General features: G+C 40.0%; 6 protein-coding genes and 1 long non-coding RNA gene across 8 annotated transcripts; all 7 read left to right on the forward strand.

Moving 5' to 3' along the window:
• Window positions 1-15,373: 15,373 nt before the first annotated feature.
• Window positions 15,374-17,054, forward strand: LOC141606430 (F-box/kelch-repeat protein At3g23880-like). Its single transcript, XM_074425546.1, has one exon. It carries the CDS (start codon window positions 15,445-15,447, stop codon window positions 16,606-16,608), a length of 1,164 nt encoding a protein of 387 aa, XP_074281647.1. The 5' UTR covers window positions 15,374-15,444; the 3' UTR covers window positions 16,609-17,054.
• LOC141606428 (F-box/kelch-repeat protein At3g23880-like) lies at window positions 16,907-23,017 on the forward strand. Of its 2 annotated transcripts, none has more exons than XM_074425544.1 (3): window positions 16,907-16,994; window positions 20,240-21,388; window positions 21,809-23,017. In XM_074425544.1, exons 2-3 carry the CDS (start codon window positions 20,673-20,675, stop codon window positions 22,272-22,274), a joined length of 1,182 nt encoding a protein of 393 aa, XP_074281645.1. In that variant the 5' UTR covers window positions 16,907-16,994; window positions 20,240-20,672; the 3' UTR covers window positions 22,275-23,017. The 2 variants fall into 2 exon arrangements, with proteins under 2 accessions (XP_074281645.1, XP_074281646.1); XM_074425545.1 differs by having other exon boundaries at window positions 20,240-21,225; window positions 21,817-23,017.
• Window positions 18,938-19,762, forward strand: LOC141608576 (uncharacterized). The gene has a single exon (XM_074427917.1). It carries the CDS (start codon window positions 18,938-18,940, stop codon window positions 19,760-19,762), a length of 825 nt encoding a protein of 274 aa, XP_074284018.1.
• A 2,432-nt stretch (window positions 23,018-25,449) lies between the features above and the next one.
• Window positions 25,450-29,378, forward strand: LOC141606432 (uncharacterized). The gene is made up of 4 exons (XR_012526713.1): window positions 25,450-25,495; window positions 25,605-27,710; window positions 28,661-28,725; window positions 29,269-29,378. It is a non-coding gene; the product is annotated as an uncharacterized LOC141606432 (long non-coding RNA).
• Window positions 29,379-29,483: 105 nt separating this feature from the next.
• LOC141606431 (F-box/kelch-repeat protein At3g06240-like) lies at window positions 29,484-31,566 on the forward strand. The gene is made up of 2 exons (XM_074425547.1): window positions 29,484-30,641; window positions 31,354-31,566. Exons 1-2 carry the CDS (start codon window positions 29,591-29,593, stop codon window positions 31,389-31,391), a joined length of 1,089 nt encoding a protein of 362 aa, XP_074281648.1. The 5' UTR covers window positions 29,484-29,590; the 3' UTR covers window positions 31,392-31,566.
• Window positions 31,567-33,210: 1,644 nt separating this feature from the next.
• Window positions 33,211-36,467, forward strand: LOC141608577 (F-box/kelch-repeat protein At3g23880-like). The gene is made up of 3 exons (XM_074427918.1): window positions 33,211-33,271; window positions 33,397-33,512; window positions 35,256-36,467. Exons 1-3 carry the CDS (start codon window positions 33,211-33,213, stop codon window positions 36,465-36,467), a joined length of 1,389 nt encoding a protein of 462 aa, XP_074284019.1.
• Window positions 36,468-45,831: 9,364 nt separating this feature from the next.
• On the forward strand, window positions 45,832-46,962 carry LOC141608578 (F-box/kelch-repeat protein At3g23880-like). Its single transcript, XM_074427919.1, has one exon. It carries the CDS (start codon window positions 45,832-45,834, stop codon window positions 46,960-46,962), a length of 1,131 nt encoding a protein of 376 aa, XP_074284020.1.
• The last annotated feature ends 24,968 nt before the right edge of the window (window positions 46,963-71,930 follow it).

The following is a 71,930-nucleotide window of genomic DNA, read 5'->3' on the forward strand; positions in this document are numbered from 1 at the left end:
CCGTTATCATGCTAATGTTGATCTATCTTGTTCCATCTCATTTAATTACCATGTTTAAACATAAACTTGATATCCATATTTTTGTAAGAGTCTTACATGACTTACCTGTTTTAGTTCTTTGTTATGTTCGTTTCGACATTTTGTGGCTGGAAGAACCTTGAGTTACTCCCCACCGATCGTATGCGTTCATGTTTACATGAATGACAGGTATTAGTGGTGCATTCATGGGGTGAAGACATGTGTGAGCTAGCGAGCACTTCGGCCTAGTAGTTGGTTTATTAGGATTGTTTAGACCTACCTTTTATTGTATTGTCATTCGAGGGATATATTTTCCCTCACCTTGAATATCACGTTTGTATAATTTAAAGTCTTTATTTCCGCACTCTTTATTTATGTTTTAGATTTTGGTGAATCCGCGCTTCAAATTTTTAAAAGTTTTAAAAATTTCCTAAAATTCCGCATTTTATTAGTTATATTTTCCGCTTTATCGCGGGGTGTCACAGTTGGTATCAGAGCCTATGTTGCTCCCGACGCACACACGTGTACCCCAAATTTAAATTTGAACTTGACCTTGAATAATGAATGGGAGATGGGTAGACTTAAGGACCTAAGGTGGTAGTCTGTAGTGTGTTTGCTATTTGTTAGGTTCTAACATGTTTGTTGATTGCCATCTTATAATTGTTGGGCCCTTGGATCAATGACTGTAAACTTACCAATGTGGTGATCAAGATTTGGTGCCTATTGCTGAGAATTGAAGATTTGTTCAACCTTTGAAAAATGCTTCTACTTCCTTGAAGATGTTTCTTATTCTTTGTGTATCCTGCCTTATTCTTTACCTCTTGGTGCTTACCCTTTCTCTAAACTCTCCTCTGTTCTACTTTGAAAGTTACTCTTGTATTTCCTAACTTGTCTTTTGTTCCTTGCTTATCTTCCCTTAACGCATTTTGAAAGTACTCTTTCTTTTGAGAAATGTTGACCTTGGTTGGAAATTTTGACCTTTGAGGAGATTGTTGTGTTTGACCCTTAATCCTGGTTTTGAGAGAATTTGATGTTGGAAAGACTTAGGTAGTGTGATGAGACATACTTAGTGATTCTTATACCTAGTTCTTTGGTAAAGTGAGTATAATTGATCGATGGAATTATGTGTGTTAAGTGTGAGTTGCCTATAATACTAAGACTATGGAACTTGGCCTTGTTGTTTATACTTGGAATTTGAGGATTTGGTAACTTGAGTTTTGTTGCTTGGGTTTTGACATGGAGTAGAGTTTATGATGAGAGTTTGGAAGGAAACACCTCTAGGACGTTGTTAGACATTGGTGATGAAAGTGTTACTTGGAAATTTGAGTTGAACTCGAGGCTAGAATAGTCGATATGCTTTTGTGAGTGTTGTGATGGTTACATAAGAACCATGTTAGGCGAGAGTTGTTGTTAGTTTTGGAATCACATTTGGGTATTCGCCTTGTGGTAATGAGGGTCAATAGCCAGAGTTCTTGAGATGTAATTATAAGTTAGGGTCGATAGATGTTGAGTTGAGATGAGTTAGATGTTTTGGGTGGTTGTCTCGTGATTTGGAGAATGTCACCATCTATGCTTTAGGTTTCGAGAGTATAACAAGATCTCTTTGGGATGTTATATTGTACAAAAGAACTTTTGAACTTGGACTTTTGATTGATGGTTTACCATTTTGAGAAACTCATAGTTGGCACTAATTGGATATGGGTATAACGTTGTTAGGAGCTTTGACCTGGACCTCGTGGAGGTGGTTAGTAGATGTGTGAGGATTTGGAGTGGTGAAAACACACTTATTGTGAAATACCTTGTTTCATGGGATGACTTAGGATGAAGTAACATAAGTGTTTTGAGGAAATCCTTGGGAGTGTTGTGGTTATAAGTTTTGTTGTTAGGAAGTTTTCGGAACCGTTTAGGATGATGTTGTTTGAGATTTGAGTACATAGCCTTTCTTCTTTGACCATAAGCGTTCTTTGTTCATACCTCTCTTCCTCGCTTCATCATGCTTCTCCGTTAAGTTTGACACTCGTAACTTGTGAAACTCTATCTTTGTCCTCCTTGTTGACCTTACTTTGAACCTTACCTCTAGGAAATTCATCATAACTCTTTTGTTGGTTAAGTTTGAACTCTCTTAGCGTACCTTGCATTTATGATATCTAAGTTCTTTTCTTTTCGTACAATTTCTAAACGTTTCAAGCTATCATTTTTGGTTCATTGTTAAAAGTTTATATTATTTTTACAAAATCTTACCTATTTTAAAAGGTTCGAAAATGAAAATTTGATTTAGTTCCCTATGAGTGTAAAATTATTTGTCATGATTTTTAATTGTTAAACCCGAGATTTCTTAAATTTTATCCAATTTCTATTAATTTTGATCTATTTATGATGTCTTTGTCAAGGCTTAATGTTACATTTTCAGAAATTTAACTCCCTTTTGAGTTTAAAGGTGAAACCTTCATTTTTATTTTGACTTTTGCGAAAGAAAATTTGAGTAGATTATCTTTTTCTTTTGATTTTGACGTTGATCGGATGTTAGAACTCGTTATTGGAGACGTTTGATAACGTGTTCTACGCTTGTCGGCGAACTGATTTTGTTTTCAATTTGTCTTTGACTTGGAAAGTAAGCGTTCATGTGTGCACGACAAGAGCAATTTCGTTCCATGAATGAGACTTAATTATACTTTTGAAAACTCTTCGTTAATGTTTTTGAAAGTGTTTTGATTTTGATTTATACAAATGATTTGCCTTTCGACTTGGTTACATTTTAAAATTTTAGTTGAAACTTTTGAAAGAATTTTAATTCTTACAAGTAATTAACCTTTTAATGTTTTGGTTATCGATTTTAAAAGTTCAGTTTTATTTTTATAACCTTTCATTTCTACTTTCAAGTTTCGAGGACGAAACTTTTTAAAAGGTGGGGTGATTGTAACACCCGCGAATTTCCCTTTGTGACATTTAAAATTTATTAAACCGTTTGATTACTTTATTTTATATTATTAAATTATTCAAATCAATTAATTCATTTTGAGCACGGTTTTTATGAAAAGAATATTTTAAAGCGTAGTTTATATAAAAATACGTATTTTTAGTCGAATAATAATAGTGACAATAATAATGACGGTAATAATAATAATAATTCCTTCTAGCAAAGATCGTCGCATTTCTCTTATAAAGCTATTTCAATTCGGACCAACCCGATTCCGACAACACACTCTCTTATACTCTAACTTTCTAATTATTATTATTATTATTATTATTATATATTATTGTTACTACTACCCGCAAACCCCACACCCCCTGCAATTTCCCTGCAATTTCCCTGCATACTCACCTCCTTTCCATTCTTCTTCTTTTTCGAAAACAACAAACAAAGAAAAGAATAAGCAATAATAGAACCGTGTAACACCATTTCCGTCATCTTCAAGCTCAGTTTCCGACTGCATCTCTCAACGGTTTTCCTTAATTTTTCCACCAATCTCCTCCTTACTTTCCCCCTTCCATTGTTTCCCAATTCTTTTTCAATCCACAAGAAACAACAATCAATCAACAAAAATCACCATTTTTCCTCCCGAGCTTCAAACTCCGATTTCTCTTCCGTTTCTTAACCAAATTCGATAATTTTTGCACCAATGGCTTCATATCCTCGTCCTCCTTCTTTGTATGTAAGAAAGAGTCCAGCTTTCATCTTGTTTCATTCGGCCGTCTTTCAAAGGATGCGGATCTTGGGTTGATTTATTACATTTTTGGGTTTAAGATCTATCCTTGGGCGATTCCTTGGACGTTTAAGGAGAGCAAAAAAGGTAACGGTGATAGGTTACTCGACAAGGTGTCAAAATTCGTCTTATAAACTCGTTGCTAGCTCGTGTGTGTTAAAGTTGTGTCCTTTTTACTTTCCTTCATTTGTATGGTCGAGAATGTGAGTGTAGCAGCCATATTCTATATACGGGCTTGAGTATTCCCATGGCTTGGTTCGTATAAAGGTCTCGGCTTTGGTGTTCTTCCTGTGGTTTTGTTTTTCGTATGCTGCTGTGCTTTCCTTTGCAGGCTGCTTTGGTACCTGTTGCTGTTCTTTTGAGTTTTGTTATTTGTAAATCGAATGTTGTTTATTCATATTAAAGTCATGCTAATTCCCGTCTTAGCTCTATCTTCAATGTCCGTCTTGAGTTGGGTCTAATCAGGCTGCTTGGAAATGGTTTTGTGCTGCGAAAATTGTCGTGTTACCTCTGTTTTGACTCGGTTTAGGACTGCTTGAATTCCGTTTTGGTACAGTGACTAGTACTGCTCTTCCCTCTTCATTTGGAGACGGTTTTGTATAGTTTTCAGGATTTTATTTGAGGTAGTTTTGCTGGTATATGGGGGCCATTTTGGTACCAGTTTTGTGGTGCAGTTTTGTGCAGCCTTCAGACTGTTTTGGGACAGTCGAAATGGAGGCCGTATGGACTGTTTTGGGATGAGTATGTGGGGTGTTTAGGGTCTGTGGTGGCTCGATTTTTGGAGCTAGGTTGCTGGCTGTTTGGCAGCCGTAGAAGGGTTGTGAGGGGGCTGTTTGGGACATGTCATTGAAGGGATTCAGGACTGTTTGGGGCATAAGAGTGACTGATGTAGGACGGGTTTTCTATGCATTTTGGGACCGCTATAATGCATTGAGCAAGCTGTTTCGTGGGGTGATGAGGGACTGTTTTAGGACTGTTTCTGGGTCACTTGTGCAGGTTGTTCAGGTTGTTCTATTGCAGGGTTTTGGGACTGTTTTAACGTGATTAAGTGGGATGTTTTGGGACAGTCAAGCAGGGATTTCGGTGGCTGAGATGGGTAGCTGTTTAGGTGGAGTGTTGGTCATAGTTGTGTCCTGAGCAGGAACGGCTTGTGGCCTGGTTAGGGGCTGGCCGTGGCCTGGCTGTGGCTAGCTGGTTGTTGAGGCCCTTGTCACAGGTAAAGGCATGGCCATGTTGAGCCGTGGCCTAGCCTCGTGTTGAGTGGTTTGGTTGTGTCTATTTAAGTCCGTAATTGGTTTATTTAAAACCCGTCTCGTGCTTGATATAGTGTAATTCGTTAAATTCCGTTAATTATTATATATTCCTCACATGATTTACAATTGTGGATTTCATTCTTCAATTATGTCATTTATATATGAAATGCCATGTTTTCATTGTAATATGAGTTCAAGCTATTTATTCATGCCTTGTATGTAATAAATGATTTATCTTGCATTTGGGTAATTTATAGTTTAATTCTTACTTTACTCAATATAAAGCGACTATTTCCATTTAATTACATTTATTTATTCAAGTTACAAGTATTTGAAGAAATGGGTTAATTGTTCATGTTCATAAATATACGTTGGCATGAAATATCTTACTTGGATTATCATTTGCTCATTGTATATATATTAGTCTCATTCCAAGTTGATTCGTATCGCTTGGTTGAGTCGTACCCGTTTTATAATGCCCTTATGCCTACTTGTGCCGTTCTGCCGAGTATGGGTTAGCTCATATCGTATTCTGGTGATAATGCCTTTTATGCTATACCGTATTGCTTGACTTATCTTTACGCCTCTTTCGGACTGTCCTGCCGATTGTGGGTTTAGCTCATATTTTCCGCCTCTTTCGGATCGTTTCGATTGTGGGTTCTCGACTTCCGTTACGTCGATCGAGTCTTGGATGCGGACTGTTCGCCGCATGTCGAATCGGGGACCGTTACGCCCCGAGAGAGTCGGCCAGATTTAGACTAGGACTGAGTCTTGGGAGTACCATTGTCGTCCTACCAGGGGAATTATATATTGATATATGAGTAGTAAAGGTCTTGCTTGGTTATAGATATTGGTATTTGTCTGTTGTTTCTCTTGGTCATAGCGGACACTAGGGGTGAGCTATAGGCCCTCTAGTTGCGATATGATCGTCGGGATTGATGTTCCCATCCGTTCTTATGGTGAGATGCAAGCCATAAGTATGAATGTGACATTAGTAGCCACGTCCCGTATAATGTCTGCTAAGTGGTTTTCCAAATAATGGCTACCATTTCTATTCTTGTAAATTGCATTGGATGACCCCTTATTTAGCTGCTTCACATGATTCGGAATGATTCGGATTCTAACCTCACATCTATGTTGTATTTCCTTGAAATGCGTGCCTTGGTACAGATTACCGTATTCTTGTCTTCTACATTATTTAATTGTCTCATATGAGTAGTTTAACCGTTATCATGCTAATGTTGATCTATCTTGTTCCATCTCATTTAATTACCATGTTTAAACATAAACTTGATATCCATATTTTTGTAAGAGTCTTACATGACTTACCTGTTTTAGTTCTTTGTTATGTTCGTTTCGACATTTTGTGGCTGGAAGAACCTTGAGTTACTCCCCACTGACTGTGGCGTTCATGTTTACATGAATGACAGGTATTAGTGGTGCATTCATGGGGTGAAGACATGTGTGAGCTAGCGAGCACTTCGGCCTAGTAGTTGGTTTATTAGGATTGTTTAGACCTACCATTTATTGTATTGTCATTCGAGGGATATATTTTCCCTCACCTTGAATATCACGTTTGTATAATTTAAAGTCTTTATTTCCGCACTCTTTATTTATGTTTTAGATTTTGGTGAATCCGCGCTTCAAATTTTTAAAAGTTTTAAAAATTTCCTAAAATTCCGCATTTTATTAGTTATATTTTCCGCTTTATCGCGGGGTGTCACAAAAAGCATCACTGAGACCGTCGGCATGGTGGGCGACATAAAAGCCGAGACGACGTGGATGACTCCGATAATGAAGTACAAACTGACAAATGAGTTACCGGAGGCACGCAGTCTCTCCCAGAAGATAAGAAGGATCGCCGCAAGGTACTTAGTGTTTGAAGGAGAGTTGTATAGAAGGTCTGTAATAAGGCCACTTCTGAAATGTGTCGGCCCCGTACGCAGAGCTCATCTTGACAGAGATTCATGAAGGCATCTCAGGACATCACATGGGGGCAAGAACACTAGCCCACAAAGCTCTCCGATCCGGCTACTTCGGCCTACCATGCTTGAGGATTCCGAGCTAAGACCAAAAAGTGTAAAAATTGTCAGATGCATGCTCCGGTGATACACGCACCTTCCCGAGACTTACAACCAGTACTTAGTCCCCTTCCTTTTGCACAGTGGGGGATGGATTTATTGGGGCCATTTCCAACGGCCTCCGGAAGAAGAAAGTACTTGATTGTCGCCGTCGACTACTTCACCAAATGAGTCGAAGCTGTCTCGGTACCTGCCAAGACGACGGCGGCCGTAAGAAAGGTAATCTGGGAGAACGTCATAACTCGATTTGGGTTACCCAAAGTCATGGTGTTTGACCACGGCCGAGAGTTTTGGAGTGACATAGTGATGAACTGGCTAGAAGAGCTCGGTATCAAGTTTGCATACTCCTCCGTCTGCCACCCTCAGAGCAACGGGCAGGCAGAGGCAGCTAATAAAACAATCCTAAACGGGCTGAAAAAGAAAGTTGAAGATCTGAAGGGAAGGTGGGCTGATGAACTACCCGGCGTCCTATGGTCCCTTAGAACCACGGAGAAAGAAGCAACGAGGTGTCACCATTCCACCTAGTCTATGGGTCTGAAGCCGTACTGCCAATCGAAGCATCGGTGCCGACATTCAGAAGGTAAACCTTTGACCCAGTCGAGAATGAGGAAGGCCTGAGAGTCTCCCTAGACCTGGTCGAAGAAAGTCGAGACACGGCTCGGCTTAACTTGGCAGTATATCAAAATCGAATGAGAAGAGCATACAACCAAAGGGTCCACAAAAGAGACTTAAGAGTAGGAGATCTAGTCCTAAGAAAGTCAGCCGCCACCAACAAAGGAAACATCCATGGCAAAATGACGGCCAACTGGGAAGGACCCTACAAAGTGGTTGAAGAAATGAGGCCGGATACATACCGGCTGACAGACATGGAGGGAGTGCCTCTAATGAGCCACTGGAACACCGACAATCTTAGAAAATACTTCGTATAGCGGCGGAGGTGTCCAAGACCGTTGTGGGCACCCCAACGCTTGATTATATCCAATGAAGAATGTTCCAAGTTTTCTATCAAAATAAAGTGTCCCTCCCATAGTCATACCAAGATATTTACAACAGCAGTCAAAACGTAAACTCGATCACCTCGGCCAAAGCCGGGGGTGACGAGGGAAACGCGACTTGCCCCACAGCAGTTGATTCAACATGCTTAGGAACGTATAAGTACGGTTGAGAAACGCAAATCGGACGCTCGGCAAAGGCCGAGAGTGAAAGAGGAAGCGATCAACACGTCTCTGATCTGATACGAACGCTGTCGCGCCGTAACCCCGATTGCCTCGGCCAGGCCGAGAGTGACGGGGACACAACGACCGATACGCTAACATGTTCACAACGGCGGTTGGGAAACGCAAATCCCCGGCGCCTCGGGCGGTGGAGGAAGCGACCGACACGCCAACATGTTTAAAAACGTTAAGTACAGTTGAGATACGCATTCTAACTGCCTCGGCCAAAGCCGAAGGTAGAAACGAAAGAAAAAGCGCTCAATTAATAACGAATGAAGACAACTCAGATGAAAATGAGAAAAAGACCTCGGCCAAGCCAGAGGCAAAATAAACAAACTCTTATTAAAAATGTTTACAGGTAATACAAAGAAGAAGTCGACGGCCGTCCCCATAGGGATAGCCTAAACACTACCTACCAAAGTTTACAAAAAAGAAGGAACAACAAAAGGGTACAGGACATAAGACATGAAGTGCCAAAAGATGGCGGGGAGGAAAGGCTTAATAATTGGCCCCGAACAGTGGGCTATCCGAGATGCTTGGGTGAACCTGGTGACGACCGCCGGTCTCCCTATGCTCTGTTCTTTGCTCGCCACCGGCGACATCAAGAAAGATCATCTTTGGTGGGCGACCCGAAGCGACTTGGCGGCTTGACTTCACTGCCTTTGCCATCTCGGCTTCCTCCCCCGCCGCCTTCGCCTTTTCGGATGGGCCGCCTTCTCCGCAGACCTCCCTCTTTCTCCTTCTTCACCTCTGCCTCCTCCGCAGACCTTCGCCTCCGCGCCTTCGCCTTAGCATCAAGCTTATCATCAAACAAAACTCGTCAAATATTTGCCACGGGAAGGAGCCTTCAGAAAAGAGCTCTCCGATCACTTCCCTGGCGGCTTCTTCGGCCAGGTTCCGGTATTGGGCGCACATGTTAGGGAGGACGACGCTTTGGAGCGTCTCAATGTCCTCCTCCCTCCGGGTGAGGATTGCCTTTGTGTTCTGTGTGACTTCGCCGGGCCGTATACGGGGACTTCCATTCCTCCCTCTTCTTAACGGTGAAGTCGAGGGCGACTGGCGGTCACGCTCCTCCAAAGCGACTTAGCGGCATCGACCTCCCGCGGCCTCAACCTTGGCTCTCTCGGCCAAGGACCGCCTTTTCGGCGTCCTCCCTAAGTTTTCGCTCGCAAGGACTCGCCTTTTCAGGCCTCAACCTTGGCCCTCTCGGCTTCCTTCTTCGCGGCGAGCTCAAGCTGAGCCGCTCAGGCCGTGGGGCGACTTCGGCCATGACCTTTTCTTGCTCCATAATATGAGCACCGCCATGTCGGCCCACTTCGCCGATCTTCCTAATCGGGGCGGGGAAGGCTTCGGGAGGAGGAGATGACAGCGGCATCTTTATCACCCGTCTGCGCAGTCGCTTCTCAATAAGCCGTTCGATAGGACCGGTTGACGGCGGCGGTTGATCTACAAAAAATGCGGACAAAGCATCCATGTCAACATTCATTGACATGCGGAGAGCCCGTCATCGGGAACGCCTAATGAACCAAATCTAAATCGAGCCACATGTTAAATCCGTACCGATCCCGGGCTTCTTAGACGAGGGCCACTGGCCCCATTTCTTTGCTTAGGCCTCGGTAGCGATGGCAAGAGAGCGATGTGCAGTCTCTTTTTCTCTTACGTAAGAGAGGAGATTCCTCCGCCACGGTGACCTCCTCATCGGTAATATCGACGACCACCACCGTCTCCTTTTGACTGCAGGATTGGAGGTTGAATCTGAAGTTGACGCCGTCGCGCCGAAGACGTTGCTTTTAAGCTTTCGGCGCGGCACGTTCACGGCAACCTTCGCCTGGGCCGCCGTCACATCTAGGGCCTTCAACTGCTGATCCATGAGGTCGTTTGGCGCCGGTCTGCGATCACGTGTCTGGGCCTTAGGATGCAAATCAACAACTTTCTTGTCCTTGTCAAGTCCCATCCTCTTGAGGATTTCTTCAGACAGATCCGGGCCAAAACGGTCTGCAAAGGAAACAAAGCAAGAGTTAAGTAAAAGAAATAAATCAAAGTTCAAAAACAGAAACATTAAAAGCAGAGATGGGCCTCACACCGACCCCACTCACCCCTGTTCGAGGGCGGTATGAGGCGACGTGGCGGAGCGCTCATCCCGAAGAATGATCTGCGTCGGTGGCATCCATCCCTTCGGCGTCCCATCCTTCTTAGCCTCAAACAGCTTCATCGCCCGCCTTTCGTCCTCATTGAGATGGACCCTAAAGGCGTCCATCTTAAGCTTACTCCGGGAGACATATTTCTCACGCTCCCCCCGACTCTCACACCGCAAATTGACGCGGTGCTGGAAGGACCGAGGTAGTGGATAATCCTTCGGAACCTCGACGTATACCCACCGCCCCTTCCAGTCCTTACAAGATGTAATTTTGGACACGGTAACGTAACCCAGCTCTGTCTGCACACTGTACCACCCCGTGCCACCGGGGTTGATGGCCGAAGATGATGAAGCCGGCGGAACAAGTTAACCGTTGGGGCCTCCCCCTTTAAAAGACAGAGCCACACAAAGCCAACTATAGTCCTAATGGCCAACGGATGCAGTTGGGCCACGGCGACGTTCATGGCTTTAATTATGGCCATAACGTATTCATTCAGAGGAAACCGAGCCCATACTCCGGTGTCGATGTATACGCCGATCTGACCCCTTGGGAGGGCAATAGACCGCCTGACCTTCCTCAGGAATAACAATTCTATACTCCCTGCCAAAGGAGTAATGGTGTTCAAAAAACTCAGAGCCGGAGCAACTGGCGAACTTGTTTGTCCAAGCACGATCATGACCGATCTTACAGGCGTCGCCGTGGTCCAAGAGATGCGGCCTCTCCTCATTGGAACGAGTCCTTTCAACATCATCACCGTCATCATCAACATCATCATCATCATCCGAGAAATCCTCCAAATACTGATCGTCAACCTCAGGAGAAGGAGACCTAGGGCCCCCGGACCTTATCGGGATGGCGGCCAGCGCCTCCTCTTCATCAAGACGCGACGGGGAGCCCCCCGACGTAGGGTTACTAGGTCCAGCATCAGCAGAAGACATGACAACAAATACTTAACAAATAAGAGTTGAAAAATTTGTTTGTTTACCTTGGAAAAGTGTTACGCCGAGTAACGCTTTGAAAACTAGAGAGAAGTTTCGTCAAAGAAGGATAGAAAGAAGAAATGTTTTGAGAAAATGAAATTTTTGTGGCCAAAATCCCAGGCTAACTGCTCTATTGATAGAGCAAAAGCCCATGAAACGGACCAATCAGGGCAAAGCCCATGAAGCGTCAACCAATCAACGACGAGCCACGTGTCAAGCATGCAGCCATGGAATGTCAATCGATAAACAGTTACAAAACTTCTTCAACACGCTCCTTGGTATCTACTTGCCAAAACGGCCCGCTGATTCAACCAAGCTTGGCAGCACCGGCTGGGGGCAATCAAAAGCACACGGCACTCACAACCTCGGTCTCGGCCAGCGCCACTTTCTTTTCCACATTTGATGCCCTTTACACATCCATGTGGAGGGGGATACGGATGCGGCCTAAGCGAACCAAGCCGAGGAAGAAGAAGCCGGGGCGAAATTTTTACTTGCGTAGAATACGCTCAACACTCATCGAAGGTCCATACCACGACATGGACTACGCTGGGGCAAATTGATGGGGCATATTCTCGCACCCGCCGACCGAGTCAACATATTGAGCAAGGTCAAAATATCCAAAGCAAGTCAACACCTTGGACATGACTTAGCCGACGCAGCTGTCGGCTGTCCCTGGGTCTCGGCCATGCAACTAACCGGTAGGGACACACATCCGCGTACTCACATCCAAGACCCCTCGGCATGGAGTCAACGGGGCCCGCCCGCCGCCTGCCATGGGTCCCTCGGCCGAGGGTAGATCAGTCTTTCCACCTGCTCTGCCACTTGGCCACTACGCGACAAAAGGTGAAAGTCTATAAATACTCCTCAACCCTCATTGAGGAAAGGATCCGCAAATAATCAACTAAACATACTAATCTGGTATAAACTCCCTTATCTCTCTACAATATACATTCTGCCAAGTAACACACAACTTAATCCCTTTGAGTTTACTGACTTGAGCGTCGGAGTGAGTTCGCTCGGTACCAAGCCAAGCCCTCAGTTTGTTCATTGTTTCAGGAGAGGCCGAAAGGAAGAGTCAAGCAAAGTCATCATTCTACAAGCTTACGTGGTAACAAATCTGCTCTGTAATCACACCCGGAACACAATGATATTCTACACTTTCTTCTCGCAATTTTGTCAATGACTACCTTACGAAATCCCCCTTGTCAAAATCAGTAGGATGAGGTACCATAGGAGCGGATGGGGTACGTCCCTTTGTCCCAAGCTTCACATCCTACAATCTAACTAGTATTTCTAGTCTATAAACTTTATTTCCGACTTCCAAATCGCGCTTCATTCTGCTTTCCCCTTGTTGCAAGGCTTGGCCAACCATTGTACATTTGTACCTACATTAAGAACACTAAAACTTGGGAAAGACGGTTTTTCAATAAGTTATTGAGAGATCAGTCTTCCGTACCCCTTTATTTGTATTTCGTGACTCTTTTGTTGTTGATCGTGACATAGTAATTTCGTATCTATTTACATAATAAATGTACTCGTTTTATCTTTAATCATGATTTGTACCTATTTTATTAGCTTTAGTACTACTTTGTAAAATGGTATCTCAATAAAACTTATTGAGAGACCGTCTCTGAAAAGACATACTCAAGAAAAGCACCTAGAGGAGTACCTTGCACTCGAAAACAACACTTGAAAAATGGGAAAATAGACAAAATTGGAACGAGTAATGCGATTTACAAAAGTAGTCAAATTAAAATATGAGCGAATGAGCAACTTACACATGCAAATTTGAGACTAACAAGAGTTTAGAAGGTAGATAAAACACGTAAATTACTGTACTAACACGTAACAAACGGGTTAAACAGGTCGGGTCAATTTGGGATTGGGATTATTCGAGTTTGCAAGAGTTTGAATCGGATCGGATCATGTTATTACTGATTCGGGCCTTTTTAGGGGTGGGGGACAAGTTAATTGGAGATGACGACTAGTTTGCGATAATAAACATTAAGATTTAGGTTACAGATTAAATTCAGGTCCTTAATTTGTGTACGAATCAGATTTTTGGTCAAGTTATTCAGACGAGTCAAATTTACCAAATCTAAGTTTAATACTTACCCCGTTCCAATGAGTTGTATACGTTTACTTTATACATGTACATCAATGCATATTTTCTTTTACTCATATCTTTAAGTATACATTACTAAAAATTATAAAAAGTTAATATTAATAAAGTACTCCTTCCTATTTTATATGTTCTTCCACAATTATTTTTGGATAGAATTTAGTGGGAGTATGATATGTGGATGTAAATGAAAGTGTGTGAGAGAGAATGTGAGGTCATAAGATATTGTAACCACAAAAGATAGACAAATAAGGAAAGTGAAAATCTTAGTGAATTTGTCGTTTTGGAAAATGTGGAAGATGTTAGAGCATCTCCAATGGTTGGGAAAAAAGACTTGCTTGCAATTTTTAGAAATTGTAAGCTGGTAGCTTAATCATTGGAGTTGTACATATAGATTAGCTTTGCTCAAATAATTTCAAGCTAGTAGCTCCATGAAGCTACTTGCTTAAATGGACCCACAAGCAAAATATAACCAATAGAAAATTAGTTGTCTCATTTATAAAGTTTTTATTTTTTATTTAGAAATTAAGAATTAAATAAATTAATAGAATAGTTTGTTAGTTAGGTCTCATCAAGCTAATACTAAATTGGCTTCACCATTGGAGAATTGTAGAAATAAATTGTTCTTACTCAAAAAAAATGATGTGCGAAGGTAATCTAAGTCTGCAACTAAACTTACCATCGTGGATCTTTCTTAGAGAATAGGAAAGAGTACTTGATAATAAAAAATTTTAGTCCTCCTAAAAACGTCCTCTCTACACGTAAAGAAGGAGTACCAAAATGAGAATTAAATTTGGGAAATTCTATGGTGTACCCCTATGTTCTATGGGGTACCCCTCTTTTTCTCAAATTATCCGATATACCCCTGAAGTCTTTAGTTGATTCTCAAGCGTGACCTTGGTGGTATTTTCCGTCTGTTTTCTGTTAATTACTTCTATTTATCTTCCTCACTCGTGATCTTTATCTTTTTCACCCACCATCTTCATCTTTTTCACTTGCTCTACACCTTTAAATCATGTTCACCAATCTTTCTCAAGTTTTCATACAATATAACGTTAATGACTCCGCCATTCAACAACTCAAAAACCACCCCACTCGATCCCAATAGCCACCGACATTTTGACATGCCCCATTATGTACTCATTTTGTATAACCTATGCTCTTACGTGTCACACCAACTTAGGAATTTCTCGACTTGTAATTAAGATTAAATATTTTATTGGAGTAGATGTCAGAGATTAGGGGTTGCTGTTAGGAAACTTGGGAAAGGAAATTGCCTTTTTTTGTGCTTTTGATCAGATTGATTACATATAAATGATATTGATGGTGGAGGGATAAAGATATCGGTGAAATTAATGACAATAATGGGTGAAAAGAAAAGAATAAAGAGGAAGGTAGGGAGTTAAAAAGATGAATATTGTAGATGAAGAAGATGAAGATTGCAAAAATTATACCATTTGACGGAAAAGGTGAGCAACTAACGGAAAAATTAACGGAAGAAACAACTTTGGTTATATTGTGGAATAAGTAACAAAATTCAGGGGTATTTGTGATGATTTTGAAAAGGGAGGGGTATATGGTAGAATTTCAAAAACTACAGGGTATATCGTAGAATTTCCCATTAAATTTTATATACTCCTCTTTTATTTCTACGGAAGACTTTCTCCTAGAGGATGCTACATTGTAATGACCTTTCCATTCATTTGACCACCATAAAAAAATAATCAACCAAAACCGTTTTCTATTCCCAAAATACATTCATTTGGAGAGAAATCTAGGTTTTAGAGGAAGACCAAAAGTGACCGGAGACCAGAACTGAAAGGCGACCGGCACCAGAAGAGGAAACCGGCGAGCAGTGCTACTTTGAGGTTTGCGGCAGATTTAATTCCATTCATTCATTTGGAGATTATTAATTTAGATTTTCAATTCCATTCATGTCAAAAATGTGGGAGATTAAGAATAAGCAATTACATAGCTACCTCTCTGATGATTTAATAATTGAAGAAATACTTACTAGATTACCCATTAAATCAATTCTTCGATTTAAGTCGGTTTCCAAACAATGGTATTCTACTCTTTCTTCTTCCGATTTCGCCAATGCCCACCTTATCAAATCCCCCTTTTCTCACCCTTCTGCTCCTGTTAACACCTTGTTTATCACATCTGGTAAGAATCACTACCTATTCTCTTATGATGATGATGATGATCAAATTTCTGGTAATTTTGAAGATAATTTGGTTAAGCTAGACGTCGACTTTGGTGTCGAAAAAGATCATCTTAGACTTACAGGTTGCTGCAATGGGTTGGTTTGTTTAACCCCAGCTTCGTATGAATACTTCATTATATGGAACCCAGCTACCCGTATGCTGCACAAATATCCGTCACATGGGTATTTTAAGCGTCCTGATGAAGCTAATCATGTTAGTATAACTTGTGGATTTGGATATGCATCCTCTGTTGATGACTATAAATGTGTTGTAATATTGTCGGTATATCAAGGGATCACAGTAACAAGTAATATTGTTCATGTCTTCTCTATGAGGGAAAATAGGTGGAGAAAAATTGATTTCTTTCATGATCCTCCCGTTTTTTGTAGTCCATCAGTGCTTGTTAGGGGCAAATTATATTGGTCTGCTTATAGTACTGAACAAGATGGTTATTTACTTGTTAGCTTTGATTTAGCGGTGGAGAGGTTTGACGTAATTAACATCGACTGGGACGAGTCCGACTTCTTAGGAGTTATGAGAGGGTGTTTGAGTAAGTGCAAGTATAGTGAGACATTTACGGGTGATAAATTACTGCACATTATGGAACCTCCGGTAATAGTGAAATCTATTGGTTTACCCAAGGGGTTGAAACTAGACCCTTTCTCTCAAATGATCGGTTTTACCAAGACTGACAAGTTTTTTGTAACAGGGCCATTTAGTGACGAAACAGGGTATTTCCCAAGTAGAAGAACACTGGGTATAGTTGACACATGTATGGAACCTATGCAATACAGAATGCTTTTGCGCTTCAATGATGAGTTGATTACTATTGTCAGATATGTTCCAAGCCTTGTTTTGCCCTTTCCTATTGAGAAGCCTTCAGAGGCATAGATAAAATACATTATTCCCTTGCTCCTTCGCTTGTTTGAAGTCCATGAAGCTAAATCACTTGTAGTATTCTTAGTGACTCTATTGTATTTCTTTAGAGTAGTATTGACCAAGTACTCGGTATCTTATCATCTACTTGCACCTGGTCTCTTGTAAGGTTGTTTAACCATAATATATCGGCAGACCAAGCAAAGTATGTGTATTATCAGATCTAGCGTACACCAGGGTTTGGCAAGTGTTTTGTCATCTTGAAGGAGTCACTGATAGCACCGGAATAATCAATTAAACATTGAACTAATATGTTATGTACTCTTCCTGTAACTGCGGAACAAGCTGATAAAGGTTGCATAGATGCTACGCTTCCAAGTTTGATCGCACCAACATGTAATGTATGCTTTCTATAACTTTGAAATTTTGTTTTGAATTGTTATGTTACCTCTATTGACCAATTTGGTTTGTTGTCTCAATTTTATTATGGTCTTGGCTATTAGAATTAGAAAATAGTTTCGAGTACTTGGTTTCGGGGTTCAAGTGTATTGATGTAGTAGTTGACTACTTGGTGCTTATGTGGTTTAAAGAGTCAGTTAATATTGCAAGTCCAACTAGTTTTGCCTATTTCCCATTGAGTAGTTGTTTATGGTATGTACAGGGTGCTTTGCGCTACGGTTAACCTTTATTTATTTTTAGCTGTTAAGGAGTTGTCTTAGTCTCTTAGACTCTCTAGTTAGTCTCTTATAAGGCCGTTTTACTCTTTGAGTAGTTGCTTATCGATTTTATTTTGAAAAAAGGGGTTACAGAAAACTTGTGTAAGGCGGTGTTACACAAGAATTTGTGTAAAGCTTAGGCATAGATGTGATACTTTTAGATATTTCCATAGAAGATAGGTTTTTTTTCTAGCTTTCGTGTTTGTTCTTTGATGGCTGCCAACAATCAAATCAAATGCCCCATGATGACAATGAGTACTTTGATCGTGTTAAATAGAGTCCATCCCGTGACCTCTGTTTGAAATGTTATGCAACCTTTATTGGTCGATGATATGATTTGGTTTATAGTTTCAAGTTTATAAATGGTCTCGATTGTGTTAGTTTATAGCACCAAGTTGTTTGAACTAGAAAATAGTTGAAGTAGTTTGTTTACGAGCTCAAGTTTATTTATGCAGTGTCTGGTATGTCTGTGGTTTGAAGTGTTGTTTCGTGTTATTCCCATTGTTGAGTTGTCTATGGCATGTAGACAGTGCATTATGCTATGATTAACCTATTGTTGGCCTTCTTGCGATACACTGGTTTTTGCCTCCTTACAAAAATGAAAAAAAAAAAACGCAGCACTATACCACATGGAAATGATGGAATTATAGAGTACAATAAGTGGATTATGCATCTTATGTAGTACATCAAATGGTATAGTTAGTAAGTGGATTATACATCTGATGTACTTGTAATACATCAGATGGTATAGTTTTTGAGCATTAAGATAAAGTTTTTGAGTTTTAATTTAAAATTTTTGAGTTTTTTTATAAAGTTTTTGAGTTCATTTACTTAAACATTAATTTCATAAAGTTACATTATAACTCGAAAAAATTACATATAACTTCAGAAAAATTTGATTTTTAACATCATAAAACTAAAATGTAATTTATAAACTCTATAAAACTAAAAAAAAAAATACAGAAAAACTCAAAAAGTCATTAAATATGAGATAGTACATCTATAGAATCATTTTTCTTCGTATTACTACTCCTTATATAAAATTTGGGCAAACATGGAGTAGACTAGAGTACTAGACCTCTCAAAAACCGGGTGTCAATCACTACTTCACTACGAGTTTGAATCGTCCTCATTTCCTAAAAAAATAAGAGTACTTATTGCATAAGACGGTCTCATACTGTGGGACGGTCCCATTAAACAAAAAGAAACTCTATTTATTAATAAAAAATGAACAACTTCTTTGCAAAGCTGGACGTTCTTACGGTGTAAAACCATCTTATATTATAATACAACCTCCATTTTTTTGAGGATCCTAATTTAAATAAGGTAAAAATAAAACGAAGGTTGTAAGTTCACTACGTTGTGAGAGGTCTTAACTTGAGACGGTTTTAAGCAAGACCTATTGTTCGAGAAAACGTAGGGGTAAAACTTGACCTCTCAAAAGCGTGGTGTTTAACTCAAATCACTGCTTCAGTGCCTCTGCCTCACAATTTACTGCAGAAAATGGAACAAGTTATTGAGCAACAAAGCTACCACTTTGATGATTTCATAATTGAAGAGATTCTTACAAGATTGCCCATCAAATCCATTCTACTCTTTCTTCTAGCAAATTTGTCAATTACTACCTTATGAAATCCCCCTTTTCTCACCCTTCTGCTCCTTTTAACACTTTGTTTGTCCAGTCTGATTCCAATTATTACCTTTTCTCTTATAATGATGATCAAATTTGCGGTAATTTTGAAGATAATTTGGTAAAACTTGAGCTTTCCGAGTTTAGGGGCCAGAAAGGTGAGCTTAAACTTACAGGGTGTTGCAATGGGTTGATTTGCTTAACCTCGCTTACTGGTGAATACTTCATTTTATGGAACCCGGCTACTCGTAAAATGCACAAGTATGAGACACATTGGTATATTAAGATTTCTCCTTTTGTTAGTGTTTTTGGGTATGCATCCTCTGTTGATGACTATAAATATGTTCAACTTTCGATGATGGGTTTGGGATTTGGAAAGTGTCATAATATTGTTCATATCTTCTCTTTAATGGAAAATAAGTGGAGAAGCCTTGATTTTGATTATACTGCCTTCATTTCTGATAATCCACCAGTGCTTATAAATGAAATAGTATTACATTGGCCTGCCCTTTGTCATCAAGTTGGTGATAGTATGATTAGCTTTGATTTGGGTGTTGAGAGGTTTGATAGAGTTAACTTGGATTCCATGGAATGCTTAGGAGTCATGGGTGGGTGTTTGAGCACGTGCAATTCTAGTTACGGGAATACTGGTGAAATGTTGATGCACATATTTGAGTCTGAGTCTCCTGGGGTAATAGTGAAATCCATTGGTGTACCAGAGGGTTTGAGAATAGGCATGGCCTCTCAAATGATCGGGTTTACTAGCACCGGCAAGTTTTTTGTCACAGGGCCATTAAATGATGACATGGGATTCAGAGTGTAGAAGGTTGGGGATAGTCGACACAGCTACAAAACCTATGCAATACACAACGCTTTTCAGGTTTGATGAGATGATTAATATTGCAAGATATATTCCAAGCCTAGTTTCACCTTTTCCCGGTGAAGAGCTGTCGAGGGCGTAAATACCCTGCGACCTGCGTTGTTCCCTTGCTCCTTGGCCTGTCTGAAGACGTTGTATGTTTTTCTTAAATCTACATTGTCTGTAATATTCTAACTGACTGTGACTATAGTTATTTCTTAGATCACATCTTATACATTTAATTGCACCAGGTCTCTAGTAATGCCGATTAACCCTTCGCTCCTTGACTGTGAATGTGTGTTTGTTTGGACTTTGGAATGTGTTGCTTATGATCTACTGTCATGTCTGTCAACACCAAATGTAAATGAGGGTGTTTTGCTAATTTTGTTCTTTTCTGGTAAGACCATTTTACTTATGGGTTTGCTATTACATGGCTGCCAGTCCTCAAGGCAAATGGCCCAACGATGGCGATGAACTCTATGGTGGAAATTCAGGCCTTCTATTTCCAAATATCAGGTGAGCAGTGAGCCTTTTATCCTAGTTAAATAAAGTCCATCCTGTGAACTTTGTTTGAAACTTTATGTGACCTTTACTGGTCAATTATATGATAGGTTTATGAATGTTTATGTTTTAGTTTTGTTGTGATTATGCAATATCGGAGTTGATACTAAGTCGTCATAGGCACACAGACAGTGCATTGTGTATGTTTAACCTATCGTTCCTTTGCTCCTTGACACTGTATGAATTATGAAGTCATTGTATACATGACCTTGTCACAAATGAGCTTGTTAGTAGCATTATCTTATTATTTCTCAAAAAAAAAACAATACTATGAAATGTTCAAAGTATACTGGCAACAAATACCAGTAAAGGAATGCCAACCGTCGTAGAGAGTAAAAAACAAGAGATGGAAAGTCAAAGCAAGGATGAGAAAGATCTAATACAGCAGTTTGAGCAAAGAGAGCTGCCACATGATTTGATAAGTGAGATGATATTAACAAGATTGCCTATCAAATCCATTCTTCGGTTCAAGTCTGTTTCCAAACTCTGGTATTCTACTCTCTCTTCTTCTCTTTTCGCTTTCGCCCACTTCAAGTTCCCCAACCCTTCACTCACAGAATCTTTGCTCATTCGAAATGGCAAAAGATTCCAGATTATGTCTTACAAAAATGGTGAAATTGACTTGGTCAATGTGGAGGTTGACTTTGATGTAGGTGATGAGAATATGGATTTGGTGGGCACTTGTAATGGGTTGGTTTGTTTAGGATCATCTTCTGGTCGTTTGTCCATTATATGGAATCCAATAACCCGTGAATTTCGCAAATACTTGGACTCGGAAAACTCTGACTTTTTTCTCAGACGGTGTTCGGCCTACTGGGGATTTGGGTATGATTCTACTGCTGATGACTACAAGATTGTTCGGATATGTAAGAATTTGTCTAATAATTCTTCAACAGTTCACGTCTGCTCAATTAAATTAGATACATGGAGAATAATAAAAAACGATGCTTATGATGATACGTCTCATTTGAGGAATCCCGTGTTCGTACGTATATCAGGGGCGTTGGTTAATGAGACATTATATTGGAGGTTACCAACAACAACAACAACAACATCAGAGCCTTAATCCCAAAATGATTTGGGGTCGGCTGACATGAATCATCCTTTCGAACCGTCCATGGGTGAACGCACGCCTCAAAATGCGAATAAAAAGGGAAGATAAAAAACAAAAGGGAGAACGAAAATGTAATGGAAAGTTAAGGTGAACTTAGGGGTTTTAAAATCGAATTCCGTCTTTCTTTTATAAAAACTTAAAATTTAAATCGAGAGAAAAGGTTAAAAACGATTTTTAAAAACCGAAATAGAGTTAAAGATCCGGAATTAATCAGGTAAAATCTATAAGAAAGTGGTTGTTGAAAAAGTGTGTAATAAAGGAGAGAAAAATAAATAAATTAATTTCTTTAAAAAAAAAAAAAAAAAAAAAAAAAAAACTAAATAATTATATTGGAGGTTACCAGGGACAAATTTTTCCTTCAATTTAGCGTCTGAGAAGCTGGAAGCGTTTCCTTACCTCGAGGTGAGCCCATCATTGTCATATGTTACCACCAGTGATGACGAATATGTCGATAAGTTGTTATTTGTCGTAAATGGATGCTTATCTATGTATGGTAATCTTATTAGAGGTGGTGATATTATAACTTTTATGAATATTTTAACTATTATGAAGAGTCCAGAGGTGATTGAACAAATGATTGTTCCTAAGGATTTAGCCAAGTCTATGCATCATGGCGGAAATTTAATCGGATTCACTCGAAGTGACAAGATCTTTACACAATATATGGCATGTTTAGGGGTTATTGATCTAACGCAGCAGCCTTTGAATATCACACCATTGATGGACCTTGAAAGAAGCGGGAAAAGTGAGATTGTTAATTATTGTGCGAGTCTTATTCCACCTAATATATCCGTGTTATAAGGATGCTCAAGGATGAGGATTCGAACATCTAACCTTTTGTTTTCTTTTGTGTTTGGCACTATACCTGTTTTCTAATTTCTACCATGGTGTAACTTCTTATTGTTTGTTTTGCTGTATCATGGTTTTGTTTTACACTGTAACATTATTGTGAATATTTTGTTTGAATTACGTGTATTTTATACAGTTACCATTCGCATTTTTACTCATCATGTGGCGGAGAAATGGAGAATGGCCATTTCCAAGAAGAATCATAGCCAAAGGGATGAATCTTCAAGACATATTTTATCTACTTTCTTCAAAAGTAGATTTATCTCCCATAAATTTCTACATCCTCGTGGCGTAAGTGTGTCTTGTTGTAGACACTCTCCTAAAGCTCAACTAGCGAAGAGAAGAAAAGACATGGCATCCTCAGCGTACTACTACAACGACTTTTTGAAGAAACCCCGTTTTTTAATAACCCCCACCCTAGTTTAAGTTATTGTAATAATAATGTAGTGTGTGCACCTGGCTTAGAGATGCAGGGGCCAAATTGACAAATTGGTAAAAAAAGTAAGGGGTCATAGATGTCTTTTCTTTTCTTCGCTAGTTGAGCTTTAGGAGAGTACCTGCAACAAGACACACTTACGCCACGAGGGTGTATTAAAAACATGGCATCCTCAGCGCACTACTACGACGACTTTTTGAAGAAACCCCGTTTTTTAATAACCCCCGCCCTAGTTTAAGTTATTGTACTAATAACTAGTTTAGACCCCGTGCAATAAATGCACGGTATATATAATATTTTTTTTATATAAATAATTAACTTATTAAATAGTAATATTTCATTAATTGTCCATATTTCTCATTATTGTATTTTGCTTTGTTGACAATTAATCAATAGATTGTTTTTGCTGAAATGTATTTAAAAACAAAATATTTTTTACCTACAAAGCTAATGAAATCAATTTTTTAGTCATCTCAAATTTTTTTTTGCCACCAAAGTAATAACAGTGAACTCAATTTTATTTTGTACGTAACATGTATTAAGTCATTCTTAAATAATAGTATCAATAAAAGATTTAGCAATTTATAGTTTTATATAAATTTTATTTATATTTTAATTAAGATATTATAGTTTGGAGTTAGAAGTGAAAATAATATAATTTGATGAAAAATTAATTTTAATTAAAAGATAATAATTTAATGTAATAAAAATGTAATTATTAGTTTCCTTTTTTAGTAAACGCACATAATTGTAGTTACCTTCCTTATTTAAAAAGATGCTTATTATATTTTAATTAAGATATTATAGTTTGGAGTTAGAAGTGAAAATAATATAATTTGATGAAAAATTAATTTTAATTAAAAGATAATAATTTAATGTAATAAAAATATAATTATTAGTTTCCTTTTTTAGTAAACGCACATAATTGTAGTTACCTTCCTTATTTAAAAAGATGCTTTTTGGAGGAAAAATGTGAGAATTCCTATTCATTTAGTAAATAGGGGATTTTTTAGTAAACGCACATAATTATAGTTACCTTCCTTATTTAAAAAGATGCTTTTTGGAGGGAAAAATGTGAGAATTCCTATTCATTTAGTAAATAGGGGATGTAGTGTGTGCACCTGACTTAGAGATGCAGGGGCCAAATTGACAAATTGGTAAAAAAAAGTAAGGGGTCATAGACAAATTGGTAAAAAAAGTTTATCTTTGGACAAATTGGTAAAAAAAAATGATGGGTTGGACAAAAATACCAAAAAATAAGTAGCCATCCAAATAATTAGTGTGTAATCAATTACTTACCCAATTCTGGGTCTGTTTGTTGATCGGGTATGTTTTGGGCAACCGTGTTTGTTGGAGGGGTCTGTTTCAGAGTAAGCGGATAGGTTATTTTGGGTCGGGACTTTTTCGGGTAGCAGTGTTTGTTGATTGGGTCTGTTTCGGGTTAGGCGGGTAGGGTTATTTCGGTACAGGTCATTTTTGGGCCAATAATTAAGAGAGAAAAAAGTGCATTTTAAATTATTACCTATTTATAGTTTAGTTTTAAAGATTAATTTTTTATTGCAACGTACATAATTTAATTGTGATTTCATATGGTAAGTTAGAGTTATGTTTATCGGTCATTTTCGAGTTGGATGTTTCCAGATCGGGTTGTTTCGGGTCGAGTCAGTCACGTGTCAACAAAGCTCAGGTCATGGTCGGGTCGGGTCAATTCCGATTCCGAGTCATATCCGGTCTCCGAAAAATGCAATATATTTCATGAACTATTAAAAACTAACCTAAATTGAATGCGATTCAACACTAACCTCTTGCTCCCCGATACTTACTCGGCCAACAAACAAACCCGAAATTGGTAAATAACTAACTACACACTAATTATTTGGATGATTACTTATTTTTTGGTGTATTTGTCCAATTCATCTTTTTTTTTACCAATTTGTCCAAAGATAAACTTTTTTTACCAATTTGTCCATAACCCTTACTTTTTTTTTACCAATTTGGCCGAGATGCAGGTGTACTTTGTATAAGAAACCTAATTTTATGGCTGGCAAAAAAAAAAAAAAACATCTTTTATCCAATTGTGATTTGTGAACCATAGTAGATACTTATATTAGAACAACATTGATTGAGCCAATCCGAGTTCAAAACTGATGGATCAGACCCAAATGTTGGTATACTAGTATAACTTGGTTTTGGCCCCCCTAAAAGATTTTGGATTTTGGACTTAGTTACGACTTACGAGACACAAACCAAACCCGTGGACCCTCTCTATTCTTTAAAGAAAAAATTGCTAGTAAAAGATACAGGAGGACGGAACCGAAAACATCGGCCGAGAAGCCATATAATTAACCGGATCAGTTCTAAAATTGGATTAAATCTGAATCGAGCCAAGATTGAACCGAATTAAATACGGTAAAAATTTCTTATAAACCCAATTTATCACTTCCAACTCGAAAAAAATTACTTTTTACGCTGATATTAGTCTACTCGATCCGTAATAGACAAGAAATAACACAAGCCGATTTACGATTGAAACAAATATAAACTGATTGAAATCGAACTAAATTCGAAACTAAAATCAACTAAAATGATACCGATCAAATTTAACCCAATCTAAAACCCGAACCGTTTGAGCCCATTTCGTGGGTCTATCCACAGTCCAGACATAGTTCTCTTCCCTCCGTCACTCTAATTGAAACACTCGGCACACATTCAAGTGGGAGCCTTCTGCTAATTCCAGGTTTGCATCCTATTGATTGATTTTAGGGTTCCATGCTTTATTCATTCATCGATTGATTTGGGGGAAATTTTCAATTTTGTGTTTCGTAATCATTGTTATTATATCTTAGTTCTTCAATGACAGAGAGTAAGAAGAAGCATGTGATTCCGCAACAAACCTACCTCTCTGATGATCTTGTAATTGTAGAAATACTTACAAGATTGCCCATTAAATCCATTCTTCAATTTAAATCAGTTTCGAAACAATGGTATTTTACTCTTTCTTCTTCCAATTTTGCGAATGCCCACCTTAAGAAATCCCCCTTGTCTCACCCTTCTGCTCCTGTTAACACCCTGCTTGTCCATTATCGTAATGAAAATTACCTTTTTTCCTTTGATGATGATGATCAAGTTTCGGGTAATTTTAAAGATAATTTGGTTAAACTAGAAGTCGACTTTGGCGTGGAACAATATCTGAGGCTTACAGGATTCTGCAATGGGTTAATTTGTTTAACTGAACGTTTTGGTATATCCTTCGTTTTATGGAATCCGGCTACCCGTAACCTGCACAAATATGAGTCAGATGGATATTTGAAGCGTTTTGATGGTCGGAAACGCCCTTGCATATCCTCTGGATTTGGGTATGCATCGTCTGTTGATGACTACTAATATGTTCGAATTTTGACGGAGTATCGGGGTAGTGTAAATATTGTTCATATATTTTCTCTCAGGGAAAATAAGTGGAGAAAAATTGAATTTGGTCATGATCCTCTCGTAATTTATAGACACGCATTGCCTTTTAATGAAAAAATATATTGGGCTGCTAATAGTAGCCAAGCTAGTGATTTAGTTATTAGCTTTGATTTAGGGAATGAGAGGTTTGACATAAGTAAGATCAATTGGGTTGAAACGGAAGTCTTAGGAGTCATGGGAGGGCGTTTGAGCAAGTGTAACTATAAAGGTGACAAGGTAATGCATATATTGAAACCCGCTTCAATACTAATATCTATATGTCTACCAAAGGGGTTGAGGTTAGACAGGTTCTCTGAAATGGTTGGGTTCACAAAGGCTGACAAGTTTTTTGTGACGGGGCCATTAAGTGATGATGGGAGTTCCGGGAGCAGAACGCTAGGGTTAGTTGACACGGGTACAAAACCGGTGCAATACACAACACTTTTGAGGTTTGATACGTTGTTTAATATTGCAAGATATTTCCCAAGCCTAGTTTCGCCTTTTCCCATGGTTGAGCCGTTGGAGGCATAGATGCAATCAATTGTATGCTTTTTATAAATTGCTTGTACAACTCTATGTGACAGTCAGACAGTGTTGTATCCTTAAGAATATTTCCTTACATTTGGTTCCATTTTCATTTACTTGCACTAGGTCTCTAGTAAGGCTGTTTAACTATTTTTTTTATCACCGGACCACAAATATGAATTTGTGTTCCATGGAATTTTTTGCTCTAGTTTAGGCCTTTGTCCTTGGCTGGCGGGACTCATCATGATCACTAAATGTTTCGTCATCTTGAAGGATTTGGAGCTAGCACACATGGCACATGAATCCGAATGCATCAATTGACATTGAACTAATATGTAATGTACTGTTCCTATAACTTTGGACGACCAAGCTGATAGAGGTTGTAGTGAGCTATGTTTGAAGCGCGATCTCACATTTTTTGTTATTGCGTTTCATCGATCGGCTTAAGGAGTCAAGGAGAAGGACAAGCGGATCATGACTGCAAATTGTGTAGTTTTTGGGTTTCAAATTGTGTGGGATTAATGGTTGTTTAGATGCTTGGAATGTGGATGTGAATGGGGTTGTGGAAATTTGGATGTTGAAAGAGCATGGCCGCATGGGAGTCTTGGGTGAAGTTGTTTAAGTTTGATATTGTTCCGGGTTTGTGTAGTTTTTGTGGATGGATTGAGAGTGGGAAGGTTTTACTGCAGACAAATGATAGAAGTATTTTGCTAGCTGACCCTAATCAAAGCCCGGTAAAATATTAGTCCGTTGGTGAAAGATTTGGGTGATATTGAGACAGTGGGTTTCGTTCGGAGTGCTGTTTCTCCCTTACTTTGAATGTTCTAGTGGAACAGAATGACTACAATGAAATGGTAAAACAGAAGTTACAGCTATGATATAAGTAAATTCGTGATAGTTGTGTGGATTTTTATTTCCGCAAATGATATGGGATAGATGCATCAAGCCATCAATCACTTCCTAGAGCATGTTGTAAACCTGTAAGCATTTGTATACTCCACTCAGTTTCAATTATATTTTTGCTTTCAACTGGTTTGTTGTTTCTGGCATGCTTGTTATATCAGTAATGTATTTTGTGTCATTCTCTGGTAGGTTGTTTTTACGTTATTTTATACGGATACAAATCATGATTTTAAATGGATCAAATACTATATGTGATAATATTTTGAAATGATTTCGTGAAACTGTCTTTTCACGATGAAATGTTTTTAGATTTTATGGTTTCTTATTAGTCTGCATTTAAGTTGTGCATTATTATCCTTGCTACTGGTATCCTTGCTTGTTGATTTATTGCTGGATTTTTTTATTTTGCTTCCTGTTGCTAAAGGGTCTGTGAGATATCGACGCCCTCTTGAGTCTTGGTATTTCATAACTTTGGATCAGACATTACATGTCCCTTAAGGGTCCGTTTGGATACAATTTTAGGAGGGAAAGGGAGGGGAGGGGGAGTGAGGGGAGGTGAAGGGAGGGGAGAGAAGGGGAGGGCAAATGGAATGTGAGTGTTTGGATAACAAAAATTATGAAGGGAAATGGAAGGGGAGGAAGGAGGGAGATGAAGAATGGATGGAGGATTGAAGGATGGTGGTGGTATAATTAGAGTCCAAATAATGTTTTCTTTCCAAATCTTGCCACCCTTGGAAAGATTATAATTTGTTCTATATGAGGGAAAATAAGTCCTCTCATTTCTCTCCCCTTCCATTTCCTTTCTCTCATATTTTTTATCCAAACAAAGGAAATTAAATCCCTCCCTTTCCCTCCCCTCCCCTTCTCTCCAATTCCTTCAATCCAAACGGACCCTAAAAATAAATAAGGTGTTTTTTTTTTTTTTTTTTTTTTTTTTTTTTTTTTTAAAATGTTATGGATCAGTAGAAACAATTTTAATGCTGCAGAACAATCTTTGTGACATTACATGTCCTTTGAAAATCGACAGGGAGCTAAACTATGAGCTTATATCTGCATGACACGCTGTTTGGTCGGGTCTTCTGAAAGTTTGAGGTATGTTTTCTCATTGTTCTTTAATAACAATTGTTTGTTCAAAAATGTAATTGATCAGTTGATCTTAGAGGCAAATTATCCATGATGAATAGTGAAATGTGGGTATATAGTGGTTCCGTTATATTGTTTTAAAGACTTTTTACGAGTATGAGCATTAGACTACGAATAACATGAAAACAAAAAAGGTTGAACTGAGTCGTAAAAAGAAAATATCATAGGTTATTCTAATTTACACAGTAGGTAATTTACCAATGCAAAGTCAAGTTTTTACCCATGGCCAACATATTGCGTTAGATACGTGACCTTCAGTGGCGGTGTCAGGATTACGCATTACGCATTAGAAAGGACTACAATACTTACTGTAGTTCTCTCGCTCCGCCACTGATGACCTTGTCAAAAGTCAAAGCTTATTGTCCTATATTATAAGGTTATCATCTTCTACAATATTATATATATAAACTTTAAAGTAATGCCAAGAATAAAGAATAAAGTATAAACTAACAAAAAGAAGTGAAGGAATATCATTTGGGAAATTTTTATCAGAGAGATGGAAAGTCAAAGCAAGGATGATGAAGATCCAATACATCAAACAGATCAAAGAGACCTGCCACATGGTTTAATATCTGATATGATATTAACAAGATTGCCTATCAAATCCATTCTTCGGTTCAAGTCCGTTTCCAAACTCTGGTATTCTACTCTCTCTTCTTCTCGTTTCGCGTTTGCCCAATTACAATTTCCCAACCCTTTATCCATAGAATCCTTGATCATTCAAAATGGCAACAAATTCCAGATTTTGTCTTACGAAAATGGCAAAATTGACTTAGTCAACGGGGAGGTTGACTTTGATGTAGGTGATAAGAATATGGTCTTGGTCGGCAGTTGTAATGGGCTGGTTGGTTTAGGATCAACTTCTGGTTGTTTGTTCATTATATGGAATCCAATAACCGGCGAATTTGACAAATACTTGGACTCGGAAATCTCCGACTTCACTAACGGAGGGTGTATGGTCACTTGGGGATTTGGGTATGTTTCTGCTGTTGATGACTATAAGATTGTCAGGCTATGCAAAAAAGTGTTTAAGGATTCGATAAGGGTTCACGTTTACTCGACAAGGTTTGATAAAATGCGAAGAATCGACAACAACAATAATTCTGATAATTTCTTTGGTTTGAGAATAGCAGAGCGATTACGCAGACCAGGGGTATTGGTTAATGAGACTTTGTATTGGATGGGCGGCATGCCAAACATGCTTGATGGGTTACTAAGGAAAATTATTTCCTTTGATTTAGCATCTGACACACTTGACACATTTCCTCACCTTGAGGTGAGCACACCGTCTTTGCTATATGGTTCAGATAACGATGAATGTTTTGATAAGTTACTATGTGTTGTAAATGGACGTTTATCCAAGTACGGTAGACGTCTCACAAGTGGCGAGGATGTCATAACGGTGTTGAAAAGTCCGGGAGTGAAAGAAGAAATTGTTCTTTCTAAGGTTTTGGCTAGTTGGATGCATTACGAAAACTTAATTGGCTCCGTTGGAGGTGACAAGATCTTTACACAATATTATGATAATTATGCTCTACATTTAGGAGTTTTCGATATAACTTCGCAGCCTTGGAATTATACGTCGTTGATGAACCTTGATAGAGGGCCCAAATTTGAGACTGTTAGTTATTGTGCAAGTCTGATTTCAATTAACTCTCATGTTACAGAGTCGTCCGAGATCACTTCATCCCTTAACCATGAGGTCAGGGGTACGATCCTTGCCCATTGGAATGGAGCAAACTCTTCGGCCAGCCGTTTACCTCTTCCTGAGAGCACTCACGACAAGGGGATTATACACTGTTGTCGATGGTGGACACCCTGTTTTACATCAAAAAGAAAAACAGAGTCGCCCGAGACGCACAAGGGTGAGGATTCCAATATCTAACTTTTACTTTTTGTATGTTTAGCTATACCATGGTTTTGGTTTATACTGTCATACTACTCACTCCGCTCTAACTCAACACGTTCTTTACGTTAGTGTTCTCTTATGAGAAATAGTTTAATAAAACGTAAAAAAATCTGTTGAGTAGGAGAGTCCAAATGTGAGATTGTTAGTTATTGTGCATTTCTAATGCTCATATTACAAGGCCGCCCGAGAGTGAGGATTCGAACTTCTAACTTTTACTTCCTTTTGCATTTTTTGGTTTAGCGATCACTATGGTTTTGTTTTTTAATCTATACCGTATTATACACTTAATTTCTAGGATATGGTAACTGGTGCCTTATTTATTTATCTATGGATAAATTACAAATAACCATCTCGTATTTGCGATTTTTTTACAAATTATCACCCGTATTTGCGTTTTTACAAATAACCTCCAAACTTTAACGTATATTCCCCAATCACCCCCTTTTTTTTACCCCGAACATTGTTTCTCTTATTTCCCGACTTGTTAAGTGACGATTTACATAAAATACCAAAACTACCTTCATTAAGTTTACACTAACATACCCTCCACAAACAACAAATTAGCTACTTTAGGGTGTGTTAATCAGTGTTTGTACATAATTCCGTCCCAGATTTTCGTGAAATAGTCAGTTTTTCGTTCCGGATTTTTAAATTTTTTTCATTTGTAGGATTAGTATCTGAAAATATTTGTAATTTACAAGAATAGCAGTTGCCGACTTGGTTGGACTGAAGAAGATGAAACAGAATGGCAAAAGGATGCAATTGAACAACTCATAGATGCAAAGGCGAAGATGGAAAATGGTTTTATGAGTGCCGTTACTAGTAGGTCCTTTATCGTTGATCGGTTTCAAAAAGTTGTAGGCGAAAATGAAGTGTTGAGGTCCTTTATCATTGATCAGTTTCAAAAAGTTGTAGGCGAAAATGAAGTGTTGAGGTCCTTTATCATTGATCGGTTTCAAAAAGTTGTAGGCGAAAATGAAGTGTTGAAACTCAGGAACATACAAGAGTTGGTTGAACAAGATAATTTCCGTAGAAGCGTAGAACAATTTAATTGGGTGGTAATTCTATGTTATGCACTTTTATTGGGATGCTTTTGCTTGTGTATTAGTACCATTAATAATTAAGGCATTCATTTAGGTAGCATGAAGATGGAGTAGTAATGTTTTAAGACGATGTTGTCAAGTTTGTAATGTTCTAAGACGATGTGCTGTCAAGTATGAATTTCGAGGCTTTTGTGTTAATGATATATAATGCTCATTTCAACAAATAGAGTAACAAACAAATTGCTTAACGTTCAATCACATTTCGTAACATTTAAACACATAAATTAAAATGGTCAAAGAGTTTTACATATTACTTCCTCTAAAATAAAGAGTTTTACAAATCACCACCAAGTACGTCTTATAAGTCTTTCAAATGACCAACTAGCCTAAGTACCGATAAATTTGTTAATCCAAAGATGGTTGACTTCCAGTTTGGCTCAAAATGGTTTGATTATGGCCTGTCTTTGCCTTCTTCGCATCACTTTTCTTCTTTGCAGCCTTGACCCAAGTTGAATTAGTAGGAAGCCTTCCATAAAACTGTTTATTTTTTTATTTTATTTTTCTTTCGATATTTTCAATAACGAGGCTCGAAGGTTATATGAAAAAATATTTGACAAATCAGCAAGATGTTTAATATGTGTGATACAAAAATATACTCATAATAAAATATTTTTACAAAATATGAGCAATATCTTATGTAATCACACAAGTTCGAGCCGCTCGCGAGCTTTTCGAGTTGAGCCAACCTTTTCCATAATTTAAAGCAGCAAATTGGCATATTTTTACATAATTTACATAATTTAAAATATTTTTACATAAGTTAAAGCAGCAAGTTTGGTGTCCTTTTCCATAATTTAAAGCAACAAATTGGCATATCAGTCCAGATCCTCTGTCCCATTATCGTGTTCCATCTTGTGTCCCATTGCCTTAATATGTTGACACCTCATCCTTAGATAATATCTACATACTTATTTTTAATATTTATTACTTATGTGTCGAATGGAGAGATAATGAGACACAAGATGGGACACGAAAATGGGACAGAGGATCCGAACTGTTTGGAAACAGACTTGAATCGAACAACGGATTTAATAGATAATCTTGTTAATATCATCTCATTTATTACATCAAATGGCAGCTCACTTTCTTGTATTGGACGTTTCTCATCCTTGCTTCGAAATTCCATCTCTATTTTTTTTCCTCTGTTTTGCATTTTAAATTGTTTCAATTTTTTGTTGGTTGAATATTGAATGTCAACTAATACTATCTATCAAGCAACTTTGAATTTTTCATTGTAATTATCTTGCAACAACATGATAATTTAATACTAATGGCAGAACTACCGTGAATGGCAAGGTCATGTGTCCCATTTTCGTGTCCCATCTTGTGTCCCATTATCTCTCCATTCGACACATAAGTAATAAATATTAAAAATAAGTATGTAGATATTATCTAAGGATGAGGTGTCAACATATTAAGGTAATGGGACACAAGATGGAACACGATAATGGGACAGAGGATCTGGACTGGTTTCCAAACTCTGGTATTCTACTCTCTCGTCTCCTCGTTTTGCTTATGCCCATTTGAAAATGTTCAACCTTTCAACCACACAATCCTTGTTCATTCAATCTGTGCTTGAAAACAAATTCAAAATTTTGTCCTATGAAGATGGTGGCCAAAGTAGCCAAATGGATAACAAATGTGAAATTGACTGGGTCAACGAGAAGGTTGACTTTGATATAGGGAAACAGTATGTGCATTTGGTGGGGAGTTGTAATGGTTTGGTTTGCTTAGGATCAACTTCGGGTTATTTATTCATTATCGAGATTCTGAGATCTCCAAGGTTGCTCGCGAGGGCCTTTTGGTCACTTGGAGATTTATGTTTGGTGGTTATCGATCTAACGTCCCCGCCTTTAGAGCACATACAATTGATGAAACTCGAGGTATGGGAGAGTAGGTGTATTGCTAAAGGAAAATGAGTTAGCGCCAAGCCTTATTTCACCTGATGCTCGTGTTAGGAGGACGCCCGGGGACGAATAGTTGAACATCTAAAATATGTTGTTAATTGGAGAAATTGATTATAGTACATTTTGTATAGATTTGGAGCGTCAAATACCTCGTCTTATTATTCAATCTGACTCAGAGGTAATTGTTGATTTCATGGAATCCGAGCTCAATGTTCTGATGGCACATATTCATATGATTAATATATGTCAATCTTTTATTTGTGATTCCCCATGTAGGGTGGAGATGCATCATACATATCGGGAAGCTAATGCTTGTGTTGATTGGCGCGCGAATTATGGGGTGACTCAAATGCAGCAGTTGACTCGATTTGATTTATCGAATGTGCCGAACCGGTTGTTCAAATTATCTCAGCAAGATGTGCGAGGAGTTGCGTGGCCTCGACTTGTCCCGGCTCATGTTGTTTAGTTTTTGTGCTTTTGTAGTTTCGTAGTATCGTTCTTTTCTTTTGTTCTCTTTATTTTTGGGCCTGTTCCCGCTTCTCTTCCCAAAAAAAAAAAAAAAAAAAATTAAAAATTACTCCATTGATGACGTGAACCCATTATTTGTAAATAATTTGAATGTAGCCGCATTTTTGTAAATATTTTGAATTTAAACCCAATTTAAGAAAAAAATTACGGAGTACTTTATTACCAGCATGTGGTAGTATTTTATTATCAGCATGTGGTAGTATTTGACATTTTGACCCGTTTGTTCTAAACTTAAGAAGAATAGTATCCGTCTTAAGCTTTACTGGGTATAGAATTCTTAACCCGTGGACATAAAGTGTTCTTAAATGAGATGCTCTTAGGGTCCGTTTGGATACAATTTTAGGAGGGAAAGGGAGGGGAGGGGGAGTGAGGGGAGGTGAAGGGAGGGGAGAGAAGGGGAGGGCAAATGGGATTTGGGTGTTTGGATAACAAAAATTATGAAGGGAAATGGAAGGGGAGGAAGGAGGGATATGAAGAATGGATGGAGGATTGAAGGATGTTCGTGGCATAATTAGAGTCCAAATAATGTTTTCTTTCCAAATCTTGCTACCCTTTGAAAGATTATAATTTGTTCTATAGGAGAGAAAATAAGTCCTCTCATTTCTCTCCCCTTCCATTTCCTTTCTCCCATATTTTTTATCCAAACAAAGGAAATTAAATCTCTCTCCCTTTCCCTCCCCTCCCCTTCTCTCCAATTCCTTCAATCCAAACGGACCCTTAGAGAAATTCTTTAATTTGGAATTTTGGTACATCACCGATATAAGAAAATTCTTTAGGGTTTATAGAAAGAGTTTTTCTAATGACACATATTAATAAATCAAACAATGAAAGATTTATAGAATATTCTCAGTAATTATGGTAAAACTAAGTTTATAATTGAATTTATCATGAGAATTTGTTGTAAATCTTTCCATATTGGTTTATTAATATGTGTCCTAAGTGCATACATTAGAAAAACCCTAATAAAAAAACCAAACAAAAATAAGAGGGAGACTGTTTTCTGCTGCGCGGCTGAATTCACGTTTGCACCAGAGTTTGGATTCCATGACAGAGACTAACAAGAAAGACGACGTTATTGCACAACAAAGGTACCTCTCTGATGATCTTATTATTCACGAAATTCTTACAAGATTACCGGTTACATCCATTCTTCGGTTTAAGTCCGTCTCAAAACTATGGCACTCTACTCTTTCTTCTTCCAAATTTGCTAGATTTCACCTTATGAAATTTCCCTTGTTTCGCCCTTCTGCGCCGGTAAACACCTTGTTTATTGAGAGTTTGAATGATCGGTACCTATTCTCTTATGATGATCAGAATTCTAGTAACTTAGAAGATAATTTGGTTAAACTAGCAGACGACGACATGTTTGGGGTGAAATATTATCTTATATTTACTGGGTGCTGCAATGGGTTGATTTGTTTGAACTCTCTTGGTTGTGAATATTTCATTTTATGGAACCCGGCTACACGCAAATGGTTCAAATATGCTTCAGACGAGTGTTTAATGCGTTTTGATTGGCACGATTACCTTTTTATGGCTCATGGATTTGGGTATACATCATCTGATGATGACTATAAATATGTTCGAATTTTGGAAACTACACAACCAAGTTATATTGTTCATGTCTTCTCTCTTAGAAAAAATAAGTGGAGAAAAATTGAGTTCGACGATGATGATGTTGTTATTCTTTATAGACGAGCAGTTCTTGTTGACGAAAAATTATATTGGGGTGGTCATTATAAACAAGCTAAACGAAAAATTGGGGAGAAAAATTGGAATCTTTTTGTTCGCTTTGATTTGGGGTTAGAGAAGTTTGACATAATTCAGTTAAACGGGGACGACTTCGTTGGCAAAGGAGGCATGGGAGGGTGTTTGAGCGGGTTCAACTTAAATTTCACAAGTACATATGACGAGTTAATAATGCAAATAATGGAATCTACTGTAGTGCAGAAAACTTTTGTTTTCCCAAAGGAGACAATATACAACCTATGCCAAATAATTGGGTACACGAGGACTGGCGATTTTTTTGTGACGGGGAATTTCATTGTCGAGGAAGAACGACTCAGCGAAACAACGTTGTGGTTAGTTGAATCAGGTATGAAACCCGTGCAATACAAAGCGCTTATGAAGTTTGAGGAACCGGTTGATAATCTTGATATTGTCAAATATGTTCCAAGCCTGGTTTCGCCTTTTCCCATTGAGGAGTTATCGGAGGCAAGGGCGGATCCAAGCCATTTCTACTAGAGCTGTATTTCTAGGTTAAAATGTTTTACAACAGCATATTACTCATTAGTAACTAGTAGCACAGATGGTAAGTATAGAGTCTATATGAGCTCGTTAGTTATTGTGCTAGTCTTATATCACCTAATACTCATGGTATAAGGACGCTCGAGGGTGAGCCGTGAGGATGAGTATTCGAACATCTAATAACCTTTGCTTTTTTTTTTGTTCGATCTGCGCTATAGCTGTTCATGGGTCATCCCGCCCCTTAGGCCCGCCCGTCCAACCCACTTATTACGTGGGCTTGGACAAGTATTTTTACCCGAAAAATTAAGAGGGCGGGCCAAGCCCAGCCCGCCAAGTTAAATGGGCGGGTATGGACAACAAGAAAATCCCGTGGGCCGGCCCATTAGGCCCGTTTACTATTTAAATCCTTTACTTATACAGTTATACTCTTACAACAAAAAAAGACATTTTCAAAGAAAATTGTATCAATTTTATATAGATGTGGAACACTAAAATAATATTTAAACTATAAAGGTTAAAATATAACGAAAATATTTATATATTGGGTACCCTTATATATTTTAATTAATAAAACATCTAAATTGAAGCTTCGTGTTACGGCCCATTAGCCCATGGGCCGCCCAACTTTTGACTAAAGGGCGGACGAGGGCAAGGATAATTGGCCCATAATTAAGGCCCGCCCCGCCCACTAAGGTCTTAAAGGACAACTGTTTCCTCCATAGCTCGGCCCATGTCCGGCCCAAACCCGCATTTGAACAGCTCTAATCTGCGCTAGGCCATGGGATTGTTTTCTACTATCTTGTATAATGGCGTTGTTTAGAGACGACACTCTTTCAGGTTTTATGAATCATCTTTCGATTTTTCTACAAGCTGTAACGTACTATTGTCCAGAGGTTTGATTTCACCATTTTTGTATAAGAGATTTTCAAGATGATTAATGCTTAGGTGATTTGTTGTGTCGTCTTTTCTCTGTTTGTTGTCATTTTGACGCGGTCAGTCCGCTACCATAGTTCGTCAGACTGCATACATTCCAAAACGACGCTGATTTGGGGTTGAAATGCTACAGGCTAGTAGGCTACAACACATCTTGTATGTACATGGAAAGTTAACAAGGCAACTATGTTTTGCGATTGAGTAAAAAATATTTATGTTAAAGATTCGTCAAATCTTAGCCAAAAAAGGAAATCAATCAAAACTAACAAACTAAACATTTAATGTTATTTTAAAAAGTATCCGGTTCCAATTTCGACACTCAGATGGGGAAGTGAACAAGTAATATTGCTCATATCTTCTCTTTCCGGGAAAATAAGTGGAGAAAAATTAAATTTAATCATGACGTTGTTTTTCCTTACGGAAAGCCAATGCTTCTTAATGAAAAAAATATATTGGGTTGGTTATAGTGTACAAATTACCCTTATAATTGTTTGCTTTGATTTCGTGCTAGAGAAGTTTGATGTAATTAAGTTGAACTTGGTCCGCTTCTCCTACATAGGAGTCATGGGAGCGCCTTTGAGCGAGTCCAAATATGATAGCACAAATCCAGGTGATGATTTAATAATTCAAATATTGGGATCTACTATAATAGATAGATCTATTGATCTACCAAAGGAGATAATATTAGACATGGATTCTCAAGTGATTGGGTACACGAGGACCGGCGGTTTTTTTGCAACGGGGAAATCCAACGATGGGGTCAAAGTTAGGCGGGTTGAGAGTAGAATGTTGTGGTTAGTAGACTCAATTACGAAACCTATGCAATGCAAAACGCTTTTGAAGTTCAATAATGCGCCGCTTAATATTATCAGCTATGTCCCAAGCCTGTTATCGCCTTTTCCCATTGAGGAGTTGTCGGAGGCATATAGACTATAGGCCGTGTCACCGTGGTATGATTAACCCATTGTTCTCTTGCTCCTTGGCCAGTATAAAGACATTGGTTGATTGAAGTATTATTGGTTAAAATATGCTTATTATTAGATTGTACTGATCAGTATTATTGTAGAACTTCAGCTTGTTTGATAGGATTTGAAATTCTAAAGAATCAATTAAATTTTACAATAGGGTATGTAACATAAGCGAAAATAAAGAAAATAAAGGGTATAACGGAGTTTAGAAAGCATTATTTCAACCTCGACATAATATATTCTTAAAGTGATACTGCCTTATTATAGAAATTCAATGCCTTGTTAGCTATGGTGTGACCCGGGTCTGAGAAGCTCGACACATTCCCACACCTCGAGGTCATGAAGACACCATTGTCAAATGTTACCAACAATGAGGAATACGCACAAAACTTGTACTCCCTTCCAGTCACTATAATGTTCCCTCTTTCCCGAAACGGATTATTCAACTAATGTTCCCATTTCTATTTTTAGAAACTTTTACTTTTATTTTATTCATTCCTCTCTCCTATCATCAAACCCCACACAACTTTTTTACTCTTATTTTATTACTTTCCTTTATGTTTTGGCCCCACAATTCTTTATTTAACTACTAATAATTCATCCTTTTCTCCTATCACCAACCCCACACAACTCTTTTACTCCTATTTAATACTTTTCCTTAAGTATTGGTGCCCATATCAAATGGGAACAATATAGCGACTGGGAGGGAGTAATTGTTTATGTATGGTACATGTCTTAAGTAAGAGGGTGAAACTAGTCTCAAATCTCGTTAGTCGGTACCATATTACCATCTAGAGTTGACAATGGGTCATGTCGTTCTCAGCCGGGTCCCGGCCCGTCGTACCAAGCCGAAATTTTGGCCCGGTCTAGGCACGGTCAATCGTGCTAACGGGCCGTGTCGTGCGGTCCCCCACTGTCAAAGTCGTGTTTGGGCCGTACCAGGCCCGTGGGCCGCCGAATGACTTATTTTGTTTTTTTTATAAATGATTAAAGTGATGTGTTTATTGTGATGCTATGCAACTTAAAGCTCCAAAGTAAATTACAAAGAACAACATTATACTAATGTTTATAGCAGTAATTGGTATAATTCCCCAACAATACACATATCTAGGGCCAACTTTAGGGCCGGGCTACCGGGCTTGCTGTGTTGTGCCTAGGTCTGACTTTTTATCAAACCTCGCGTCGTGGCTCTACAGTGCTCGGGCCGGCTCGCTACAGAACCCAAGACTCTGTTGGTCGGGATGTTCTCGTTCCCTACCTGGGCCGTCCGTTGTGCCATGGCCCGGGTTGCCAACTCTACTACATACCATCCCTTGTTACTAATTCAAACCCATATATAATTATTAAGCCAAACCCGTATACTCCCTCCTATTCAGAATAACTCTCCTTATTTATGGATGGCACGAGAATTAAGGGTATAGTATTGTGGTAGGGTGATGTAATTGGAGAGAGAGAAGAGATTGCAGAGTAAGGTAATTAAAATAAGTATTACTAGGTTTAGTAATACTTACAAGATTACCCATTAAATCTATTCTTAGATTTAAGTCGGTTTCAAGACAATGGTACTCTACTCTTTCTTCTCGTGAATTTATCAATGCCTACCTTATCAAATTCATCTATTCTCACCCTTATGCTCCTGGGATTTACACCTTGTTTATCAAATCTGGCAAGAATTACTACCTTTTTTCTTATGAATATGATCAAATTACTCGTAATCCTAAAGATAATTTGGTAAAAGTTGAAGCCGACTTTGGCGTTGACAACAATGATTATTGTTGCCTTCAACTAGTAGGATTCTTCAATGGGTCGTTTCATATAGCCGTGGCGCCTTCGTGTAAATGTTTTCTTGAATGGAACGTAGCTACCCGCAAAGTGTACAAATATGGGGTCGGGGACGGTAATTTAAACCCTATAAGACCACTTTTCAATTTTGAAGCAATAAATATTGATGAAAAATTGTATTGGGCTTCTCATAGTAGGAAACATGGTAGTTTTTTTGTTAGTTTAATTTGAATGTAATTTTATCTCTACCTCTTAAGTAATTAGTAATTATCTCTACCTCTTTAAATAATTGTTGTTCTGTAATTTTACCGTCTTTCATTAGTTCCTCTTTAAGCTTTACTTGAATTTATGGACTTTCACGCATGTATTCATTAATCATTACCCTACATAGTGCTTATTAATTACTATATCGGCTTGTAATTTTGTCTAGACTACTATTCAAACGTGCAATAATTTTGTCTAGACTACTATTCAAACGTGCAATTACTTGGCTAAGATGATAATGAGACGAGACAGCTCACGAGCAACTTGAGATCGGCTCGGTCAAAGCTCGGCTCGTGCGAGCTCGACTTGGGCTCGGGATCGGCTCTAGAGCTTAACGAGTCAAGCCGAGCATACGCTGGCTCAACTCGAAAAGCTCTTGATCGGCTCGAACTTGTGTGATTAGATAATATATTGCTCATATGTTGTAAAAATATTCTATCATGATTATATATTTATATCACACATACAGAATATTTCACCGATTTGCCAAATATTTTTACGTATAATCTTCGAGCCTTCTTATTGAAAATATCGGACTCGAGCTCGCATTAAAGCTAGCAAGCTTGATAACGAGCACATAACTCAGATAAGCTCGATATCGGGTCAAGCTCGAGTTTTAGTTCTTGAGCACAAGCCGAACAAGGCCAAACTCGGGCTCGGCTCGGCTCGTTAACACCCCTGAGCTTGGCGAAGAAAATATTTGATCCTTCGAAATGCGGGATCAAAACCCTTGAGGGATCGCGTTCAAACCTCCTACGTGACATGAATATGAGTTTACCTACTTATAGTAATACTCTTAATAATAATCTTATTATATGTGGTGACTAAGAGATATATAGGAAATTGGATAATTAGAAAGGTTGGAGTATTTTTGTTAAATTTGAATAAATATATTAATTAACTTCACAATTCACATGAACAAACCCTAATTCTACAATTCACTTCACGGTCATTCTTTACAATTTACAATTAAATCTGAGAAAATGGAAAACATACACCCGCATACTTCTAAGAAGGAACAAGTGATTGGGCAACGAAGTTACCTCTCTGACGATTTGATATTTCAAGAAATTCTTATGAGATTGCCTGTCAAATCAATTCTTCGATTTAAGTCAGTTTCGAAACAATGGTATTCTACTCTTTCTTCTTCCAATTTCGTCAATGCTCACCTTATTAAATCCCCCTTTTCTCACCCTTCAGCTCCTGTTAACACCTTGTTTATTATGGGTCTTAATAATTGTTACGTTTTTTCTTACGATGATGATCAACTTTCTGGTAATCTTGATAATTTGGTTAAACTCGACTCGGGGTTTTCGGTCGAGAAAGATGATCGTCTTCAACTTACAGGATCCTGCAGTGGGTTGGTTTGCTTAACCTCACTTAATCGTAATTACTTTATTTTATGGAATCCGGCTACCCGTAAGCTTCACAAGTATGCTTCAGATGAGTATTTAAAGCGTTTTAATAAAGCCACTACCTATTTCACAACTTCTGGATTTGGGTATGTATCATCTGTTGACGACTACAAATTTATTGGAATTTTGACAATACGTCAAGGGAACGTACAAACTACCATTGGTTGTATCTTCTCTTTAAGGGAAAATAGGTGGAGAAATATTGACTTAGGTCATAACCCTTATTTTCTTTTTGGACAAGGAGTGCTTGTTAGTGAAAAACTATATTGGAGTGCTTGTTAGTTTTGATTTAGCGGTTGAGAGGTTTGACATGATTAAGGTCGAACGGAATATGTCGGACTTCTTAGGAGTCATAGGAGGGCGTTTGAGCGAGTGCAAGTATAACAAAGGCGACAAGTTAATACACATATTGGAACCTCCTGCAGTGGTGAAATCTATAAGTATACCAAATGGGTTGACATTAGAAGTATTCTCTCAAATAATCGGATTTACGAAGACTGACAAGTATTTTGTGACTTTGCCATTCAATTACAAGGGAACGATAATTTTCCCAAGTAGAATTTTGGGGATAGTTGACACGCGTGCTAGACCTATGCAATACAGAATAATTTCAAGGTTTAATGAGTACATTGAGATTGCAAGATATGTTCCAAGCCTAATTATGCCATTTCGAATAGAGGAGCCGTCGGAGGATAGATGCAATAATTATTTCCCAGCTCCTTGACCGGGTTTACATTCGGTTTTATACTAAGGTTTTATCTTATATATCATCTACTTGCGCGAGGTCTGTTGTAAGATTGTTTAACCAGATTTATCACCAGACTAAACATAGTATGCATCCGCTATGAATGACTGACTAAAATGTGTTCCAAGCTTAGTTTCGCCTTTGAGAATGGAGTATGTGCTATGATTAACTCATTGCCGGCCTGTTTAATTGCCTATATACGGAGTACTTTTTAAAAACAGAATTATAATTCTATGACGTACTGTCTAAATTCTAATCTAATCTCATCGAGTCTTTGGAGTGACTTGTTATGTCAAATTATGTTTGATTTAGATTGAATCGGATTTCGTGTACTCCCTCTGTCCCGGTCATTTGTTGTCCTTTTCCATATTGGGGTGTCTCAGTCATTTGTTGTCCTTTCTATTTTAAGAATGAACTTGATGAGTAATTTGATCATTCTCATTCAATTTGTTCCACTTGTCATTTAGTTATTGGTTTTTTCCTCATTCCTTGGTCTTTGTGCCAAAACGAAAGGACAACAATTGACCGGGACGGAGGGAGTACTATTTAAGGCACTCACATTGAATTTTCGACCAGATATCAATTCAGATAATTGACCGGGACGGAGGGAGTACTATGATGATGATCAAAGTTCGTGTAATTTTGAAGATAATTTGGTTAAACTAGACGTCGACTTTGGGGTCCTCGAGAATTATCATGCTAAACTTACGGGCTCCTGCAATGGGTTAATTTGTTTAACTGTATATTCTAACCCGTACTCTTCTGTTACTGATGATAAACACTTCATTATATGGAATCCGGCTACTCGAAAAGTGCAAAACTATGAGTCAGACAATTATTTAAATTGTCATCATGATACTAGATCCCCTTTGGTAGCTCATGGATTCGGGTATGTATCCTCTGTCAATGACTATAAATATGTTCGAATTACGACACGATGGGTGAGTGAAAATGGTACTAGTATTGTTCATATCTTCTCTCTTAGGGAAAAACGGTGGAGAAAATTCGGATTTGATTTTAATAAGTTCAATCCTAATGGAAGAGCAGTGCTCGTTGATGAAAAATTGCACTGGGTTGCTTTTAGCATGTCACAATTGCAAGATCCTTTTGTAATTGTTAGCTTTGATTTGAAGGACGACCGATTTGACCTAATTCAGTTCAAGACGAACCGCCGCAATTCTTTATTAGGAGTCATAGGAGGGTGTTTGAGCAGGTGGTACCCTATTTGGAAAAAAAAAAGTGGTAATTGAGATATTAGAATTAAATAAACAAGAGAAGTTCTCTCAAATGATCGGGTTTACGAGGACTGGCAACATCTTTGTGACAGTACCATTCCGGGTTTACAACGACTGCCCATCATGGGATTCCCGGAGAACATTGTGTGTAGTTGACAGAAGTAGAAAACCCATGCAACACTCAATGCTCATGACGTTCAATGGGAGTGTTGATATCGCAAAATATGTTCCAAGCCTTGCTTCGCCTTTTCCAGTTGAGGAGTTATCCGAGGCATAGAGATGGTACTTTGTGTTCAGCCATAGAGATTAGAAAACAGATTGATTTTCAATGTCGTTAGTTCTGCCTATTCTAATACGAAGTACGGAGTACTCCTTCCGTCCCAATTATTTGTTTGACTTTGATTAAAATGCCCCAAAGAATAAAAAAGCTAAAGTAAATGTGAGCCTGTCACCACTTGTGTAAATCAAATACGTCCTAATGTTCTATGCCGGAAATTTGTACTCGAATGTCCGTATTTTCTGGTGAGAGCTGAGCTTTTAATCGTCTTAATGGTCTGTTTGGCAACCTAGATTTCATTTAGAAATCTGGATTTCAATCAAATAGGTTGTTTGGCAAATTTCCATATCCCTCTACACCATCTCCTCTACCTACCTACTAATTGCTAACCCAAATTCACCATCTTCAAAGTTTGAAACAAATGAATTATGATGCCATTAATTTGAGATTAGAGTTCTTACGATTTTGCTCGCACTTCAAAAATCTCAAATTACGATTTTGCTCCAAAGCTCATACTCCAAAAGATTTTGATCATCGTAACTCGTTACTTACGATTTTGCTCGCACCAAATTACTGCTAGAACAACAAATTGTTGGATGGTACTCAATGATTAAATGATCTGATAGTGTGTTTGGGAACAAAGATTGTATTCTCAAATTTAGATTTGAACCAATTTGCATGTTTGGCAAACCTATTGGATTTGGATTTCCAAATCCCTCCCAAATCCGAGTAAGGCTAAAATAAACCCATTTGAAATCCACTCCCTAACCCCCCTCATTTCAAAATCTTTATTTCACTTTGCTAAATTGAAAATGAGGCATTTCAAATTAAATTCTTGTTGTCAAACACTCTCTGATGGTGTTTGTTGTTAACAATTGTAAGTTCTAGCTTTGAAGATTTAATTTTAGATGATGATGATGAATAAACTTACTCCCTCCTATTCTAGATAACTGTCCCATTGTGAAGATGGCACAAGAATTAAGAAAGTGAGTTTAGACCACACAAAACGGACAATGGGACAGTTATGTGAATAGACGGAAATGGAATTGAATTTGGACCACACAATACTTACCAAAAATAGACAATAGGACAGTTACCTGACTAGACGGAAATGGACAATGGGACGGTTATCTGGAATAGGAGGGAGTATTAGTTATTCTTTCATGATATTTTTTTTTTCTAATTGTCTAAGTTGAATATTTTGTTTTATATATCTGCTTAAAAGATAAGTTTGGATCAATATTCACATCCCCTAAACAGGGGAATTAAATTGAAAATTTGAAACTTTTCTTTTGCCAAACAATGTAAATTGATTTTGGAAAACAGATGTCTTTAAGTGATCTTCGATTTGGAAAAAAAATATCATCGCTTTAACTTATTACAAAAGTAATGGTTAGTCAAACGTTTTTAACCTAATAAATTTTGACGGACTATATCTCCTGGTCACGAGTTTAAAAAGTTACGATTATTTTTTTTCCAAATTGATGGTCTTCATATGATCTTCCGTCTTAAAATTTTTTGCTTTCACTATCTATAAATATCGTGAATGCAAGTTGTTGAAAATTGTCCCAGCTGTCGGTAGGGATATTCCTGATCAACACAAAAATAAAAAAAATAAAAAAAATCCTAATCCCTTGAACTTCAAAATTTTAATAAATTATACACCGTATGAACAAACCCTAGCACAACTTGCGTAACACCTTTTCTCTTTACTACATTGCTTCCGTTTACGATTATCGAATATGAGACACAAACAGCCACCTATTGCTAGGAAGAAGAAACAAGTTAATGAGCTACTAAGCTACATCTCTGATGATTTAATTATCGAAGAAATTCTTACAAGATTGCCAGTCAAATCCGTTCTTCGATTTAAGTCAGTTTCTAAACAATGGTATACTACTCTTTCTTCTTCCGATTTCGCCAATGCCCACCTTAACAAATCACCCTTTTTCCACCCTTCCGCACCTCTTAACACTTTGTTTATCAAATCTGGTAAGAATTATTACCTTTCTTACACGGACGATCCAATTTCTGGTAATTTTGAAGATAATTTGGTTAAACTGGACTCCGAGTTATGGGTTGAAAACGAACGTCTTGTACTTACAGGATGCTGCAATGGGTTGGTTTGCTTAACCGCAATCTCTAAGAAATACTTCATTATATGGAACCCGGCTACCCGCAAAACGCACAAATATCAGTCTGATGGGTGTTTAAATCTTTCCGGTAGTGTTATTAATGGATTTGGGTACTCTTCGTCTGTTGATGACTATAAATATGTTCATATTGTTCGAGATTTTGGAAAACAATGTAATAGTGGTGTTTATATCTTCTCTCTTAGGGAAAATAAGTGGAGAAAATTTGATTTTGATCATGATGTTACCTTCCAGATTGGACGACCGGTGATTATAAATGAAAAATTATATTGTGTTGCTCATTGTTCCCAAGCTGGTCCGGTTACTCTTAGCTTTGATTTTAGGGTTGAGACGGTTGAGCTAATTAAAGGCGGAGGCTTCCACCTAGGAGTCATGGGAGGATGTTTGAGCAAGTGCAACTCTTTTAGAGAAGATGACATGGTAATGCATATTTTTGAATCTGATGCACTAGTGAAATCTATTAGTCTTCCAAAGGAGTTGATATTTGACATGTCCTCTAATATGATAGGGTTTACGAGAACTGGCAAGTTTTTTGCGACATGGTCATCCGAAGATGAGGTAGAGCATATCGGAACTACAACGGTTGGGATAGTTGACGCAAATGCAAAACCTGTGCAATATACAAGGCTTTTGACGTTCAATGAGACGGTTACTATTGCAAGATATGTTCCAAGCCTAGTTTCACCTTTTCCTATTGTGGAGGAGCTCTCGACAGCGTAGATGCAAAGATACATTGTTCGTTTTGCCTCTATTCCCATATGGAGTCATCGATGAATAGAGATTCAAGACAATCGACAAAGGCACTATGTACTTTGGTTAACTCATTAAGACAGTTTATCAGTGGTCTTAGATGTGTTAGTTTATAACACACTAATTTGTTTGAATTAGAAAATAGTCGGAGTACTTTGTTAACATTCAATTTTGTTGTGTTTATGCAATATTGGAGCTGATACTAAAAGTCTAAGATCATCAGATTGTGTAACTCATTAATCATGGTGTCCTTTGAGATAATGTTGTTGGGGGTAGTTTTTATTCCTTGCTCAGTACATCTTTTGAGCGACGGTCGTATATATTTGTACAACATAGTGCTTTAAGGCGTAGAAACATCTTGATTTTACGCCTTAAAGATAGAGACGTTGTGCCTATATGCCTTACACATGTCTTGGTACAACTACGACCATGGCATACAAATTTTTGCGTTCCTTGCTAAAAATGTTCCGGATACAACATGTGTAAATTCCTTGTATTTTGCTTTTTATTTGCTTGACAGTGGTGATAGACATTAAGCATGCGTTGCTTTTACTTCCATGGCACATGACCTTGGAATTCTAGTTTTTCACCTACACCCCTCAGGGCAAGAGTGATTTTGTTTTTTATTTCTTCACAGTTGGTGTTGGTCGGAACGTATTTGCTGCTTCTTACCTTTGCTTTTAGGGTACTTTCTCTCTAAATCTTTATTTGAATATATGCGCTCTTGCGCAATCATTACCCTTACGCGCTGCTGCATACACGTGGGGTCGTTTGGTTTAACAAGTCGGAATGGAATGGAATGAAGTTTGATAGTATGGTGGTATGGGGTTCTAAATCCATACTTGTCTAATCTTGTTTGGTTCATCATAAATTATAGAAAGAGGGAATGGAGTTTGAATCCAAGGGAGGAGGGTGGATATGAGATTCCAAGGGGTTGGGGTGGAGATAGAATCCATTGGGTATCTAACTCCATTCCAAATCACCCCAACCAAACAATGGAATGGATCAAATCCATTTCATTCCATTCCAATATGTCCAACCAAACACCCCCAATGGTTTGACTCCTCCCAAGTTTGGATTTTTCATTCGTAAGAGTCAGATATCAAACTCATGACCACTTGATTAAAAGATGAAAGCCCTTACCATTCACACCAGTCAACTTTGGTCCTAATCTAACTTATGCAAATAAAATATTCACATGAGTATTTCCTAATCTAACTTATAGCAAGTCCAATGGTTTGCCTTAGGGACTTGGTTGCAATTTTAAGAAATTGCAAGCTAGTGGCTAGACCATTGGACAACTCCATGTAGGATAGCTTAAACCAAGCAACTAGTTTCATTAAGCTAGTAGCTTAATTGGCCCTACCACTAAAATACAACCAATATAAATTAATTGATTTATTAAAATTTGGGTCAAGCTAGTTAAAATGTAAGCTAAACCATTGAAATAAATTTGTAGGCTAAAATTAAATTAGCTTAAAAAGTGCAGTCCATCTCGCTTCAGACCGCCTTATTTCAGACCGCAATAAGACCTCTTATAAGTGAGAAGTACATGGGTGGTGGGACACCCCCATGTGCTTTCCCACTCACACCCCAAATGGGTTTTTTGTGAGGGGAAATGACGGTCTGAAATAAGAATTTGTATAAAAAGCGATATGGCAATGGTAAACTAGTTGCAACTAGCCTACCATTGGACTTGCTCTTATGAAAATACAATTTTCACGTAAGTATTTTCAAATCTAATACAAATATTCACAATTAAAAAATGTAAGACATTAGAAAAGTCTAATAAGACGGAAAACCGACTTGACTTAAAAATATTTCCATTAATTATAATTACGAGGTCGGCTTGTAATGTTATCGTGATTATTCAAACGTACAATTACATAGGCTTGGGGAAGAAAAAATTGACCCTATGAAAAGCTGAATCAGACCAAAACTCTCGAGCGAAAGCATTCATACCACGTGATGAAAAGTTTTAAAACCCGAGTTAAATGTATATGTAGAATGGTCCCATGTAGAATTGATAGAGTTTGCTATAAATATAGCATAGGAATAAATTATGGGAATACGTATATGCTAAATCCCGCACACCTGTTTGGTAAATCCTACACATTTTACCCTAATTTTTCATATTTGCCCTTTGAAAAAAAACTGAATAACAAAGAAATCTAAAGAATAAAAAGGACTTCTCTCTCTTAACCTAATCAATCCCTTCATCGTTCGACTTCTATGGATCGTAATTCGCACGTATCAAATGTAATTTCGTCGTTTTATCAATAATTATTAAGACCCCGTCTTTTAATCGATTTACTTGATATTTTCGTTATTAAAAAATAGGGTTTTTCTAGCAATTAGGGTTTGGGACGTGCTGGTTGTTGAAGGTTGGTTGTGGGGACGTCGGGCGGAAGTAGGGTGGTTAGAGAAGTCGGCGTTGACCACCGGTCGAAAAGTGGTGGCTGTTGGTTGTAACGTCGACGTCGAGTGATGGTTGAAGGTTGGCTTTGGGGAGGGGGTTGTCGAACTGGTGGGTAAGGGTATGTGAACGGTGGTCGGCACGTGGAAGCGGTTGTGACCGGTGGTCGGCGCGGGGAAAGTGGCGTGCTCATGCTCGGCGGCGTGGGAGAGGGGTGTGGGAAGGAGTGTCGGGGCCTGTGGGTTTGTGGGGTACTGCGTATTTTTCAAATTTTCCTTTATTTTTTTTCATTTTTAAATTAAATTTTTATATATTTTATATTAATCTCTTTATTTTAATTTATGTTGCAGGAGGTGCCAAATAATGAAAATGAACCGAATAAATTGATCGATAGTGCACATATATTCAACATCCCTACCAAATTTTACGAAAATCTGCAAATGATAGATGAAATAAAATCACTGGGTTTGTTACATAATATTCATGTCCGAGTTGCGCAACATTTTCCAAAACGTGGTTTGGGGGAGCAAATGCTTAGGTTTGTCCAATCTGGAAACTTCAGGATGCGCAAAAAATCCTTTGTGTCATCTAAGAGATCTTATACGGGAACCATCAAATGTCAATGCCCATTTAGTTTGAAATGTGTTAAACAAGAGGACGGTAGATGGAAAGTACTTGTTTTAAACGGGTATCACAACCATAACCTTGCTAAAAGAACACGTGCTTTGAATGCAAAGGACCACAATTTGGAGAAGCTTCTCCAGCAAAAACCATATCATCTTCCACATAATGAATTTTAGTGGAAACTGTTTAGAACTCGTACTCGTATTTTTAAGTGGGCACTGTTTAGCTATTTGTTTATGACTCTTGTCTTCAACAAGTTTTACATTATTAATTACATTACATGATTACGTTTCATAATTCCGTTTTATGCTCATGTCTTATATTGTACCATGTTTTGAAGTGAATATCCTATTGAACCAGTAAGTCCAAGATTAGATATTTTTCTGCAAAAGATTATGAAACCAAAGGATGAATTTGACAGAATCAGTAGATGGCCAGGACAAAAAAATGAAAACCAAATGTATAATGGTAAATTGACCACACGGATCAACAGTAGATGAAGTCCATCCACTGAGTTGTGACGGAGAATTCATGCTGCTGTACATAATGTTAAGAGCAGAAAGTGTGGAATGAAACATGAAAATTCATGTCAAATGTCACCATATAGATACTTTGTCACAGATGTGGGTACATTCAGATACTTGTAATACCCAGGATATTTAAGAACTCTGTTGACCGACCTTGTTGACCAAACAGACCTTAGGGATGAATGGGTGAGGGATCAGACTTGTAACATGGGCTTTATAGGATGGTTTACTCGACCTAGTTGAGGCTACTCGGTCGAGTATCCTCTATACTCGACCGAGTAGAGCATACTCGGCCGAGTACTCCCGTACTCGACCGAGTATGGCTGCTGTCGACACGTTAATATAAAATGCAATTTTTTCGCTTTAATTGAAAGGCAATTTAATAAGCAAATTAAAAGTGTCCGTAGTGATAACGGGACTGAGTTTACTTGCCTAGAATCATATTTTTCCGAACATGGTGTCATTTTCCAGACTTCTAATGTCGATACGCCACAGCAGAACGGGCGTGTGGAACGTAAACATAGGCATATTTTAAATGTTGCGAGGGCCTTATTATTTCAAGCCAGTTTGCCTATTTATTTTTGGGGAGAGTGTGTTCTTGCGGCAGTACACTTAATTAATCGCACTCCTTCTCCCTTACTTGCTGGAAAATGTCCATATGAGGTTTTATTTAATAAAGCACCCGTACTTGCTAATATCCGAGTATTCGGATGCCTTTGTTATGCTCGTAATATCAATCGGTCACGGGATAAATTTGCTAGTCGCAGTAGGAAATGTATCTTTGTTGGCTACCCGTTCGGAAAAAAGGGGTGGCGGGTTTATAATTTGGATACCGGGGATTACTTTGCGTCTCGTGATGTGGTTTTTGTCGAGCATGAGTTTCCATATTCACAACTCCATGTTCATGATTCACCGTCTGCTCTTGATTCATCCAACACGGATACATTAATTCCCGTGCCCATTCCCACCGGTTCTGCTCCGTCTGACATCTCGAGTTCTTCCCCTGTTTTGGACACGGGTACTGCCTCCTCTTCCACCGAGCCTACTGCTCCGTCTGGTTCCACTGACACTACTCCATCTGGTCCGGTACCGGACTCGGTTTCAGACCCAGTTGCACCTCCTCCGCCTGAGGAAATGGGTCGTGGGTTTCGTCCTAAAATTCCCAGTGTGCTCTTGCAAGGCTATGCTCGCAACACCACGCTTCTTACGCCCTCACCACTCTCCTCATCATCATCATCCTCGTCAGGTACGCGTTTTCCTATCTCGGCCTATGTTAATTGTGATAGGTTTTCTCCTTCCCATCGTATTTTCTTGGCTGCCGTAACTCGTGGTGTCGAACCCACGACTTTTCGTGAGGCTATGTTGGACTCTAATTGGCAGGTTGCTATGAAGAATGAGATTGATGCCTTGGAACGCAACAAAACTTGGTCAGTTGAGTCCTTGCCGCCGGGTAAGAAGGCCATTGGATGCAAATGGGTATATAAAATTAAGTATCATGCCGATGGGTCGATTGAGCGTTTTAAGGCTCGCCTTGTCATTTTGGGAAATCGTCAGGTTGAGGGCATTGATTATCACGAGACATTTGCTCCTACTGTTAAACTTGTCACAGTTCGTTCCTTGCTTGCGGTCGCATCCATTCAAAATTGGACGTTGCATCAAATGGACGTTCATAACGCATTTTTTCATGGTGATTTACAGGAGGAGGTCTATATGTCGTTTCCCCCTGGGTTTGAGCATTCAGTTCCGGGTAAGGTTTGTCGTCTTCGTAAATCTCTTTACGGTTTACGACAGGCTCCGCGTTGTTGGTATGCGAAATTGGCAGCTGCTTTGACCACATATGGGTTTACGCAAAATTCTTATGATCATTCTCTCTTTTCTTATCATAAAAATGGTATGATTATACATGTCCTAATTTACGTTGATGACTTAGTTATTGCGGGTAATAATGATGCTGCAATTGGTAAATTTAAGGCCTATTTGAGTGATTTTTTTCACATGAAGGATCTTGGTTCTCTTAAATATTTCTTGGGCCCTGAAGTCGCTCGTCATAAGACGGGTATTTTTGTTTCTCAGCGTAAATACGCTCTAGACATTCTTTCGGAGGTTGGTTTTTTGGGTGCAAAGCCTGTGTCTATTCCCATTGAGCCTGGTCACAAGCTTGCTCTTTAATTTCCACGAGTGCTCTTCTTGATGATCCTCTTCGTTATCGACATCTTGTGGGTCGTCTCGTTTATTTGACCATCACTCGGCCGGAACTTTGCTATTCAGTACACACTCTAGCTCAGTTCATGACTGCTCCCCGAATGGAGCATTGGAATGCGGCCCTTCAAGTAGTACGCTTTCTAAAGCAAAATCCGGGTCAAGGTTTGTTTATGCCCTCCTCAGGTTCTCTTGCTTTGCGGGCCTATTGTGACTCCGATTATGCTACTTGTCCGACTACTCGTCGTTCCTTGTCTGCTTATTTCGTCTTTCTTGGTGATTCTCCCATTTCATGGAAGACTAAGAAACAACATACGGTCTCTCTTTCTTCTGCTGAAGCCGAATATCGGGCGATGGCTTATGCCACTTGCGAAATTAAATGGCTTTGTAGTTTGTTGTCTTCCTTGGGCGTACATGTTTCTGCCCCGGTTACTCTTTATTGTGATAGTCAGTCCGCTCTTCATCTTGCTAAAAATCCCGTTTTTCATGAACGTACTAAACATATTGAGGTGGACTGTCATTTTGTGCGCGAAGCGATTACCCGTGGTTTGATCAAGCCTTGTTATCTCCATACGAAGGACCAGTTAGCTGATATTCTCACTAAAGCCTTGCCTCGCTTGTCCTTTGAGGGTCTCCTTTCCAAGTTGGGCATTTCGTCCCTCCATGCTCCAACTTGAGGGGGGGTGTTAAGGAAACCGAGATTTCGGGATATTTGTTCTCACTCGGTTTTGGTAAATATTGTATATTTAATATATTTCGTGTATCGTTTGTGATCTCGTGTATTATTCTTTTATTCCTCCGCAAGGCACTGTTGTATATATTGCATCTTATTCTAATGAGAAAAGGCATTCAACTTTTCCACAAATTCATTGCTTTACATAATCAAAAGCAAATAAATGATTGGAACAAAAAGTGTACCACTTTTGTGTATATATGGTGAATTCTCAACGTTTCGAATCCTACAAAAGTGAACAATATATATTAGTAACAAATTGATAAATCATCACTTGTTTAAAGTTATGTTATAAATCTGTGTAGTACAAAGAAATATAACGATAGGAAACAATTAAACAAACAAAAAGTTACCTATTCATATGAAACATGCATGCTCATAATGACTGCAAGTTTGTTGACTTCACAAATTGATTTCGTAAGGCCTACGTGTAGTAGAAGACATGAGACAAGTAGACAACCAAGATTAGAGCTTTCATAAATGGTCAAACAAAGAACAAAAACATGCAAATTATCACAATATAACGCAAGGACGATCGTGTATATAATATTGGGGGAAGGGGGAGGTAGAGTAGATGCAATAACAATGTTAATAGTTTTCCTATTTATAGTTAAATAATGTTGATCGCTTTTAGTACGTAATATTGTGAGGGGTTATTATTTTGGTAAACATAATATTATTGTAACTAGCTTAGTACCCGTGCAAAAATGCACGGAAATATATAAATTAATTCAAATAAATAACCTATAAAAAAAGTCATTTAAATAAATGGGTTGGTTGGATCATTATCGAGTTAACCAAACGAAACTATGAATCATTTAAATACATGAGTTATTTCATGTCGTGTTCGTTTCGAAAGACATCGGCCCTAACCTGACTTGTATAAGTTTCATGTCATATCCGTGACAACCCATCTACGTAGGCTTGTTACCTCTTGAGTCTTAACCCTAACATGTTAATTGTTATTCGTTTTTTTTAGGTTTTTTTTGTTGTATTTTCAAGTCGATCAATGACTGACAACTCTATAATAATAGATTGTATTCTTTTTGGTCACTAACATATAGAGCAAGTTTTGCCTCCTTTGGTCCAAGTAAGTAATGCTTTTAAATTGGCTCAATTTGGTATTCCTAAATCTGAACTACTCATTCTATATTTTTTTATCAATCCATAAATCTATCACATGACCCGAGAAGACGCCAAAATAAACTTACAACATGACTACATGAGATCGATCATACTTATTGCAATTTGCACGTACATATGATAAAACTAATTAAACAATCATTTGTACGACAATAGTATTATTTGCTTGTGTTCGATCTTAGAAATGGGCACATTTTTTTCTATTGAATCATCTTTTCTTAATTAAACTCATGGCAAAGAAACTTTGATAGGAGGATTTCGTATGTAATGTGGTATAAAAATTAGTTACCTCAAAATTCAATCTTTGTGAAAAAAATATCAAAACAAATTAACGAATAATTAGCCAATCCTTGTTTAAATAGGGTGATATATTGCTTGTTTACTGGCATCTAACCCGTGTTTCATATTCAATCTTGTACATTATAATTTAATAAAATTATTTTGTACATAATCTTTTCATAAATTGTGAATATAGTTGGGTAAAACAAAGTAGTTCATATACTTCCTTGTTACAATGGATTGAGTATTGTATGTACCAAAAAAAAAACAATGAAGTGAGTATTGAGATTCAAAATTTAGCTCCAAACTACTCCTATGATACGCGTCAATGTAGTTCAAAAATACTCGTACATGTGAACCACTTAGAGATCTCAAATTCTCGTCTATGACGGATATCCGTCTTAAGATTAAGACAGGTCAAGTATTACACAAAAATACAAAAACAAAATGCATTGCGATTAGCAACTGAATTGTCCGGACTATGCAAGTGAGGTATTATTTGACTCGTTTTGTTCTTAAGATGGATATATCCGTCATAATGATATTGTTTGCATGCATTTCCATTACGATGTCATCAAGGCCAAAATGTTAACCATCAAAAGTTTAATCTAGGCTAGCTGCTTCTTCTAATGACTTACTCCGTAGAAAATAATTGAAAGAAAATACTTAATACGACTACTCATTGATCCTAACAAAGTTAATTACAAAGTAGAAATTGATTGTAGAAGGGGAACAAAATATTATTCAGAAAATTAAAAAAAATATTTGCATAATTGTGAGTTGTGACATCATAAAACATGTAGGATGAAAGACATAAAAAAAAATCTATAATCTACCAATTAATGATTTCAATACTCGTTCGTAACACCGATTGAAATTACCGTAGCTCTGAGTAATCAATCCTCTGTTTCAACCTATTTTCAGTGAAATCGTTACGTTTCAATGCTAAGACTCCAACTTCAGGATTTATAAAAAAGTGAAAACAATTGCTTAAAAATCGAAATCTGTACAAAAAAAAACATAAAACTTAAAGGTAAATAGAACATTAAAATGGTACATCTTATGAATGATTTGATTGCCAGAGAACGACAATTGATGTTATTCAAAGTAGCAATTATTGCATTAACAAATTACCAAAGAAATTATTTAGGAAGGAATATGGGTTGTTTGTTTGTTTTTTTAAATTAAAATTATTTAGCAGAAAGGGAGGAAGGAGGAGTAAATATAGGTTGACTTTTATCTTTGTATAGGAAATGACGGCGAGATTAAAAAGTAGCATTAGGGTTTTGATTAATGTTATACAGTGTGATGCATAGGCGGGAAAAAATTCATTGTGAGCTTGACACGTGTACAATTTATGTTTAGTGGTTTCTCTATTATACTTATACTAGTATTGGTGCCCGGCTTCGCCCGGGCTATCTCTACTTACCATTAATTTTTTTTTTCATTAAATAAAATTACTTTGAGTTGCATAACCCATAAATTTATTATTAATATATTTTTCTATGACATATCCTAAAATTACGATGAGATAAATTTTGAGACAAATTCACTACTCCCGCTATTAATATTTTACTCTTATTAATGAAATAATAGTAATAACATTTCACTACTTGCCCGTAATCATTGTTACTTTCACTACTTCCGCCGTAATTATTGTTATTGTCACTATTGCCGCATTAATATCAGTAAGGATCCTCTGTCCCATTTAGTGTCCCATTCTGTGTCCCACTTCATACATATTCTGTTACTTTCACTATTGCCGCATTAATATTGATTATTTCACTACTCACGTTGTTGTTTCTACCACTTTCACTAATCTCGTTGATAATATTGTTACTTTTATTATTCAAATGAGTGATTACTATCATATAACTATATCCAATGTTACTACAATTATTTTCATTACTGACGAAATTACTTTTACAACTTAAGCATGCAATTTTAAGAGGATTATATATTTATATAAATGTATTACATATATGCATTAAATCAAATCGAAAGAATTACGCAATACTATATATATTATGGAATCTAACTTGAATTATTTATAACCTACTTATATTATATTTTTGTATGTTAAATAATTAACATCTTTAATACATCTAATAAACTATAAAGTTTAATAAAATTGCATAGATTTTAAATTTAATATATAATTTTATGATGATAATAATTAATACCATAAGTGTGCATGTTTATACTAATTAATTATTTTATTTTAAGGAAATTGACCATCTTCTAGTCTTCTATAAATATTTAGGAAAATTACCAAGCATCTTCCTTCTTTTAGTCTCCTTAAAATTGACCATCTTAATTAATTATTTTATTTTAAGGAAATTGACCATCTTAATTAATTATTTTATTTTAAGGAAATTGACCATGTTTTAGTCTCTTACAAATGTTTAGGAAAATTACCAAACTTCTATATAATTTAATTTTAACCCAAACTATATATTATTTGCATTGAGATCCCTTACTCGTGTCCATCACACGGTGCTGGTGATTTAAAACTATACAGTATAATTAATTTGTATAACTTTCTTTAATTACATTGAAGTCTCTTGGTTTCTAGATTTAATATATAGTATTGATATAGATTGTAATAATAAGGTTTATAACAAAATTATTCTATTCAAATATGACAAAAATATATGATGGGGCATATTCTGCACCGCTGACCAAGTCAACATATTAAGCAAGGTCAAAGATATCCACAGCAAGTCAACGGCTTAGACAAATGCCGATGCGACCCATCGGCCTCGGCTGTCGGCTGGTCTCGGCATGGCAACTTGCCAGCCGGGGCACATACCCGCGTACTCACATCCAAGACCCCTCGGCGGTAAGCCAACAGGGCCCGCCGGCCTGCCATAGGTCCCTCGGCCGAGGGGTAGATCAGTCTTTCCACCTGCTAGCCACTTGGCCACTTGGCCACTACGTGACAAAAGGTGAAAGTTTATAAATACTCCTCAACCTTCATTGAGGAAAGGATCCACGACTTAACCTAAGAAACACTATTCATCTGGTATTATCTTCCTTATCTCTCTACAATATACATTGAGCCAAGTAACAACTTATCCCCTAAGTTACTGACTTGAGCGTCGGAGTGAGTACGCTTGGCACAAAGCCAAGCCCTCAGTTCGTTCATTGTTGCAGGAGAGGCCGAGAGGAACGATAAAGACAAGAAGGATTCAACCAAGGACATCATTCTACAAGCAACGGGTGGTAACAAATATCTGCTCTGGAATTACACCCGGAACAATTGGCGCCGTCTGTGGGAAAACGCTACTAGAAGCTAGTCACATTCATTCCCAAACAAAAAAAAAAAACAACAAAAACCCACCCAAAAAGCTAAGAAGATGTCGAAACAACAAGACGCAGTCGTGACCGACGAAACCGCATTCTACCAAGATGATACCTTCAACAATTAGGTCGTGCGGCCCTCCACCGTGAGTAATCCAACCGGAGTTCGGGATGCCAATAATACCGGACACGCCGCCGCCCGCCAACCAGGTCACCATCATGGGACATGTGGTTGACATAGCAAAAACGAAAATGGTCCTGGACCTAATTAGTAATACGCCCGCTCACACCATCACGCCGACAAGAGCGGCGGAAACCGTCCAGGAGACCGGGGCCCAAAATGTGACTCCGAGAAATTTGAACGGAGCACTAGGAGAAGCTGACCCAGTCAAGTCGCCGGGGGAGCCCAAAGTGGGCGTGGTAGACCTAAGTCCTTCCCGCGCTCATGGGAGGACAACGTCCCCGCAGCACGAACGAGGCTTACCCCAAAGGAGCCAGAGGAGTCCGACTCAGCAGAGTTGGAGAAGAGGTCCGAGTCGAAGAAGGAGTCCTTCCCGCTACGAGGAGAGGAGCCGGATTAGGAATGCGAGGAGCCGATCGCCGCGTGTCGTTCGACACGTGGTCAGACAGCCCCTCAACGCCTACGTCCTAGAAGTCCAGGTGCCAACTAAGCTCAAGTTGCCACCCCTATCATACAAAGGAGATAGTGATCCAGCCGACCACGCTGAGGCTTTCGAGTCTTACATGTCGGTATGGGAGCAGCCCGATGAGGTCTGGTGCCGAGTTTTCCCAACAACTTTGCATGGGATGGCTCAAAGTTGGTACAAAGGGCTTCCCGACGGCTCGGTATACTATTACGCCGACCTAAGAGACGCCTTTCTAGCCCAGTACTCTTGCAACAAGAGAAGGGCCGTGGAGACATCGGACCTCCTAACTATCAAACAGGAGGGGGGCGAGTCTCTACGAAGCTATGTGAAGAGGTTCGATGGAAAGGTCCAGCAGATTCGAGAAATTAATCCCGAACTGGCGGCCTTCGCGCTGATGAAGGGCCTCCCAAGGGGAGACTTAAAAAATGAGCTCATCAAGTGCGGAGGCCTGAGCTTGGATGCCGCCAGGAGGATGGCCGACCAGGCCATCAAGGTAGAAGACTATCACAAGACCTGGGTAGGCCCCAGCGAGGCCGAGCACTCCGAAAAGAAGAGCCACCGGGAGGACAACCCGGATGAAAGACGCCGTGACAGCAACGGGTCACGGTCCGATGACAGACGCCGTGAGAATAATAGGTCACGGTCGGACAAGTCTGCCGAAATGCAAATCGGCGGATGCCGGGGAGCTCGGGAACGTACTACAAAAACGGTGCGATGATCACACCCCCTAGTCGTGACGCCGCCGAGGTCTTCGCGTTGAGCAAGAACGAGGGCCGGAAGTGGGAAAGACCCCTAGGCCGAGGAGTAACGGTGACACGAGCCAAGATCGTGAGTACCACGGCCACACCGGACACCTAACCAACGATCGCATCCCGAAGAATGCCATTGAAGAACTGATCCGGAAGGGGAGCCTCGGCAAATATGTTGCCGGAGGCCAAAAACCGGATGCCGGCGGGTCAAATAGCAAGTCCGTCTTTGAACGGATAGGAGTAATCCATGTTGTCATCAGGGGCAACGGGAACGATGGGTCCGCTCATGGGCACAAACGGCACCTGGATGAACCATATCGGCCATCAACTTTGTGCCCAACACAGCCACCCCCGCTCCCAACATCCCCGATATGACCATCGGGCGGGGAGGACTACGAGGGAGTCATCGCTCTTCACAAATACCCACTTACATCCACCGGACATAGCCAACCACTTGGTGAAGAGGTGCCCGATTGACACGGCGCGCTACACGAACGTTATGTACGAGAGAATGCTTTCTCGGCCTCGGTCGAGGGATGAAGATTTGAGCCCCCGCACCAACCCGTTGTACGGCTTTTACTGGGGCCGGTCTGCAGTACCCCCTGGGGTCGGTCAGTTGCCGGTGAGGTTCGGCGGGGAGGTGCGACCAAGAATGTTATGTCCGACCGTAGTCATCGACGGCACGTCGCGCCTACAACGTTCTCATAGGCCGGGTCACTTTGAGCGAAATCGACGCCGTGATATCCATCCGGCCCGACATTGATATACATCTCGGACCGGGGGGAAGCACATAAACTCGTCTCGAAGAACGAGAAGGACCATGGCGTATGGGAGATACACACTAACGGCCCTTCCACGACGGATAGCTCGAAAGGCAGCATCGTTATTTTTAGCCCGAACGGAGACGTGTTTGAGCACGCCTTGAAGCTTACCTCCTTGGCCTCAAACAACGAATCCGAGTACGAGGCAGTGATAACCGGAGTCAAGCTAGCCAGAACCGCCGGGGCGGAGCATGTCGTGGTGAAAACAGATTCGCTCTTATTGACCAACCAGATCAAAGGAGAGTACAAGGCTCGGGACCATAGGACGACAAGGTATCTAGAGAGGGTGAGAGCCGGCGCTTCAAAATTAAAATCCTTCCAGATACAGCACACTCCCAGGTCCGAGAAGGACCGAACCATCAGCATGGTTGAAGGAGCAGAGACAGAGGAGGTGGAGATTGATCCAGGCCGCACCGTAACCGTCGGTGTCAACCTGGAACCAAAATTCGGGCGAACTCCTGGACTGCTAAGGAAAAATAAGGACGTCTTCGCCTACTCAGCGGCCGAGATGCCGGGCGTGAGCCGGGAGGTAATTACTCACAAGCTAAACGTACTTCCCACCGCTCGCCCCGTCAAGCAAAGGATGAGGAACTCCTCGAGAGAAAGATGAGGCCATCAAAGCCGAGGTACATAAACTACATACGGCGGGTTTTATTATGCCTTGCACTTATCCTGAGTGGCTAGCCAATGTTGTGATGGTAAGGAAATCATCTGGAGCATGGAGAATGTGTGTAGATTTTACCAATCTTAATAAAGCATGCCCCAAAGATTGTTATCCTTTGCCTCGAATAGATAGCTTAATCGACGCCACGGCGGCTACACCACCATGCCGAGCCTGCTGAGACGCCTTCTCGGGGTATCACCAGGTATTCATGGCTGAGGAGGACATGCCTAAATGCGCATTCATCACCGCTAACGGCACATACATGTACAAAATGATGCCGTTTGGTTTGAAAAACGCCGGCGCAACGTATACAAGACTGGTGGACAAAGTGTTCCAAAATAAAAAAGGGCGAAACATTGAGGCTTACGTCGACGATGCTATTGTGAAAAGCAAGTCGACAAATGAGCACTGGCCGATTTACACGAAACATTTTGTTCACTAAGGAAATACAAAATGAAGCTCAACCCAATGAAATGCAACCGGTGTCCGGGTAAATTCCTCGGTGTACTTGTCGGTGCCGAGGCATCGATGCAAATCCGGACAAAATCCAAGCAATCCTAGACCTGCCGGAACCAAGGAATCGAAAAGAGGTTATGATGCTGACCGGGAGAATGGCGGCTCTCGCCCGTTTCATCTCTCGGTCAGCCGACAAGAGCACCCCATTCTTCAAAGTGTTGAAAGGGAATAAAGACTTCAGCTGGGGGGAGGAACAGAGCACGGCTTTCAAGCAACTGAAAGCTCATCTTTAGACTCTCCCAACTCGTCCGGCCGATCTTTGGGGAGACGCTATACCTATACATAGCGTTACCTCGGCCACGGTCGCGCCGTGATCATCGAGGAAGAAGACAAACAAAGAACACCCAATCTACTTTGTCAGCCATACACTGTTGCCCGCCGAGAGAAATTACCCACTAATTGAAAAAGCAGCCTTCGCCGTCGTCGTTGCCACGAGGAAGTTAAAACCCTACTTCGACGCACACCCCGTGACGGTCCTAACCGATCAGCCATTGGAGAAAGCTTTGGAAAAATTCGAACAATCCGGCAGGCTCATCAAATGGGCAGTGGAACTCTCTGGTTTCGGCATTCAGTACAAACCAAGGCCTTCGATAAAGGGGCAAGCACTTGCAGATTTCCTGGCCGAATGCACATATCAAGAAGAGCCAAACCCAGGCATATGGGAGGTTTACACCGACGGCTCCTCCACGACGAACAGCTCAGGAGCCGGCATCCTTATCATCAGCCCAAACGGGGACGAGTTTGAGTACGCCTTGAAATTCACTTTCTCGGCCTCGAACAACGAATCCGAATACGAGGCGGTGATAACCGGAGTCGAGCTAGCTAGGGCTGCCGGAGCAGAACACATTGTGCTGAAGACAGACTCACTGTTGGTTACTAACCAAATCAGAGGGGAGTTTGAGGCTCGGGACGACGGAATGATAAGGTACCTAGAGAGGGTAAAGGCCGACATAGCGAAATTGAAATCTTTCCAAATCCAATGCGTTCCCAGATCCGAGAACAACCGGGCCGACGCTCTCTCCAAACTTGCAAGCTCAACCATCAAGAATGTCAGCCGAACCGTGCTGGTAGATATCAGGAACGCGAAGAGCATCACTGAGACCGTCGGCATGGTGGGCAACATAGAGACCGAGACAACGTGGATGACTCCGATAATGAAATACAAACTTACAGGTGAATTGCCGGAGGACCGCAATCCCTCGGCCAAAATAAAAAGGATCGCCGCCAGGTACTTGGTGTTCGAAGGGGAACTGTACAGAAGATCCGTAATAAGACCACTCTTGAAGTGTGTCGGTCCGGTCCGACGCAGCCCGATCGAGCATGACAGAGATTCATGAAGGCATCTGTGGACACCACATGGGGGCAAGAACACTAGCCCACAAAGCTCTCCGAGCTGGCTACTTCTGGCCCACCATGCTTCAAGATTCCAGAACAAAGACCAAGAAGTGCACGAACTGTCAGATGCATGCCCCGGTGATACACGCTCCCTCCAGAGACCTACAACCGGTGCTTAGTCCCCTTCCTTTCGCACAGTGGGGATGGACATGCTAGGGCCGTTCCCAACGGCCTCCGGAGGAAGGAAGTTCTTGATCGTCGCCGTTGATTACTTCACCAAATGGGTTGAAGTCGTAGCGATCTGCGAAGACCACAGACGGCCGTCGGAAAAGTAATCTGGGAAAATGTTATAACTCGCTTCGGATTACCCCAAGTTATGGTATTTGACCACGGCCGAGAGTTTTGGAGCGACCTGATAATGAACTGGTTAGAAGAGCTTGGCATCAAGTTTGCGTACTCCTCCGTCTGCCACCCACAGAGCAACGGGCAGGCGGAGGCGACCAACAAAACAATCCTCAACGGTTTGAAAAAGACAGTTGAAGACCTTAAAGGAAGGTGGGCCGATGAACTACCCGGTGTCCTGTGGTCCCTTCGGACCACGGAGAAAGAAGCAACGGTACACCCCCTTCCACTTAGTCTACGGTTCCGGCGATCCTACCAATTGAAGCGACGGTGCCAACATTCAGAACGGCTACCTTTAACCCAGTTGAAAACGAGGAAGGCCTGAGAGCTTCCTTAGACCTGGTCGAAGAAAGCCGAGATACAGCACGCCTCAACTTGGCAGTATATCAAAACCGGATGAAAAGAGCCTACAACCGAAGAGTCCACAAAAGGGACCTAAAAGTGGGAGACCTAATCCTAAGGAAGTCGGCTGCCACCAACAAAGGAAATATTCATGGTAAACTGACGGCCAATCGGGAGGGTCCCTACAAGGTGGTTGAAGAGATGAGGCCGGGCACATACCGGGTGACAGGACATGGGAGGTGTGCCTTTGATGAGCCATTGGAACACCGATAACTTAAGGAAATACTTTGTATAGCGGCGGAGGTGTCCAACCCCTTGTGGACACCCCAACGCACGATCATAACAAGCAAATGAATCACCCAAGTTTTCCATCGTGAGTGTTTGTCCCCTCCACAAAATTGCCACCAGGCGGGCACTCAAAGAGAAGAATTGCTATCGAGCCATAACCCCGATTACCTCGGCCTTAGCCGAGAGCGACGGGGACACAATGACCGATACGCTAGAAGAATTGCTATCGAGCCATAACCCCGATTACCTCGGCCTTAGCCGAGAGCGACGAGGACACAATGACCGATACGCTAGAAGAATTGCTATCGAGCCATAACCCCGATTACCTCGGCCTTAGCCGAGAGCGACGGGGACACAATGACCGATACGCTAGAAGAATTGCTATCGAGCCATAACCCCGATTACCTCGGCCTTAGCCGAGAGCGACGGGGACACAATGACCGATACGCTAGAAGAATTGCTATCGAACCATAACCCCGATTACCTCGGCCTTAGCCGAGAGCGACGGGGACACAATGACCGATACGCTAGAAGAATTGCTATCGAGCCATAACCCCGATTACCTCGGCCTTGGCCGAGAGCGACGGGGACACAATGACCGATACGCTAGAAGAATTGCTATCGAGCCACAACCCCGATTACCTCGGCCTTAGCCGAGCGACGGGACACAATGACCGATACGCTAGAAGAATTGCTATCGAGCCATAACCCCGATTACCTCGGCCTTAGCCGAGAGCGACGGGGACACAATGACCGATACGCTAGAAGAATTGCTATCGAGCCATAACCCCGATTACCTCGGCCTTAGCCGAGAGCGACGGGGACACAATGACCGATACGCTAGAAGAATTGCTATCGAGCCATAACCCCGATTACCTCGGCCTTAGCCGAGAGCGACTGGGACACAATGACCGATACGCTAGAAGAATTGCTATCGAGCCATAACCCCGATTACCTCGGCCTTAGCCGAGAGCGACGGGGACACAATGACCGATACGCTAGAAGAATTGCTATCGAGCCATAACCCCGATTACCTCGGCCTTAGCCGAGAGCGACGGGGACACAATGACCGATACGCTAAAAGAAATGGTAAAGACGTTACGCAGTTGAGATATGCATTCTAACTGACTCGGCCATGCCGACGGTAAAAACGAAGGCACTCGATTAATAACGCAAGAAAACAAGTAAAGGTTCGTGATCAAAGTCCCGGCCAAGCCGAGGACCGAAAAGATAAAACTTTATTGAAAATGATTGCAAGGAGAGTACAGACGACGGCCGTCCCCTTAAGGATAGCCTAAACTCTACCTACCAAAGCTTTACAAAAAGCTAGGAAACAAAAAAACAAAAGGTTACAGACTTGGGATTTGAAGCGCCAAAAGATGGCAGGGAGAGAAGGCTCAATAATTGGCCCCCGAACAGCTAAAGCTATCCGAGACGCCGGGTGAGTCTGGTGACGACCGCCCGTCTCCCTATGCCCGTTCTTTGCCCTCCATCGCAGCAGGCATCCTCGGTGGCGGCTCGAGAAGAGGGCTCGACATTTTCAAGTGCCTTTAGCCTGTCACCCTCCTTCACCTTTGCATCATAGGCCGCCTTGGCCTCAGCAATCTGAGCCGCCTTCGCCGCCTCCGCCTTCTCCGCAGCCGCTGCCTCCGCAGCATCAGCCAACTCGTCCAAAAGCTGGTCAAATTTATCCCACGGGAAAGAGCCCTCGGGGACGAGCCTTCTTATTGCCTCCCTGGTCGCCTCCTCGGCCTGGTCCCGGAATTGGGCGCACATTTTAGGGAGAAGATCATCTTGAAGCATTGCAATATCCTTCTCCTTTTGAGCAAGGGCAGCCTGCGCGTCCCTGAGCGCCTCCGCCTGGTTGTGGAACAGATCCTTCCACTTTTCCCCCTTGGCAACCACGGCGTCATAAGCATCCTTGTACCTGTCCCGCTCCTCCATCATCTTGGCAGTGGCGGCATCAGCTTCCTCAACCTTGGCCCTCTCGGCCGCTAGCAACTTCTCAGTTTCTTCCACGCGCTTCTTGGCGCGAAGAGATCCACTTAGCCTTCCCGGCTTCCCCCCTTGCGGCAGAGAGGTCAAGTTTAAGCTTTGCGATCAGTGGCGCAGCTTGGGCCATGATTTTCTCCTGCTCCGTGATGTAGGAGCCGGCTTGTTGGGTCCACTTCGCCAGCCTCTTATACAATTTCACACCCTCTGCCACAAGCTCGGAGGCAGGAATTTGCTGGGCTGAGGAGTCAACGACGACATTTCTGTCACCCGCCTTCTCAATAGCCTTCTCAGGCTGCTTCCCTATTTGCCGTTCGGTGAGAGCGGCAGCTGCCGAAGGAGGATCTACAAAAAATTTACACAGAGCATCCATGTCACCATGCATTGACACATCAGAAAGCCGGTCATCTGGGATGTCCAACGAACCAGCTAAATCCGAACCACAAGTTAGATCCGTACCAGTCTGGACCCTCTTCGTTCGAGGGCCGGCTGAGTCAGTCTTCTCCCCGGCAACGATGGAAGCAGACGGGGGCTCTTTTCTCTTCTTCGGAGGAGAAAGGACCTTAGCAACGGTCACCGCCCCATCAGCGATTTCGATGACCTCCACAGCTCTGAACCACCGGGGTCGAAGAGGTAGCCGGCCCGCCCGCCGCCGCCAACCCGGACGCCGCTTTCTTTGTTCTCTTTGGCACGCCCCGAGAACCCTTGCACGGCCGCCGCCGGATCCAGGTGACTTGACTCCTTATCCATGAGCTCGTTGGGAGACGGTCTACGATCACGCAAGTCAGCCGTAGGATGCTGTCTAACGACCTTCCTGTCCTTGTCAAGCCCTAACCTCTGCAAGGTCCTCTCAGACAGATCCTGGCCAAACCGGTCTGCAAGAAATCAAACAAAGGTTACATAAAAGAAGTAAAACAGAACTCTGAAACAAGAGCATAACAGGCAAAGATGGGCCTCACACCGACCCCACTCACCCTGGCTGAGGGCCGGTATGAGGCCGACGTGGCGAGCAAATTCATCCCGAAGAATGATCCGAGTCGGGGCAGCCATCCCTTCTCGATCAAACAACAGACGCCCGCTTCTCATCCTCGCAAGAGGGACCATCGAAGCGTCCATTTTAACTTTACCCCGGGCGGTACACTCCTCATACTCTTCCCGGTTCTCACACCGCAAGTAAACAGGGGCTCGGAAAGACCGAGGCAGGGGGTAGTCCTCCGGCACTTGAACATACACCCATCGCCGTTGCCGCCTTTGCAAGAAGTAAGTTTGGACACGGAGACGAAGCTCGGCTCCGCCCGCACGCTATACCAACCCACTTTACCAGCGATTGACGGCCGTAGATGATGAAGGCGGCGGAATAAGTTGACTGTCGGGATCTCCCCCCTAAAAAGACAGAGCCACACAAAGCCAACTATCGTCCTCATGGCCAGCGGATGTAGTTGGGCCACAGCGACGTTCATAGCTTTGATGATGGCCATGACGTATTTATTCGAGAGGAAATCGCAGCCCATACTCCAGTGCCGATGTACACGCCGGTGTGACCCGGTGGAGGGCAACAGACCGCCGCGACCCTTCTTAGGGATAACGATCTTGTACCCCTCACCGAAGGAGAAATGGCCTCCGAAAAATGTTTCGCCGGAACAATCGGCGAACTTATGGGACCAAGCACGGTCAAGACCCGGTCGTGCGGGGCTCGCCATGATCCGGATAGACAGACCTTCTACCATCGAAGGAGTCCCCTCATCCTCATCGCATCGTCATCTCATCCTCCCGTTCCTCCAAAATTGGTGGATCGGCTACGGGAGAAGGAGACCTAGGGCCCCCAAACCTTATCGGGATGGCGTCTAGTATCCCCTCCCCATCAAGACGCGACGGGAACCCCCGCCGCAGAAGTGCTAGTCCCGGCGTCGCGAAGACATAATAGCAATAATTATTTAACAAAATAAAAAGTGAAGAAATTTGTTTGTTTACCTTGAAGAAAAACACCACCGAGTAACAACTCGAAAATTAGAAGACAAAGAAGCCTTTGAAAGTTTAGAGAGAAGAAAATTTTGGAGAATGAAATTGGTGGCCAATTTCACGGAATAACGCCCTATTTATAGGAAAAGCCCATGAACAAGGACCAATCGAGAGAACACCCATGAAGCGTCAACCAATCGGCGTGCGCGACACGTGTCGGACATGCAACCACGGGATGTCAATCGTTGCAACAGTCGAACGTCAATCAATGCAACAGTGACCAAGCGTCTTCAACACGCCCATTCGTATCTCTCCGCCTATCCACCTTCCTCAACAAATTCCCAAGCATCTGTTCTCCGCCGGCCACATGATCAACCAAGCTAAGTAGCGCCGGTCGGGGGCAATCAAAAACAACCGGCTCTCTCAACCCTGGTCTCGGCCAGCGTCACTTTCTTTTCCACATCGGATGCCCTTTACGCATCCATGCGGAGAGGGGATATGGTACGGCCTAAGAAAAGACCAGGCCGAGGTAAAAGAAGCCGCCGCAGAAGAAGCCGATGCAGAAAATTTTTTACAAATTACTTGCGCAGAATATACGCTCAAACGTACATCGGAGCCCATACCACGGTATAGACTACGCTGGGGGCAAATTGATGGGGCATATTCTGCACCGCTGACCAAGTCAACATATTAAGCAAGGTCAAAGATATCCACAAAGAAGTCAACGGCTTAGACAAATAGCCGATGCGGCCATCGGCTGTCGGCTGGTCTCGGCATGGCAACTTGCCAGCCGGGGCACATACCCGCGTACTCACATCTAAGACCCCTCGGCGGTGAGCCAACAGGGGCCGCCGGCCTGCCATAGGTCCCTCGGCCGAGGGGTAGATCAGTCTTTCCACCTGCTAGCCACTTGGCCACTTGGCCACTACGTGACAAAAGGTGAAAGTCTATAAATACTCCTCAACCTTCATTGAGGAAAGGATCCACGACTTAACCTAAGAAATACTATTCATCTGGTATTATTTTCCTTATCTCTCTACAATATACATTGAGCCAAGTAACAACTTATCCCCTAAGTTACTGACTTGAGCGTCGGAGTGAGTACGCTTGGCACAAAGCCAAGCCCTCGCCTCGTTCATTGTTGCGGAGAGAGCCGAGAGGAACGATAAAGACAAGAAGGATTCAACCAAGGACATCATTCTACAAGCAACGGGTGGTAACGAATATCTGCTCTGGAATTACACCCGGAACAATATATTTGCTATAAAATACGGTATGTTATTAACTTAATAAGCTTGAATAATATTTTTTCCAAAATAGGAAATATATATTATTATAGTAATTAAAATATTCTCCACTTTACGTTTTTACATCGAAAATATTATTTATAAAACTTTCCTAAATTAATTTGTGATGATGTGGACGCTCTCAGATCGCTCGAAAAAACTCTCTTTTATATATATATATATCCACTTTACGTTTTTACATCAAAAATATTATTTATAAAACTTTCCTAAATTAATTTGTGATGATGTGGACGCTCTCAGATCGCTCGAAAAAACTCTCTTTTACATATATATATATAAATGACGTTTGTTGGGGGGTTTAGTATCGCACAATATCTTCCAAGCCTTGCTTCGCCTTTTCCAGTTAAGGAGTTATCCAAGGCATAGCGACGGTGACGCTAAATAAATGGGGTCACCTTTAATCCAAGGCATTTTGTAACGACCCGACGGAGATGAATCCATTAGCATATCTTGTGATTCAGAGAAAAGGTCTTTTTGTCGACCGGTAGGACTATCGACACAAGGAGTGGCAAGTGTTCTCATTTTGGGTTCGGAGTTAACACGGATAATCTTGATTTATCGGGCTATACTGTATGCAGTGGTGGAGCTAGGGGGCTAGCAGAGGCGGTCGCCCTCCCTGGCGGATGAAATTTTCGAATTTTTTAGTTAAATTTTCGAATTTTTTTCAAATGTACTTTATGAAATTAGTCGTTCGCCCCCCCTAAAATTTTTCGCCCCCCCAAGTTCAAATCCTGGCTCCGCCACTGACTGTATGTAACTATGTACTTGGTACTAATTTTTCATTTGGGGTCATAACTTCTTTATGAGAGATATAAACTCAACTTCTCTGTTTGGTAATAAGCCACATTTTCATTTTGGGTCATAGATTCTTGTTCCTGTTCTTTTACAGTAAACTTAGGTAAATAAATTATGTTTTACGATTGGGTAAAAATATATTTTCTTTTTTTTTGTGAAGGGAAAAGGTGATTATTATTACTTTTTTTGGTGAAGGGAAAAGGTGATTATTATTAAATAAAAGCCGATACAAAAAATATATTTTTGTCAAAGGGACAAAGATTCGTCAAATTTTTGCTTAAAATATCAATTGAAATTGATGAACTAAAAAATTAAAAGGGGAAAAGAGAACATCAATCAATCAATACTATATATTAAATCCAGAAACCAAGGGACTTCAATGTAATTAAAGAAACTTACACAAATTAATTATACTATATAGTTTTAAATAAATAGCACCGTGTGATGGATCCAATTAAGGGATCTCGATGCAAATATTACATAGTTTGGGTTAAAATTAAATTATACAGAAGCTTGATAATTTTCCTAAACATGGTCAATTTTCTTAAAATAAAATAATTAATTAAGATGGTCAATTTCCTTAAAATAAAATAATTAATTAAGATAGCCAATTTCAAAGAAACTAAAAGAAAGAAGATGCCTGATAATTTTCCTAAATATTTATAGAAGACTAGAAGATGGTCAATTTCCTTAAAATTAAATAATTAATTAGTATAAATATGCACAATTATGAATTAATTATTATCATCATAAAATTATATATTAAATTTAAAATCTATGCAATTTTATTAAACTTTATAGTTTATTAGATGTATAGATATGTTAATTATTTAACATACAAAAATATAATAAGTAGGTTATAAATAATTCAAGTTAGAATCCATAATATATAATATTGCATAATTCTTTCGATTTGATTTAATGCATATATGTAATATATTTATAGAAATATATAATCCTCTTAAAATTGCATGCCTAAGTAGTAAATGTAATTTCATCAGTAAAGAAAAGAATTGTAGTAACATTGGATATAGTTATATGATAGTAATCCCTCATTAGAATAGTAAAAGTAACAATATTATCAACGGGATTAGTGAGAGTGGTAGAAACAACAACGGGAGTAGTGAAATAATCAATATTAATGCGGCAATAGTGAAAGTAACAATAATTACGGCGGGAGCAGTAAAATTATCAATATTAATGCGGCAGTAGTGGCAGTAACAATAATTACGGCGGGAGTAGTGAAAGTAACAATGATTAAGGGCAAGTAGTGAAATGTTATTACTATTGTTTCATTAATAAGAGTAAAATATTAATAGCGGGATGTAATACCCCGTATTTTATATAATCAATTAAACGGATATTATTATATATTAGTTATTATACATTTTATATTACTAATTATATCGGGTTAATTGTTGAGTCGATAATTACGTTAAGCTATCGTAAGTTAATTGAGACGAGTTTATATGGAATTCGAAATGTGAGCTGACCCATTTAAGTTGGCCAATAACATGTTCAGCCCATTTAACCCTAAACCCTAACCCTAATTATAACCTAAACACTACCCAAACCCTTCCCTCAACCCGCCTCCCTCACGCCTCCCTCACTTCATCAGCCAAAATCTCAACCTTCACGCAAAACGAGAGAGAGAGAGAGAGAGCATGGGTGTTGTCGGCGCAGCAAGGAAGGCTTTAGGGTGTTTGTCGACGACCGTGGGTGGCCCTGGTGGCTGTTGTGGTGGCGGAAAAAGGTGACGGATTCGTGAAGGATCGATAATCAGATTCGTTGCTTTATTTTCTGGACTGCTTGAACTGCTTAATTGGATTTGCTGGCACTTTGAGGTAGGGAAATACACTTGACTTAGTATCGTTGTTGTTTAATTGTGTTGACTTGA

The sequence above is a fragment of the Silene latifolia genome, chromosome 10 (genome assembly GCF_048544455.1).
Source record: "Silene latifolia isolate original U9 population chromosome 10, ASM4854445v1, whole genome shotgun sequence".
NCBI lineage: Eukaryota > Viridiplantae > Streptophyta > Magnoliopsida > Caryophyllales > Caryophyllaceae > Silene > Silene latifolia.

Excerpts from the sequence above, each read along its gene's own strand:
- LOC141608578 (XM_074427919.1), top strand. The coding sequence starts at position 45,832 with ATGAGACACAAACAGCCACCTATTGCTAGGAAGAAGAAACAAGTTAAT.
- LOC141608577 (XM_074427918.1), top strand. The coding sequence starts at position 33,211 with ATGGGACACAAGATGGAACACGATAATGGGACAGAGGATCTGGACTGG. Across the intron at positions 33,272-33,396 it reads GGACTGGTTTCCAAACTCTG|ATGGTGGCCAAAGTAGCCAA; the intron begins GTATTCTACTCT and ends TGTCCTATGAAG. Across the intron at positions 33,513-35,255 it reads TGGGGAGTTGTAATGGTTTG|AGTTTGGATTCCATGACAGA; the intron begins GTTTGCTTAGGA and ends CGTTTGCACCAG.
- LOC141608576 (XM_074427917.1), top strand. The coding sequence starts at position 18,938 with ATGAAATCCCCCTTTTCTCACCCTTCTGCTCCTTTTAACACTTTGTTT.
- LOC141606430 (XM_074425546.1), top strand. The coding sequence starts at position 15,445 with ATGTCAAAAATGTGGGAGATTAAGAATAAGCAATTACATAGCTACCTC.
- LOC141606431 (XM_074425547.1), top strand. The coding sequence starts at position 29,591 with ATGGTCTTGGTCGGCAGTTGTAATGGGCTGGTTGGTTTAGGATCAACT. Across the intron at positions 30,642-31,353 it reads GTCGCCCGAGACGCACAAGG|GATTAGTATCTGAAAATATT; the intron begins GTGAGGATTCCA and ends TTTCATTTGTAG.
- LOC141606428 (XM_074425544.1), top strand. The coding sequence starts at position 20,673 with ATGCCAACCGTCGTAGAGAGTAAAAAACAAGAGATGGAAAGTCAAAGC. Across the intron at positions 21,389-21,808 it reads AATGAGACATTATATTGGAG|GTTACCAGGGACAAATTTTT; the intron begins GTTACCAACAAC and ends ATTATATTGGAG.